Source organism: Hippopotamus amphibius, chromosome 9 (assembly GCF_030028045.1).
Source record: "Hippopotamus amphibius kiboko isolate mHipAmp2 chromosome 9, mHipAmp2.hap2, whole genome shotgun sequence".
Taxonomy (NCBI): Eukaryota; Metazoa; Chordata; class Mammalia; order Artiodactyla; family Hippopotamidae; genus Hippopotamus; species Hippopotamus amphibius.
The window spans coordinates 94,862,249-94,923,303 of NC_080194.1; the positions used below are offsets into that span (position 1 = coordinate 94,862,249).

Consider the following 61,055-nt stretch of genomic DNA (forward strand, 5'->3'; position numbering starts at 1 on the left):
GGACTCAGAAGAACTAAAGAGCAAACAAACAGTAATGGACAACAAAATAACCAAAATTAAAAATACTCTAGAGGGGATAAACAGCAGAATAAATGAGGCAGAAGAACAAATAAGTGAGTTGGAAAATAGAGAGGGGGAAATAACTGCCACAGAGCAGGAAAAAGAAAAAAGAATAAAAAGAATGTAAGACAGTCTCAGAGACCTTGGTGACAACATTAAGTGCACCAATATTTGAATCATAGGCATCCCAGAAGAAGAAGAAAAAACAAAAAGAGTCTTAGAAAATATTGGAAGGGGTTATAGTGGAAAACTACCCCAACATGGGAAAGGAAATAACTAATCAAGTCCAAGAAGCGCAGAGAGTCCCATACAGAATAAACCCAAGGAGAAATACACCAAGGCACATATTAATCAACCTAATGAGAATTAAACACAAAGAAAATATATTAAAAGCAGCAAGAGAAAAGAAACAAATAACATGTAAGGGAAAACCCATAAGGATAACAGCTGATCTCTCTGCAGAAACTCTGCACAGCAGAACGGAGTGGCAGGATATACTGAAAGTCTTGAAAGAGAAAAAACCTACAGGCAAGAATACTCTATCAAGCAAGAATCTCATTCAGATTCGACAGAGAAATGAAAAGTGTTACAGACAAACAAAAGTCAAAAAGAATTCAGCACCACCAAACCAGCCTTACAACAATGGCTAAAGGAACTTTCTATGCAAGAAACACAAGAGAAGGAAAAGACCTAAAAAAACAAACCCAAAACAATTAAGAAAATGGTAATAGGAACATATATGCCAATAATCACCTTAAATGCAAATAGATGAAATGCTCTAACCAAAAGACACTGGCTGAATGGATACAAAAACAAGAGCCTTACATATGCTGTCTACCAGAAACCCACTTCAGACCAAGGGACACACATAGACTGAAAGTAAGGAGATGGAAAAAGATATTCCATGCAAATGGAAGTCAAAAGAAAGCTGGAGTAGCAATACTCATATCAGACAAATTAGACTGTAAAGTTAAGACTATTACAAGAGACAAGGAAGGACACTACATAATGATCAAGGGATCAATCCAAAAACAAGATATAACAATTGCAAACATCTATGCACCCAACATAGGAGCACCTCAATACATAAAGCAAATGCTAACAGCTGTAAAAGGGGAAATCAGCAGTAACACAATAATAGTAGGAGACTTTAACACCCCACTTACATCAATGGGCAGATCATCCAAACAGAAAGTAAGTAAGGAAACACAAGCATTAAATGACACATTAGACCATCTCAACTTAATTGATATTTATAGGATATTCCATCCAAAAACTACAGAATACATTTTCTTCTCAAGTGCACACAGAACGTTCCCCAGGATAGATCACATCTTGTGTCACAAATTAAGCCTTGCTGTATTCAAGAAAATTGAAATCGTATCAAGTATTTTCTCTGACCACAATGCCATGAGACTAGATATCAATTACAGGAAAAACCTGTAAAATATACAAACACATAGAGACTAATCAATATGTTATTAACCCACCAAGAAATCACTGAAGAAATAAAAGAGGAAATAAAAAAAAACCCTAGAAACAAATGACAATGGAAACACAACAACCCAAAACCTATGTGATGCAGCAAAAGCAGTTCTAAGAGGGAATTTTATAGCAATACAGTTCTACATCAAGAAACAAGAAAAATCTCGAATCAACAACCTAACCTTACCCATAAAACAGAGCAAGAAGAACAAAAAAACCCTAAAGTGAGCAGAAGGAAAGAAATCATAAAGATCAGAGCAGAAATAAATGAAAAAGAAATGAAGGAAACAATAGCAAAGATAAATAAAACTAAAAGCTGAAGACAAATACAGTTGATAAACCATTAGCCAGACTTATAAGGAAAAAAAGGGAGAAGATGCAAATCAACAAAATTAGAAATGAAAAAGGAGAGGTAACAACCAACACTGCAGAAATACAAAAGATCATGCAAGACTACTACAAGCAACTATATGCCAATAAATTGGATAACCTGGAAGAAATGGATAAATTCTTAGAAAAGTTCAATCTTCCAAGACTGAACCAGGAAGAAATAGAAAATATGAACAGAGAAATCACAAGTATGAAAATTGAGACTGTCATTAAAAATCTCCCAACAAACAAAAGCCCAGAGACAGATGGATCCACAGTCAAATTCTATCAAACATTTTGAGAAAAGCTAACACATATCCTTCTCAAACTCTTCCAAAATATAGCAGAAGGAGGAACACTCCCAAACTCATTCTACAAGACCAGCATCACCATGATACCAAAATCAGGCAAAGAAGTCACAAAAAAAGAAAATACCAGGGCAATGTCATTGTTGAATATAGATGCAAAACTCCTCAGCAGAATACTAGCCAACAGAATCCAACAACACATTAAAAGTATCATACACCATGATCAAGTGGGGTTTATCCCTGGAATGCAAGGATACTTCAATATACACAAATCAATCATTATGATACACCATATTAACAAACTGAAGGATAAAACCATATGATCATCTCAATAGATGCAGAAAAAGCTTTCGAAAAAGCTCAACATCCATTTATGATAAAAACTCTCGAGAAGGTGGGCATAGATGGAACCTACGTCAGCATAGTAAAGACCATATATGACAAACCGACAGCAAACATCATTCTCAGTGGTGAAAGACTGAAAGCATCCCCTTTAAGATCAGGAACAAGACAAGGATGTCCACTCTCTCCATACTATTCGACATCGTTTTGGAAGTCCTTGCAAATGCAATCAGAGAAGAAGAAATAAAAGAAATCCTAAGTGGACAGTTTTACTGTCACTGTTGCAGATGACATGATACTACACATAGAAAACCCTAAAGATGCCACCAGAAAACTACCTGAGCTAATCAATGAATTTAGTAAAGTTGCAGGAGGCAATATTAACACACAGTAATCTCTTGCATTTCTATACGTTAACAATGAAAGGTCAAAAAACGAAATTAAGGAAACAATCCCATTCACCATTGCAACAAAAAGAATAAAATACCTAGGAAGAAACCTAACCAAGCAGGTAAAAGACCTGTACTCAGAAAACTATAAGACACTTATGAAAGAAATCAAAGATGACACAAACGGAGGGACATACTATGTTCTTGGATAGGAAGAATCAACATTGTGAAAATGACTGTACTACCCAAAGCAATTTACAGATTCAATGCAATTCATATCAAATTACCAATAGCATTTTTCACAGAGCTAGAACAAGAAATTTTACAATTTGTATGGAAACACAAAAGACCACGAATAGCCAAAGCCATCTTGAGAAGGAAAGACGGAGTTGGTGGAATCAGGCGTTCTGACTTCAGGCTATACTACAAGGATATAGTGTTCAAGACAGTATGGTACTGGCACAAAAACAGAAATATAGATCAATGGAACAGGATAGAAAGCCCAGAGATTAACTATAGTCACCTAATCTATGACAAAGGAGCCAAGGATATACAATGGAGAAAAGGCAGCCTTTTCAATAAGTGGTGCTGGGAAAACTGGACAGCTACATATAAAAGAATGAAATTAGAACATTTCCTAACACCATACACAAAAATAAACTCAAAATAAAGACACAAATATAAGGCCAAACACTACAAAACTCCCAGAGGAAAACATACGTAGAACATTCTATGACATACATCAAAGCAAGATCCTTTTTGACCCACCTCCTAGAATAAAGGGAATAAAATCAAGAATAAACAAATGGGACCTAACAAAACAAAAGGTTTTGCACAGCAAAAGAAACCATAAACAAGAAAAGAAGACAACCCTCAGAATGCGAAAAAATACTTGCCAACGAAACAACTGAAAAACGATTAATCTCCAAAATATATAAGCAGCTCATGCAGCTTAGTACCAAAAAAGGAAATAACCCAGTCGACAAATACGCAGAAGAGCTAAATAGACATTTCTCCAAAGAAGACATGCAGGTGGCCAACAAACACTTGAAAAGATGCTCAACATCACGAATCATTAGAGAAATGCACGTCAAAGCCACAAGGAGGTATCACCTCACACCAGTCAGAATGGCCATCATCGAAAAATCTAGAAACAATAAATGTTGGAGAGGGTGTGGAGAAAAGGGAACTCTCCTGCACTGTTGGTGGGAATGTAAGCTGGTACAGCCACTATGGAAAACAGTTTGCAGGTTCCTTAAAAAGCTAAAAATGGAACTACCATATAACCCAGTAATCCCACTACTGGGCATATACCCAGAGAAAACCATAATCCAAAAAGAAACATGTACCATAATGTTCATTACAGCACTATTTACAATAGCCAGGACATGGAAGCAACCCAAATGCCCATCCACAGATGAATGGATAAAGAAGATGTGGCACATATATACAATTGAATATTACTTAGCCATAAAAAGGAATGAAATTGAGCTATATGTAATGAGGTGGATAGACATAGAGACTGTCATACAGAGCGAAGTAAGCCAGAAAGAGAAAAGCAAATATCGTATGCTAACTCATATATATGGAATCTAAAAAAATGGTACTGATGACCCCAGTGACAGGGCAAGAATAAAGAGGCAGTTGTAGAGAATGGACTTGAGGACATGGGGTTGAAGGGGGTTGCAGGCTAGGAGGAAGCTGGGATGAAGTGAGAGAGTAGCATAGACATAGATACACTACCAAATGTAAAATAGATAGCTAGTGGGAAGTTGCTGTATAACAAAGTGAGATCAACTCAATGATGGGTGATGCTTTAGAGGGCCAAGACAGGGAGGGTGCGAGGGAGTCGTGGGAGGGAGAGGATATGGGGATATATGTGTAAATACAGCTGATTCACTTTGGAGTACCTCAAAAACTGGTACAAGAGTGTAAAGCAATTATATTCCAATAAGGAGCTTAAAAAATAAAATAAAATAAAATAAAATAAATATTTGTCTCCAGCTCTGATATATAGAGAGATTATACGTATATAAGTATAAATGTAAATTATAAGTAGAAATTATATTTAGAAATTATATATATATATGTATATATCTTGATATTACTATTTTTCAAATATTGACACATATCTTCTCCCCTTGGCACAAAGCCTTCTTGAAAATGTCGCTACCTCCTCTTCTCTGTTACAACACATCCCAATTGGGCTGGTGTTCTACGCTGCTCCTATTAAGGTCAGCTCCATATTGCCCATCCCAGTGGCCACTTCTCTATCGTCATCTAGCTCAGCCTCTCAGTACTTAACCAAGCTGAACACACCTTCTTTACTTTAACCCTCACTTTCCTTTGTTTGTGGGACAGGACTCTTTATGGGTTTTCCTGCTGTCTCCCAAGAGGCTCCCTCCAAATCTCCTTTGCCAATTACACCCCTTGGCCTCTAAATTTGGAATACCCTGGGGTTCACTCCTACCATCTGCTTTGTTCTATCTAAGGTCTCATTCTGGGTGATATCCACTCTCTAGTTTACATACCACTCTTATTCAACGACTTCTAAATATTTGTCTCCAGCTCTGATCTCTCCACTGAGTTTAGGGTTGGCATATCCCATTGCCTACTTAAGTCTCCACTTACCTATCTAGGAGGCATCTCAATCAAGCATGATCAAGATGGAATTCCTAATTTATATTCCAGAAAACATATGTCCCCAGTCTTCTCCAATTCAAAAAATGTTAGTAAGATCCATACACTAATTAGAAGCTACCCTCGATTCATCCATTTCTCTCACTCATTCCAAAGTCCTGCCCTATTTTCTTAAAATATATGTAGAAAATATGTGTCTTCTTCTCTACTTCCCTTGATACCATCCTAGCCCAAGCTAAACCACCTCTTTCCTCGATTTAGGCAATGACTGGTTTTTCTGCTTATAATCTTGAAACTTCTAGAAGTCATTCTCTACACAGAAGCCAGATCGATCTTTTAATTTATTTATTTATTTTATTTATTTACTGGCTGTGTTGGGTCTTCATTGCTGCACACGGGCTTTCTCTAGTCGCTGAGGCAAGGGCTACTCTTCATTGTGGTGCGCAGGCTCCTCATTGTAGTGGCTTCTGTTGCTGTGGAGCAGGGGCTCTAGGCATGTGGGCTTCAATAGTTGTGGCACACAGGCTCAATAGTGTGGCTCACAGGCTCTAGAGCACAGGCTCAATAGTTGTGGCACACGGGCTTAGTTGCTTCGTGGCATGTGGAATCTTCCCAGAGCAGGCCTCAAACCTGTGTCCCCTGCATTGGCAGGTGGATTCTTAACCATTGTACCATCTAGGAAGTCCCAGATTGATCTTTTAAAATGTAAATCAGATTATTTCACATTCTTAGGTAAAATCTTTCAATGGCTTCTAAATTCCCTTCCAATGACCCACAAGTCTGTCTTTCTTGTCAGTCCAATCTCAGGTCAACTATCTCCTAAGAGATCATTCTTCCTGACCACACAGTCTAGAAGTAGATCTCACCATCTCACCATTAGTTAATTACTTGGCCATGTTCTCTTTTCATGTGGCTATGTAGCACTATCTGAAATGCTCTCATTAAGTGAGGTTGTATATGTGATTTTTACCTGTTCTACTCAATGCTAGATTCTAAGCTTCCTAACTATAAGAGCCTCGTGTTGTTCACTAGATGCTTTGCCCACAGCATCTAGAACAATGCCCAGAATATATCAATAGCTCAGTCTGTATGTGCTGGATAAAATAAGGATTCCTTTTATGCTTGCCAGGGAGGAAACTAGATGCAATAGTAGCTAATAACCACCTGTTTAGAATTAGGAAGAGGTTTATGTATAAAACGACGTGACATATAATAAAGAAGTGTTCCCTTTTAGGATAAAACATCCATGATATGACAGAGAGCCTCCAAGATTCATCAGATATGCCAAAGTCCATGAGATGTGTATCACAAAATACTTTGATGCTCTGACACAGAAATGAAGAATTTAGGGATAGAGATTGTATTTTTCGTCTTTATCTATTGATGACTGCAGCTTTAAAAGGGAAAAGAGAAATACACTACCATGTGTAAAATAGATAGCTAGAGGGAACCTGCTATATAGCAAAGGGACCTTAACTAGGTGCTCTGTGATGACCTAGATGGGTGGGATGGGGGTGGGCGGAGGTCTAAGAGGGAGGGAATATATGTACACATATAGCTGATTCACTTCACTGTACAGCAGAAACTAACACAACATTGTAAAGCAATTATATACTCCAATTTAAAAAAAGGGAAAAGGGAATATGGACATATGAGTTGTACTCTCTGTGTTGCCAGAAAAGAAATGTTCTGTTGGAATATAAACAATGATATTGATACAAGTGGTTCCCATAACAGGCTTGACACACTTAGAAAAACATGAAAGAGTAACATTTGATCTCTGCCTTAAAAGTTCTCATAATCCAACTGAAGACACGAACTGGTATATAAATAACTTACAAATGAAACCAGGGTCTGCCAGCATAGCATAACTTTCCATATTTCACTCTAAATCAGGCTCTAAAATCAGGCCCTTTTTCATGGATTTCCCACTTCCAGAACTAAGTAAGGATCATATTGACTACATATTCCTGCCTTCAATTCACTGGGCAAACTGTTCCTTTTAGTGGAAAGAACAGTCTTCGTAGCTTTCTCACGTTAAAGACATCTCAGTCATCCTTCAAGTCCCAGATCCACAGAGATGCCCTCTACCACTCCCTCTTCTGTACACTCATAGCACTATTCTCACATGGCTATAATGTTAGATTGTGTTAGAAAGAATTCTATATGTATCTGATAACAGACAACACTGAAACTAAATCATCTATATCATGAGGGCAGGAAATAATATCTTTCTTGCCTACAAACAATCCCAGACCTTCAGAGCTGACAGACTATACATAGAATCCCAGTTATTTCCAAGCTTGCAGCTGCAGGCATGCAATTAATGATTGGGGCTAAATAAACAAATGAGTGAATAAATAAGCACCCAATTTGACTCACATGGAGAGAAAGCAAATATTCAGGCAAAAGTTCCTCCGAGATAAAGAGGCAATGGATAAATAACAGAAAATATGACTCCCTCTCTTATCACCTTCATGTGTATTGTCTCTTATATTGAACATCTGTTCTTTCTGTCTGGGACAATACTCCCCATAACAGAGCCCCACTTTTCCCGGAGAACTGCACCTTCCCCACTTCATATCCTGTTGGTGGAAATGTCAACTGTGTGATTCAGCCACTCTTTGGATCCTACCCAGCCATCAAAGGACTCTACTCCCTGGTAAGTGATTGGTCCTAGCAGAGTCCATTGGAATTGTTGTTTTTGGTCTTTCTGTGACTTAATATAGATTCTGAAGAGATATGGGTCTCTCTCATTGTGAGATCTTGAACACTAAAAACTGTGTGTGGCTTAAGCTTCTTGGAAACACAGTTTGAAAAGGATCAGCCTGATGGACATAGAGACACAGATGTAGAGAATAAACATATGGACACCAAGTGGGGAAAGTGGGGAGGGTTGGGGGGGAATGAATTGGGAGATTGGGATACCAAATTGTAAGCTATAAATATGTGCAGTTTATTGTATGTTAACTGTATCTCAATAAAAGTTCTAAAAACAGAAAAAAAAAAAGGAAAGAGAAAAGGATCAACCTGAGAACAGATCCAAGAAAAGGGAACAGTAGAGCCTAGAGGCTTAGAGAGCTTGATTACCCTTATTTGAACCCTTAGATGAGTCATTAAATGTTTTTCTTCCTTGAGTTGACATGGAAACAACTAGCATGAATTGGAAACTACAACTGGAAGAGTCATGATTAACACATTTCTGTGAAGTCAACTTGCCTGTGGAGACTAATAAATGTGAAAGATCACAAATATAGTTGTGAAAGGCAATACAACATAGGAAATTAGCAGAATTAAATAGTCCCAGGATTTATGTTTGCTACCACAAGAAAATTTTCTACAAACCCTGATGGGAAGTGATTGAAATGAGAGTATTTATATCTTTTGCTATGAATCTTACTGAGATGAGTAAAGGTGGACACACAGAATTTGTAAGGACACTCAGTGATTTTATTTCACAGATTTCTTCCAAAGCAAAGAGTGAAAGAAACAGATTAAAAGAACTACTAAGCACCTGCATGTATGTTTTTACACATAATCCTCCCAAGTCCTAAGAAGTTTGTATTGTTAGAACACCGCAGCTTACAGATGAGTAAGTTCTGCTTTAGAAAATTAAGAACTTGTCTAAGATTCTAAAGCCAGTGTATCGAAAATCTTTTGTTTATCAGCTATAGGGTAATAGTATCAAACAAGCTCCAGCGATAAAAGATACATAAGCAATTAACAATACAAAGAGATAGAAAGAGATTAACAGTAGAATGTAGAAAGCTGGATAAAAACTGGAATTTATTCAAAATTGTGATATTGTCACATGCTGCAGCCTTACATTTCAAATAAGTCCACAGAAATGTCTGGAAGGAGACTGATAAAACTTCATTACAATGCTAACAGAAAAGAACTTCCTTCAACAGAACAGAGAATACAAGAAAAGCCTAAAACACTGAAATCAGAAGACATTAAAGTATGCAACTACAGCCCAAGATGAATTCAGGACTGGACTGCCATAGCAATTTCACACACCAGCATCAGGAGGGAGCCCTGGGATGATTGACAGAGAAGCCAGGAGGTCTGACCCACTCCACACCTCATATGAAAGCACTGAAGGTATGTGCTTGAGTCAGAAAGACAAAGCAGCAGATCATGCATATCACATAAGAAGAGAAGCCTGAACTCTTGAAAGACTAGCTGTTGGCACGCAGCACCAGGCAATATCTCTAACAGCTCTCCCAGAAACAAACTGCGGTAAACAGATGGACATTTACAGGGAGGCTAGTAGGTAATCTCCAATTCAAAGATGAACACCTAACCAAAAATAATCATTTGAAATCAGCTAATACTTGAAAGAAAGGCATCAAGCACAACAAGCAGAAGAAACTTACAAATCAAGGAAACAGAGCAAGTTGTATAGGAATTTAAAATAAATATAATTAATTTCCAGAGTGACATGATAAGATGTTGCAGCCACACTTGGAATTAACTAGATGTTCACTAAACGTAACATGAGATGGATGAAATAAAGAAAAATTTGAGGGTCACACTGAAATTCAAAATGAAAACAATAAGCTAGTAAGATTAAATAATAACTCAAGAATTCCTCCTGAATATAGAAGGAAATGAAAATGAGATCAAAGTTATGAAAGGAAAGTTCGCAGATATTAGATCTCAGATTTAAAGGGTCATGAGTCCTTAAAAGTGCCAAGCAAGATGAAGATAAAAAGACCAACATACATTTCATAAGACCAAGAATGCAGAGAAAATCCTAAAAAGTTCCAGAATGATATTAACTTTGATATCTGATACTACACCAGCTACATTAGATGCAAGAAGAAACTGGATTAATGACTTGAAAACTATGAGAAAAATATTTTTCACATTAGAATTCTACACCACATAAACAACTATTTGTGGGGGCAAAGCAAAAGCATAGTCTATATTGTCCCTTTCTGAAATAATTACTAAAATATTCACAAGATGAGAAATTAATCTCGTAGGTAGGAGTGGATTTTAGAAGCAACATTGGTTGAAGAAAGAAGGAAAACAAGCAATATTGTGACAGCTGTGAGTGAAGGAATATGTAAAACTTAATCATAAATATTAGTAATATGAGCAGTGAATGTAGTAGCTGGTGATAATTGCTGAGCTTAAACTAAGCTAAAGGCACTGTTCTAAATATGATACTTATACCCATTTAATCCTTGTAACATCCCCATCAGCTATATACATGGAAACTGATGATACAAAAGCATTGAGAAGTTGAACAATTTGCATTTATCACAGAGCTAGTAGGTGGGAGAGCCAGGATATGAGTCTATAAATAGCACTGATATTCCAAATGATATTTACGTGCGGTACAGACTAAATTATGTCTCCCCTCAAATTCATATGTTGAAGTACACAACCCTCAGTACTGTAGAATATAGGATTTGGAAACAAGGTCTCTGAAGAGGTGACTAAGTTGAAATGAGGCCCTCTGGGTGGGGCCCTAACCCAATAGAACTGCTGTCCTTATAAGAAAAGGAAGAGACACCAGGAAAGTGCATACAAAGAGGAAGGGCCATGTGAGGACACAGTAAGGAAGTGGCCACCTACAAGCCAAAAAGAGAGGCCTCCAAAGAAGCCAAAGCTGCTGACATTTTGATCTTCGACTTCTAGCCTCCAGAACTGTGAGAAAATAAATTTCTGTTGTATACACCACTTAGTGCGTAACATTTTGTTATGGAAGCTCTAGCAAACTAATACAGATTTGAGTGATAACAGTGTAGCAAAAGGAAAATTGTACATGCTATTAAGTTCTAGGTGCACTTTTTACATTATAAATGTAAGCTTACTGTTTTAAAAGAATGAAGAGCAGCCCATAAAGAAATATTTAATTTTAAACCAGAAAAGAGAAAAATGTAACAAAGGAAACACAATCATTTTTTAAAATGGAAAATGGGGAAAAAAAAAAAAAAACAAGACAGACATGGTAATTGGACATACAAAATAAGCTGGTAGAAGTAAGTCTGTACATATCAGTGATCATACTATATATCAAAAAATTAAGATTCTTCCTCTAAAGAGAGATCAGGTTAAAATACAAAACTAAGCATGCACTTACCAAACAACCCAGGAATTGCCCTCCTGAACATTTATCCCAGAGGAGGAAATTTTATGTTCACACAAAACCTATGTATGATTGTTCATAGCAGGTTTCTTTGCAACACCCAAATTCTGGAAACAACCAAAATGTTCCTCAATATGCGAGTGGTTATACAAACTGTGGTACATCCATTCAGCGGGATGCTACTCAGCAGTGCAAAGGAGCGAACTACTGATATACACAACAGCATAGCTGGATCTCAAGGACAATGTGCTGAGTGAAAAAGCCAATCTCCTATTATCACATACAGTGTGATTCCATTTACATAACAAGATTGAAGTGAAAAAATTATAGAGATGGAAAACAGAGTCGTGATTACAAGAGGTGAAGCATGGTGGGAGGAACAGAAGAGGAGGATGGGTGGGATGATTAAAGGGGTAACATGAGGGAGATCTTTGTGGTGATGACACAAAGATCTTGGTTGTGGGGTGGTTACACAAATCTATACATGTGAGAAAATGCCTTAGAACTATACACACACAGTGTACCAACATCAGATTAGTGGTTTTGATGTTGTACTATAGTTGTGTAGGTTCTAACTATTAGGGAAAACTGGATGAAGGGCACAGAGGACCTCATTGTACTATTTTTGAAACTTCCTGTGAATCAGAACTTAAAGTAAGTGCAATGCACTGCTCTAAATATTGTATCTGTATTAATTCACTTAACAATGAGATATAAAGCTAGAAACTGATGACCCTAGGGCACAAGGAAGCTGTTTTTACAAATATATGAACAATGCCTCACACTTGGTAAGCCTGTAGAAAACATTTGTTTAATGAATAAATGATATTAGAAAATTATAATAATAGTGAATGATTAGGAGAATTTAAAGCAAAGTTGGGACTTCCCTGGTGGCACAGTGGTTAAGAATCTGCCTGTCAATGCAGGGGACATGGGTTCAATCTCTGGGCCAGGAAGATCCCACGTGCTGCAGAGGAACTAAGCCCATGCACCACAACTACTTAGCCTGCACTCTAGAGCCCACAAGCCACAACTACTGAGCCCACATGCAGCAACTACTGAAACCTGTGTGCCTGTGCTCCACAACAGGAGAAGCCACCCCAATAAGAAGTCCATGTACTGCAATGAAGAGTAGCCCTGCCACCCACCCAACTCGAGAAAGCCCGTACACAGCAATGAAGACCCAATGCACCCAATTAATTAATTATTAAAAAAACAAAGTTAAGTAAATACTAGATAAAACAATTTTTTATGGGAGCTAAGTGGTTTTTTCGATGGAAGAAGAGCAGCAAAAGATACAGATTGATTTTAAGTTTTGTTAAATATGTATATTACATTTCAAAAACCCATTAACTATATGTGTAAAATAAATATATATAATATTCTGTTAACTCTATATATATAATAAATAATCATATATATAAAACTTCCAAAACTCTGAAGGGGATAAAAAGAAGAATAAAAAAGGAATCATCAAGAGAATGAGAAGATAAGCCACAGACTGGGAGAAAATATGTGCAAAAGACATATCTGATAAAGGACTGTTATCCAAAATACACAATTCTTAAAATTTAATAATAAGGAAAGAAATTCCAATTTTTAAAAATGGACAAAAAACCTGAATATACACCTCACTAAAGAAGATATCATAAATGGCAAATAAACACACGAAAAGATGCTCAACATCATATGTCATTAGGAAACCGAAAATTAAAGCAATGAGATACCAGAGTACACGTATTAGAATGGCCAAAATGCAAAACATTGACAACAGCAAATGCTAGGGAAGATGTGGAATAACAGGAACCCTCATTCATTGCTGGTGGGAATGCAACGTGGTATAGCCACTTTGGAAAACAGTTTAGTAGTTTCTTAAAAAACTACACATACTCTTACCATGTGATCCAGCAATTATGCTTCTTGCTATTTATCCAAATTATTTGACAACATATGTCCACACAAAAACCTGCACATGGATGTTTTTAGCAGTTTTACTCATAACTGCTGAAATCGGAAAGCAACCAGGATGTTCAGCAGTAGATAAATGGATAAATAAACTGTGGTACATCCAGACAACAGAATATTGTTCAGAGCTAAAAAGAAATGAGCTATGACAAGACACGGAGGAAACTTAAATGCAAATTGCTAAGTAAAAGAAGTCAATCTGAAAAGACTACATACTGTGTGATTCCAAATATATGACTTTCTGAAAAAGGCTTATCTATGGAGATTAGTGGTTACCAAGAGTTAGGGAGGAGGGGATCATGAATAATTGGAGCGCAAAGGATTTTCAGGGCAGTGAAACTACTTTGTGTGATATTATAAGGATGGGTATATGTCATTATATATTTGTCAAAACCCAGAGAATGCACAACACCCGGAGTGAAACCAGTGTAAAGTGTGGACCCTGGGGGGTGATGATGTGCCAGTGCAGGCTCCTTGTGTGTGACACTGCACCATTCTGGTGCGTGATGCTGATCGCAGGGGAGGCTGTGCACATGCCGGCATGTGAGGCATGTGGGAAACCTCTGAACTCTCTGCTCAGATTTATGAATATAAAACTGCTCTAAAAAATAAAGTCTACTTTTTAAACCATTCCGGTAGGAAGCCAGAACAGAAGAGGAAAGAAGAGTATGGTAAATATAAAGAAAAAAAAAAGATGGTGGAAATAAATTCAAACATATTGATAGCCATGATAACATTTTTAAAGGTTTTTTTTATATGGACCATCTTTAAAGCCTCTATTGAATTTGTTACAGTAGTGCTTCAGTTTTATGTTTTGCTTTTTTGGCCGCGAGGCGTGTAATAGGATCTCAGCTCCCAGACCAGGGATGGAACCCACACACCCTGCATTGGCAGGCAGATTCTTAACCACTGGGCCACCAGGGAAGTCCCTAATTGTACTATTTTTTATTGCCTCTTCAAATCTACACCCCAAGAAAATTAAAAAACCAAGTGACAGTGAATACACAGATGAAAATAAATGTCTTCACAAATAAGAAAAAAATGAGTTCTTCACAGCCTCAAGAGTCCGTTAGGAACTCACAGGTACTTTTCTAACTATCCAAGTGCAGAAGCCATTACAACAGGTGTATACAGATTCTAAGACTCTCTACCTCTCATCTTGCCTTTGGTCATTGACGAAGCGGGGAAGCAAAGCAACAGGAATTACAAAGACTATGTCTCTGCTGACATCTCTCAAGTAAGAGAAAGGGAAGAAAAGGGGGAAAGTTCAGAAGAAAAGTGTTGGAAACAGAAAACAATAGTGAGAGCCTTTCTTCCTGATGAGGACTGGCTGGTTTTGACTGACAGATCATGAAGATAACTTATTTGTCTAATAACCAACCAGCCAAAATACCCAGTGTGCCACAGGGAGAAAGCATACATATAGTCACTCAGCCTAACATCTAGTTGGAGAAAGAAAGAAGTTTGTCAAAAAATACCAGCTTAGGGACTTTCCTGGTGGTGCAGTGCTTAAGAATCCACCTGCCAATGCAGGGGACATGGGTTCAATCCCTGGAACGAGAAGATCCCACATGCCACAAAACAACTAACCCTGTGTGCCACAACTACTAAGCCCATGTGCCTACAGCTGTGCTTCACAACAAGAGAAGCCACCACACTGAGAAGCCTACACACTGCAACAAAGAGTAGCCCCCACTCGCTGCAACTAGAGGAAGCCCACACACAGCAATGAAGACACAACACAGCCAAAAAATAAATAAATAAATAAAATTTTAAAAATTAATTGAAATTAAACTTTTTTAAAAAATACCAGCTTACAGGCAATAGTATTTCTCTGCCTTGTTTCATGTGTGACATTGTCTGGGTGGAAAATGTACAAATATTCCACAGGAATTGAGAATATGGGAGAGATCAATGTGGTCCACAGTTATTCTGGAAAGGTTTTGGTGGAGACGGCTCCTAAGTTGGACTTTGTGACTATAGTGTTTGGACTAGTGCAGGCAAAAGCCATCCCACGTGAGCACCTGGATGAATCATAAACAAAGCCAGAAAAGCAGGAAGATTTTATTCATTTGTGTATTTGAATATATATGTATCCTTATATTGCATTTTGTCTATATGTTTGTCATTTATATAAATAATTTTTAATAAAGATTTGTAATATTATTTTCTTCACTTGGCACTGTTTTAATATCTTCTTTAGGATTTTAGTTTTATTTATTTATTTATTCTTGGCCGCATACTGTGGCTTGCAGGATCTTAGTTCCCCAACCAGGGATAGAACCTGGGCTCCCAGCAGGGAAAGCCCGGAATACTAACCACTGGAATTCCCTCAGCATTGTTTTTAAGAGCCCTCCATGTTGTATAGAAATCCAGTAAGTTACTCCTAACTGCTCCACAGAACTCCACATTACACGCCATTTTCTTCAACATGTCATAGTAAGGCACATTAAAGTCTATGTAACTTCCTATAACTACACACACAGATATACAAGCAATGGGGAAAAAATTTTGTATGTGATTCTTTATAAACCTAAGCAGTCCTCTGTGATGTGCCCAAACTGGATTGATTGATGTTATGACACAGTTATACACAATTTCAAACAAACAAACAAACAAACTGCTGTCACATTGCTTTCAAAAATGATTCTATGTGTTTGTATTCTCATCAGCAGGACAACAGAGTTATATATAAAAATGCAATATATATTATGACCCAGGTGGGCGTATGCCAGCAAGGTAGTGTGGTTTAGCTTTAGAAAACATTGAAAGATAAAGGAGAAAAATGATATAACCACCTCAATAAATCAGAAAAAGCCTTTGACAATTATTGAACTTCCATTAATGATAAAAATACTTAGCAAACTGATTTTTAGAAGAGAGCTTCCTTAACCTACTAGGAGGCATTAAAAAAAAACCAGTAAACATCAAACATCATACATTTAATCAAACATGCTGAATTACTGAAATTAACACTGGGAACAAGTCAAAGCTGTGCAATGTGGTCACTTCTAATCATCTTTGTTCTGGATATGTGCTGATCCAAAAGCACTGTAATATAATAAAGCACAGTAGGTGGCGGGGAGGGGGACAGAACTGACTGGGAAATGACACAAGGGAACTTTTGGGGGATAGTGGTAATATTCTATATATTGATTCTACACAGGTGTGTACATTTGTTAATACTCATAAAACTATGCACTTAAAATGCACGTACTCTCATTGTAGGCAAATCATACAACAATAAACTTCAAGGAGAAACCTGTTACAAATTCTTAAGTAAGACCTCAGTAATGACTGTACCAGGCAGCAATGGTGATGATGGAAAAAAGACTATAAATTGAAGAGATACCTAAAAGTAGATGTAGGTAGGCTAAGCTGCTGAGAAAAAAAAAAAAAAAAAAAAAACTAGTAAACAAAAACCCTCCAAAATGCAATGACTCAAAACAAGATAGCAGTTATTTTCTCTCTCAAGTAACTGACCAGGTGGGTACTATGCCTTAAAATCACGCAGGAGGCCAGGCATCCATCATGGAAGCTTTGTCATCCTCTGCCAGTGTTCTTAATATGGGGTCGATGGACCCCAAATGGGCCTATGGACAGAATTTAGGAAGTTTGTGAACTTGAATGGGAAAAAATTACATCTTTATGTTCACTAGCTTCTATATGAGATTTAGTCATCTCTTCAATTATGTGACAACAAATCTCAGTAGCAATAATAGTACCTATGGCTCTATCATCAACTGCAATCAGATATTTTCATATTACAATACAGTGATTAAAAACTCTGGAAATATCACTCACACTTAACATCATCTAAAATTTTTATAAAATATTAGATCTGGCTGCTGAATCTTTTTATTTAGTGTGTTAATAAAGAATTGCTGGACTTCCTAGGTGACACAGTGGTTAAGATCCTCCTGCCAATGCAGAGAACATGGCTTTGAGCCCTGCCCCAGGAAGATACCACATGCCATGGAGCAACTAAGCCCATGCACCACAATTATTGAGCCTATGCTCTAGAGCCTGTGAGCCACAACTATTGAGCCCATGTGCCACAGCTACTGAAGCCCGCATGCCTAGAGCCCATGCTCCACAACAAGAAAAGCCGCTACAGTGAGGAGCCCACACACCACAATGAAGAGTACCCCCTGCTCACCACAACAAGACAAAGCCTGTGTGCAGCAATGAAGACCCAACACAGCCATTAAAAGACATACATACATACATACCTACATACACACATACATACATACATACATAAATTATTTTTTAAAAAAGAATTGCTAAAAAAATCCTATATAATAAATTAGGTAATTTCAAATACTGCTAACTGTAGTTTAACAATTATTTTTTGTTATAAATCTGCATATTTTATTTATGTATTTAAAATCATTTGGAAAAGAGGTCCAAGAGTTTCATTGGAATGCCAAAGGGGCCCATGTTACAAAGAAGTTTTGAGAAACCTCTATGGTTAAAGACAGGCTGCTGCCCTATCTAGTTTATATCAAGTAGAAAGAGAAAAGAGAGAATGGAGGAGATATATCATGACCTTAAGGGAAAGGCCAGTGTATGACATCACCTCTGTCTACATTGCACTGCAGAGAACTCAGTCCCATGGCCAAATCCAAACACAATGGACTCTGGGAAACACAAATATTGATTTTTGTCAGGTGTTGGGGAGGAAAAAGTTTTTCTTGACCCTCTCTGGGTCCCTCGTTGTGTCTGAAAATTAAATGGAGAAAAGCACATAAATTTTATTGCATTTTTATATGTATGTGGGAGTCCTCACAAGAGAATGAAGACTCGAAGAACTGACCAGAGAAGGAAGCTTTACTACCTTTAAAATAAAGAAACAATAATTTATAAAGAATTGAAAACACAAAGGGATTTGGGCTAGGGCTAGTCCAACTAGGGCTAGGCAGTCCTTATCTTCTTTAACTAGATAAAGGTTAGTTTAACAAAGTTTGTTTGCACATTCCTCTGGTGCCATCTCTGGGCTGGTAAAAGTCTATCTCCAATAAAAGCAGCTTTTTCTGCATTTACTGTTTCTTAATTGCCTTCAACCCAAAATAATTTTTATAGCAAAGAAGCATATTTTGGAGTGACATATTCTGGTGTCCTTCCCAGGCACTGTGCTAGTCACTGGGCATACAACCCTAAGATAAACATTATTCCATGGGCCCACATACAGTTCTATTACTAAGTGATGAAACAAACAACTAGTAGTTTCTGAACAATGATTCCACTGTGTCTGAGGATGACCTGATAGAAGCACAAGGGAGACAAATGAGTCAGAAACTCATACCATGAGTGGGTCATGCCATTCACAAAGAGAGGGAGAGGAAGAAGCAAAAGAATAGAAAACATCCCACTTGAGCAAGCTGACTTTGAGATTTCTGTGAGCAGTAGTGTGCTGAGAGAATTTCTTCTCCAGGGGAGAAAGAAAAACCTGTTTGCAGCATTTGCTGATTTTCATGATATAAATCTACCCATCATGGCCACGTTCAAGCTGCCAAGATGATGTCACTGCACAATGATTTGGGAAGACACGAAAGTAGGCTCTCATAAGCAAGTATGGGCTGGCACGCTTCTGCTGGTGAAGGCAAGGATTTCCAAGTAGAGACATCCTGAAGACATCTACATATGCAGAGCTCAAGTTTAGTAGAATCTGAGTGAGAAATGGATTTGGGAATCAATGGGATGACCTGGCCATAGGTTTGTTTAAAAAAAAAAAAAGAAAGAAAGAAAGAAAAAAAGACAAGAGGCCCAAAATGGCATTGCTTATGCTAAACCCTATGTCACCAAAACTTAATTACACTTTCAGCTTTCCCAGAAATCTCCCGATTAGAATTAGTTAGGTAATCTGCTTGGTAGACCCCTGCCATCCTTAAAGGAAAGTAACCTTGCAATAACCAACCCGCTTTTTTGCCTAGGATAACTTCCTTTGTTCCCACTCCCTTATGTCTATGAAAATCTTTCATTCTATACACCTCCTCACAATTCCTTTCTATCTGCTAGATAGGATGCTATTCCTCTCACATCAATTTTTGCTCAAAAACACTCTTAAACTTTTTAATATGCCTCTTCTTATTTTTAATAGTGCTAGTGTCAGAAGTGGGAAACAGAGGAGACCCCTGGTGGCCTCCAGAAGCAATGAGCAACCAGCCAACACTACCCATTGAGCCCCTGGAGCTCGTTGCTTTCTTGCTGCCACAGGAAGTGGTGGGTATGTCCCTTTAGCATCCTAGCTCCCACACTTTTGTGTGATGAGCCTTTAGACTTTATTTGAGCATTTCCTTTTCCAGACTGAGCAGAGTTAGACTAGGTCTAATTTAAAAACTGAACTGGGTCTGGAGTCAGACTAGGTTCAGCTTAAATTACATTGAACCCAATGTGAGGCCTCAGGTGAATAATACATTGTTTTAAGGCTGATTGAGCATGTTAACCTTACCTATGATAATCTTGAATTACAGTGGCCACAGTGGAAAACTTTTAACTGACACAGCTTATCTATTTATGAGGTGCCCTAGAGAAAAGGGGTCTCAGACAAGAACTCAACATAAAAGGTAGAGGTAAAATCATTTTTCCTCCTCTAAGGTTTCTGGTGACCAGGATGAGACCTGCTGAGACACCCCACTCACTCCAGAGCCTGCAGACAGGATCTTAGGAAAACTGGCAGAAGCCAGCAAAGAATGAGAATCTTTACAAAGTCAGCTCTCCCAGATCTCTATCTGTGGTGCCTGCTCAAGAGAAACATAAATTTTCACATTGTTCCTTTCTTTCCAAATTCAAATTGGCAGCAAAATACAACTGTAAGAATTAGATTTTGGGGCTGTGGCTCATGAATTTGCTTTAGGTTACCCATTGGTTATCTATCCTTTCTATCCCAAGACAGCTACAGCCTTCATACTTGCTTCGTTTTGTGTCCTCAGATCCTGACTTGGCAATCATCAGCTTGCAGTCCCCAAAATATGGCTGGATATGGGACCTAATCAAACCGACAAGCTTTTGCACAGCAAAGGAAACCATAAACAAAACAAAAAGACAGCCCAAAGAATGGGAGAAAATATTTGCAAATGATGCAACAAACAAGGGCTTAATTTCCAAAATCTACCAATAGCTCATACAACTCAACACCAAAAAAACAAACAACTCAATCCAAAAATGGGCAGACGATCTAAATAGACATTTCTCCAAAGAAGAAATACAAATGGCCAATAGGCATATGAAAAGATGCTCAACAATGTTAATTATTAAATAAATGCAAATCAAAACTACAATGAGGTACAACCTCACACCAGTGAAAAAGGCCATTATTAAAAAATCAACAAATAACAAATGCTAGAGGGGGTGTGGAGAAAAGGAAACCCTTCTACACTGTTAGTGTAAATGTAAGTTGTTGACACCACTGTGGAAAACAGTATGGAGGTTCCTCTGAATACTAAAAATAGAATTACCATATGATCCAGCAATCCCACTCCTGGCCATATATCCGGACAAAACTTTAATTCAAAAAGGTACATGCAGCCCTATGTTCATGGCAGCACCATTCATAATAGCCAAGACATGGAAACAACCTAAATGTCCATCAATAGATGAATGGATAAAGAAGTGGTACATATATATCAGCAGAATGGAATATAACTCAGCCATAAAAAAGAATGAAATAATGCCATTTGCAGCAACATGGATGCAACTAGAGATCATCACACTCAGTGAAATAAGTCAGAAAAAGAAAGAGCAATACCACACGATATCACTTAAATGTGGAATATAAAATATGATATGAACCTACCTAGGAAACAGAAACAGAATCACAGATATAAAGAACAGACTGGTGGTTGCCAAGGGAAAGAGGTTTGGGGGGAGGGATGGAGTAGGAAGTTGGGGTTAGCAGTTATAAGCTTTTATATATAGAATGGATAAACAACAAGGTTCTACTGTACAGCACAGAGAACTATATTCAATATCCTATGATAAACCATAATGGAAAAGAATATAAAAAAAGAATATATATATATGTATAACTGAATCACTCTGCTGTACAACAGTAATTAACACAACACTGTAATCAACTATACTTCAATAACATTTTTAAAAAGAAATGACCAGACAGAATAGTGGCTCACACCCCACTGACTAGATTTGGCTGGACAGAAATGAGGATCTGTACTCCATTTACAGCTAGGGTCCAACCAACTGCTGCCAGCTCTCAGGGAAACTGTCTAAGTCTTTCCCTCTCTTGGTTACCTTTGGATCTTGGGAAAGTAGTATCTCTTGCACCCTCTTTGAGGACACTACTTACATCCATGGACTTCTTCAGTACTGCCAGGAGTACATACTATTTGTCCTGGCTAAAACATGATAAGGCCAAAATAGAAATGCAGATGTAGAGAACAAACATATGGAAACCAAGTGGGGAAAGTTGGGAGGGTTTGGGGGGAAGGAACTGGGAGACTGGGATTGCCATATATACATTACTTATAAGAAAAAAAATTCCAAAATGTACACTCTAAATGTATGCAGTTTATTGTATGTTAAATGTATCTCAATAAAAGTTCTTTAAAAAAAAAGACAAAGAATAGAATTATATAATAATAAAGGGATCAATACAAGAAGATATAACATTCATCAACATATATGCACCTAACATAGGACCACCTAAATGTATAAAGCAAATATTAACAGACATAATGGAGAAATTGACAATAATACAATAACAGTAGGGGACTTTAACAGCTCACTTACATCAATGGATAGACCATCCACACAACAAATCAATAAGGAAACAGCAGTCTTAAATGACACATTAGACCACTGGACTCAACACACATCTACAAGACATTATGTCCAAAAACAGCAGAATACACATTCTGTTCAGGAGCACATGGAACATTCTCCTGGATAGATCACATGATAGGCCACAAAACAACTCTCAACGAACTTTGAAGGATAGAAATTACATGAAGCATTTTTCTACAACCACAGTAGTATGAAACGAGAAATACAGGAAGAAAATTGGGGAAAACACAACATGGGGTAAGTAAACAACATGCTACTAAAATAACAATGGGTTAATAAAGAAATCAAAATGGGAATCAGAAAATCTCAAGACAAATGAAAATAAAAAACACAACTTTCCAAATTCTATAGGATGCAACAAAAGTAATGCTAAGAGGGATTTTTATAGTAATACAGGTCTACATCAAGAAACAAGAAAAATCTCAAATAACCAAATGAAATATAAAGGAATTAGAAAAGGAAAAACAAACAAAGTCCAAAGCCAACAAAAGGAATTTTAAAATGAAGATAAAAGAGGAAATAAAAGAGAGACCAAAAAAATTTAAAAAGACAATCAAAGAAACCAATAGTTTCTTTTTTTTAAAAGTAAGAAAAATTGATAAACCTTTACCGAGGCTCAAGAAAAAAGAGAGAGAGAGGACTCAAATAAACAAAACAATAAATAAAACAGAAGAAATAATAACTGATATCACAGAGATACAAGCAATCATAGAGAATACTACAAACAGTCGTGTGCCAACAAATTGGAAAATCTAGAAAAATGCACACGTCTCTAGAAACATATACAACTCTCGACATAAAACAGGAAGAAATAGACAATATAAATAGACTGATCACCTCTAGGAAAATAGAATTTGTAATCTGAAAAAAAAAAAAAAAACTCCCAGAAAAAAAACTCCAGTGCAGGACCAGACTGCTTCACAGGGAAATTGTACCAAGCATATAACGAAGAGCTAATACCTATCCAAACTATTCCAAAAAATTAAAAAGAAAGAAATGTTCCTAATTCATTCAATGAGGTCACCATTACTCTGATACCAAAACTAGAGAAAGACACTGCAAAGAAAAGAAAATTACAGGCCAATATCTCTAATGAATAAAGATGCAAAAATCCTCATTAAAATATTAGCAAACCAAATTCAATAATATATTAAAAGGATCACACACAATGATCAACTGGGATTTATTCCAGGGATGCAAGGATGGTTCAGTGTTGTCAAATCATTGGAATACACTATGTTAACAAAGGAAAGAATAAAAATCACATGATCATCTCAACAGACACAGAAAAAAGATTAGATAAAATTCAACATCCATTCATGAGAAACAAAATACTGTCATCAAAGTAGGTATAGAGGGAATATATCTCACCATAATAAAGGCCATTTATGACAAACCCACAACTAACATTATATTCAATGGTGAAAAGCTTCAGCTTTTCCTCTAAAATTACGAATAAGAACAAGATGCTCATTCTTGTCACCTGTACTTAACATAATATTGGAAGTCCTAGCCACGGCAATCAGACAAGTAAAAGAAATAAAAAGCACCAAAATGGAAAGGGAAGAAGTAAAATTGTGATTTGCAAATGACATGATATTATAGTTAGAAAACACTAAAGTCTCCAGCAAAATAAAAACAAACAAACAAACAAAACTATTAGAATTGATAAATAAATTCAGTAAAGTTGTAGGATACAAGATTAATATACAGAAATCTGTTGCTTTTCTACACACTAACAATGAAGTACCAGAAAGAAAAAATTTTTTAAATCCCATTTACAATTGCATCAAAAAAACTAAAATACCTAGGAATAAACTTAACTAAGGAGGTGAAGACCTATAATCTGAAAACTATAAGATATTGATGAAGGGAACTGAAGAAATAATTTACAAATAAATGGAAAGATATCCCATGTTCAGGGATTAGAAGAATAAATACTGTTAAAATCATCAGACTACCCAAAATAATCTACAGATTTAATGCAATCCTTATCAAAATACCTATGATATTTTTCAGAGGACTACAACAAATAGTCCTAAAATGTATATGGAACCACAAAAGACCCAAAATTGCCAAAGCAATCTTGAGGAAAAAAGAACAAAGCTGGAGGTATCACGCTAACTTCAGACAATACTACACAGCTACAGTCATCAAAACAGTATGACAATGGCAGAAAGCAGATATATAGATCAATGGAACACAATACAGAGCTCATAAATAAACCCACACAGCAATGGCCAGTTAATTTAAAACAAAAGAGGAAAGAATATACAATGGAGAAAAGACAGTCTCTTCAATAAGTCGTGCTGGAAAAACCACACAGCCACATAAAATTAGAACATTTCTCACAGCATATACAAAAATAAACTCAAAATGGATTAAAGACCTAAATGCCAGACCAAAAACCAAAACACTCCTAGAAGAAAACATGGGCAGAATACTCTTTGACATATGAACAATAGTTTTTGGATCTGTCCCCTAAGGCAAAGGAAACATAAACAAATGGAAACTAATTAAACTTCACTTTTGTACAGTAAAGCAAACCATCGACAAAACAAAAAGACAAGCTACTGAATGGGAGAAAATATTTGCAAATCATATGACTTATAAGGAATTAATATCCAAAATATATAAACAGTTCATACAAGTAAATACCAGAAAAAAAAAAACAGATCAATTTAAATATGCACAAAACACTTGAATAGACATTTATCCAAAGAAGACCTACAGATGACCAACAGGTACATGAAAAGATGCTCAAAATTGATAATTGTCAGAGAAATGGAGATCACAACCATGATGAGGGACTTCCCTGGTGGCACAGTGGTTAAGAATGCCCCTGCCAATGCAGGGGACACAGGCTTGATCCCTGGAGTCCAGGAAGATCCCACATGCTGCGGAACAACTAAGCCTGTGCACCACAACTACTGAGCCTGCACTCTAGAGCCCATGAGCCACAACTACTGAGCCTACATGCCACAACTACTGAAGCCTGTGTGCCTAGAGCACATGCACCACAAGAAGAGAGGCCACCAAAAGAAGAAGCCTTCACAGCACAATGAAGAGTAGCCCCCATTCTCAGCAACTGGAAAAAGCCCACATACAGCAATAAAGACCCAACCTAGGGGGAGAAAACATGGCAGCAAAGTAGAGGGATGCAGAATGCATCCCTCTTCACAGACGCACTGGGAATGCAACAAAAGATGCAATAATTCCCACAGAGAACCAACTGAACACCAGCAGACAACCTCAGACACCAGAAAGGACCACAAGGATCCCAACATAACCAGTAGGGAGGCATCCACGATGGCTCAAAGAGGGTGAAGCAGCTGAGCTGTAGCAGACAGCAGGGAGTGAGAAACACATGGAGGGCCCACACCACAGCTCAGCATTACTCGACTGAGACATCGATTCACAGCTGAACAGAGGGTCTGGGAGTGGGAGTGTGGGAACCGGAGAGCTGGTTCAGAGTGAGAAAAATTGTTGCCAATAAGGTGACAGACCGAGAAGACAGGAGGGAAGAGGTCCATGACAAAAAGTGCTTACCCCTGAGAGCTGCCCAACCATGATGGCAGCTGGATGCTACAGGTTCACGGGCAGGAGGGAGGAGCCATGGGCATAGCCTCTCTCTCTTTCTGCACCTGCAGTGGGAAGTGGAGGAATCCCTGTGGACCACCTAAGGCACTCAGGGATAACAAGGACACTAGGCCCTTGGGTAGGGCTAGATTAAAGCCCCAGCAAGCAGCTGAGAGCAGGCTTGGAACCCCAGCAGCAGAGAGGCTGCTGAAAAAAAAAATACCTGAAGAGAGGCCCAACTCTGAGACTTTCTGTTTACACCTAAGCCACCAGTGTCCCTCTGCAACAGGTACCTCCAAGCCTGACTGAAATAACAGTGTGCCACTGCTCACTCACTCCCAGGGGAAGGAGCCACTATTGTACCCTCTCCCTCCCCACACACCAACGCTTACAGATGAACAATAAAGGAAGCTCTGCTGGTCACAGAATAATGCAAAAAACCCAAGGCAAGTAGAAGGACACTTACAGCTGAGACTCTAAGGAAACAGAAATATTAGTATCAATCCTATTGAACTGGTCCATTCTGGGATCACTTCTGGTTTTTTTTTTTTCCTTTATTAATTATGATCATAGTCCCAAGGGATCTACAAGTTTTATAACATAATTTTTAATTCTATTTTTTATTCTGTTTTTATTTTTTGCCTTTTTATAAACTTCTATTTCTAGCTAAGTTTTTGGTAGTAAAGACTATATATCTCTCCTACCTTCCTTTCACCTCTATGTTTTATACACTTCTATTCCCTTCTTTCATTTGTATATTTCCATTCAAACTACGCTTTTCTGTTCCCCTGTCTTCCATACACTTTTAGTTTATTTTATATTTACATACTTACAAGCAACACTATCAATCTGCTTAGACTCCTTGCTCTATTCTCCAGATGACACACCGTCTGGGTATTTAATATTAGGATTTTGTCTTTATCTTAGTTCTTAGTACAATTGTCTAATTTCATTCTGAGAATCTCCATTCTCTCTGGTGGTACTCTAGCTCTTTTTTATATTTGATCCTAGCTTTCATTATCTCCCTGGAATTGTGTTTGTATGTGTAAGGTGTTATTTGTTTGTTTGCTGGCTTTTGCTTTTGTTTCTGCTTTGTTCTGTTTTGGTGGTCAATTTCTGTTGGCTTTCTCTTTGAATATCTGATAGCATACTGGGGCTCTTCTATCAGGTCTTTCTAGAGCCTTAGGTCCTAATGGATTCAGTAATTGTGTGTTTTATACATGTATGTGTCTCCTAGACTTATTATTTGTTTAACCCAACATTCGGACCTCAGTTTGAGGCTTGGACAGTCTTCTGTAAACCCTTCTATCACTGGTACAAGCAACCCAAGAAGTCTGGACTACCATGAGGAAACAAAGAAACACCACGCAGGCAAAGGAGTAGGAAAAAAACCCATAAGACTAAATAAATGAAGAGGAAATAGGAAATATGCGTGAAAAAGAATTCAGAGTAATGATAGTAAAAATGATACAAAATCTCGATAACAGAATAGATACAGTAAAAGAAACAGTTCATAAGAATTCAGAAGAACTAAAAAACAAACAAACAGCAATGGATAACAAAAAAACTGAAATTAAAAATACTCTAGATGCTATAACCAGCAGAATGACTGAGGCAGAAGGACAAATAAGTGAGTTGGAAGATAGAATGGGGGAAATAACTGCCACAGAGCAGGAAAAAGAAAAAATAATAAAAATATTAGAAGACAGTCGCAGAGACCTCAGTGATAACATTAAGCATACCAACATTTGAATCATAGGCAATCTAGAAGAAGAAGAAAAAAAGAAAGGGTCTGAGAAAATATTGGAAGAGGTTATAGTGGAAAACTTCCCCAACATGGGAAAGGAAATAATTAACCAAGTCCAAGAAGCATAGAGAGTCCCATACAGAATAAACCCAAGGAGAAATACACCAATGCACGTATTAATCAAACTAATGACAATTAAACACAAAGAAAAAATATTAAAGCAGCAAGAGAAAAGCAACAAATAACATATAAGGGAAAACACAAAAGGATAACAGCTGACCTTTCTACAGGAACTCTGCAGGCCAGAAGGGAATGGCAGGATATACTGAAAGTCCTGAAAGAGAGAAACCTACAGCCAAGAATACTCTACCCAGCAAGAATCTCATTCAGATTTGAGGGAGAAATCAAAAGCTTTCCAGACAAGGAAAAGTTAAGAGAATGCAGCATCAACAAACCAGCCTTACAACAAGTGCTAAAGGAACTTCTCTAAGTAGGACACACAAGAAAAGGAAAACACCTACAAATACAAACTCAAAACAATTAAGAAAATGGTAATTGGAACACACATGTCAATAATCACTTTAAATGTAAATGGATTAAATGCTCCAACCAAAAGACACAGACTGGCTGAATCAGTACAAAAACAAGACCCTTCTATATGCTGCCTACAAGAAGCCCACTTCAGACCAAGGGATACATATAGACTGAAAGTAAAGGGATGGAAAAAGATATTCCATGCAAATGGAAGTCAAAAGAAAGCTGGAGTAGCAATACTCATATCAGACAAATTACACTTTAAAGTAAAGGCTATTACAAGAGACAAGGAAGGACACTACATAATGATCAAGGGATCCATTCAAGAAGAACATATCACAATGGTAAATATCTATGCCCCCAACATAGGAGCACCTCATACATAAGGCAAATGCTAACAGCCATAAAAGGGGACATTGACAGTAACACAATAATAGTGGGAGACTTGATCACCCCACTTACATCAATGGACAGATCATCAAAACAGAAAATAAATAAAGACACACCAGCTTTAAATGACACATTAGACCATTTTGACTTAATGATATGTATAGGATATTCCATCCAAAAATGACAGAATACACTTTCTTCTCATATGCACATGGAACACTTTCCAGGATAGATCACATCTTGGGTCATAAATCAAACCTCAGCAAATTCAAGAAAATTGAAATCATATCAAGCATCTTCTCAGACCACAATGCCATGAGACTAGATATCAATTACAGGAGAAAAACTGCAAAAAATACAAACACATGGAGGCTAAACAATTCACTATTAAACAACCAAGAAATCACTAAAGAAATCAAAGAGGAAATCAAAAAATATCTAGAAACAAACGACAATGAAGACACAGCAACCCAAAACCTATGGGACGCAGCAAAAGTAGTTCTAAGAGGGAAGTTTATAGCAATACAGTTCTACCTTAAGAAACAAGAAGCTTATCAAATAAACAACCTAACCTTACACCTAAAACAATCAGAAAAAGAAGAACAAAGAAACCCCAAAGTGAGCAGAAGCAAAGGAATCATAAAGATCAGAGCAGAAATAAATGAAAAAGAAAGGAAGGAAACAATAGCAAAAATTCATAAAACTAAAGGCTGTTTCTTTGAGAAGATTAACAAAATTGATAAACCATTAGCCAGACTCAACAAGAAAAAAAGGGAGAAGATGCAAATCAACAGAATTAGAAATGAAAAAGGAGAAGTAACAACAGACACCTCAGAAATACAAAAGATCATGAGAGACTACTACAAGCAACTATATGCCAATCAATTGGATAACCTGGAAGAAATGGATACATTCTTAGAAAAATACAATCTTCCAAGACTGAACCAGGAAGAAATAGAAACTATGAACAGACCAATCACAAGTACGGAAATTGAGGCAGTGATTAAAATTTCCCAACACACAAAAGCCCAGGATCAGATGGATTCACCGCCAAATTCTATCAAACATTTAGAGAAGAGCTAACACCTATCCTTCTCAAACTCTTCCAAAATATAGCAGAAGGAGGAACACTCCCAAACTCATTCTATGAGGCCACCATCACCCTGATACCAAAACCAGGCAAAGATGTCACAAAAAAAGAACACTACAGACCAATATCACTGATGAAATATAGATGCAAAAATCCTCAACAAAATACTAGCTAACAGACTCCAACAGCACATTAAAAAAATCATACACCATAACCAAGTGGGGTTTATCCCTGGGATGCAAGGATTCTTCAATATATGCAAATCAATCAACGTGATACATCATATCAACAAATTGAAGGATAAAAACCATATGATCATCTCAATAGATGCAGAAAAACTTTTGACAGAGCTCAACATCCATTTATGATAAAAGCTCTCCAGAAAATGGGCATAGAAGGAAATTACCTCAAAATAATAAAAGCCATATATGAGAAACCAAAAGCAAACATTGTTCTAAATGGGGAAAACTGAAAGAATTCCCTCTGAGAACAGGAACAAGACAAGGGTGCTAACTCTCACCATTATTATTCAACATAGTTTTGGAAGTTTTAGCCACAGCAATCAGAGAAGAGAAAGAAATAAAAGGAATCCAAATTGGAAAGAAGAAGTAAAATTGTCACTCTTTGCAGATGACATGATATTTTACAAAGAAAACCCTAGAGACTCTACCAGAAAACTGCTAACACTAATTGATGAGTTTAGTAAAGTAGCAGGATACAAAATTAATGCACAGAAATCCCTTGCATTCCTATACACTAAAAACGGAAGAGCTGAAAGAGAAATTAAGGAAACTCTCCCATTCACCATTGCAACAAAAAGAATAAAATACCTAGGAATAAACCTGCCTAAGGAGGCAAAAGATCTGTATGCAGAAAACTTTAAGACACTGATGAAAGAAATCAAAGAGGACACAAACAGATGGAGGGACATACCATGTTCCTGGATTGGAAGAATCAACATAGTGAAAATGACTGTACTACCCAAAGCAATTTACAGATTCAATGCAATCCCGGTCAAATTACCAATAGCATTTTTCACAGAACTAGAGCAAGAAATCTTATGATTTCTATGGAAATGCAAAAGACCCCGAATAGCCAAAGCAATCTTGAGAAGGAAAAATGGAGTTGGTGGAATCAGGCTTCCTGACTTCAAACTATACTACAAGGCCATAGTGATCAAGACAGTATGGTACTGGCACAAAAATAGAAAGGAAGATCAATGGAATAGAATAGAGAACTCAGAAGTAACCCCAAACACATATGGGCACCTTATCTTTGACAAAGGAGGCAAGAATATACAATGGCAAAAAGACAGCCTCTTCCATAAGTGGTGCTGGGAAAATTGGACAGCTACATGTAAAAGAATGAAATTAGAACACTTCCTAACACCATACACAAAAATCAACTCCAAATGGATTAAAGACCTACATGTAAGGCCAGACACTATAAAACTCCTCGAGGAAAACATAGGCAGAACACTCTTTGACATCCATCAAAGCAAGATCCTTTTGGACCCACCTCCTAGAATCATGGAAATAAAATCAAGAATAAACAAATGGCACCTCATGAAACTTAAAAGCTTTTGCACAGCAAAAGAAACCATAAACAAGACTAAAAGGCAACCCTCAGAATGGGAAAAAATCGTTGCCTATGAAACAATGGACAAAGGATTAACCTCCAAAATATACAAGCAGCTCATGCAGCTTAATACCAGAAAAGCAAATAACCCAATCCACTAATGGGTGGAAGACCTAAATAGACATTTCTCCAAAGAAGACATACAGATGGCCAACAAACACATGAAAAGATGCTCAACATCACTCATCATCAGAGAAATGCAAGTCAAAGCCACAATGAGGTATCACCTCACACCAATCAGAATGGCCATCATCACAAAATCTGGAAACAACAAATGCTGGAGAGGGTGTGGAGAAAAGGGATCTCTCCTGCACTGTTGGTGGAAATGTAAGTTGGTACAGCCACTATGGAAAACCATTTGGAAGTTCCTTAAAAAACTACAAATAGAACTACCATATGATCCAGTAATCCCACTACTGGGCATATATCCAGAGAAAACCATAATCCCAAAAAACACAAGTACCATAATGTTTATTGCAGCACTATTTACAATAGCCAGGACATGGAAGTAACCTAAACATCCATCAACAAATGAATGGATAAAGAAGATGTGGCATATATATACAATGGAATATTACTCAGCTATAAAAAGGAATGAGATGGAGCTATATGTAATGAGGTGGATAGACCTAGAGCCTGTCATACAGAGTGAAGAAGTCAGAAAGAGAAAGATAAATATTGTATGCTAACTCACATATACGGAACCTAAAATTGGTACTGATGAACTCAGTGACAAGAACTAGGACGCAGATACAGAGAATGGACTGGAGAACTCAAGGTTTTGGGGGGGCGGGGGGTGAAGGGGAAGCTGAGACGAAGCGAGAGAGTAGCACAGACATATATATACTATCAACTGTAAAATAGATAGCCAGTAGGAAGTTGTTGTATAGAAAGGGAGTTCAACTCGAGGATGGAAGATGCCTTAGAGGACTGGGACTGGGATGGTGTGGGAGACTCGAGGGAATACGGGCATATGTGTATAAAAACATATGATTGAACTTGGTGTACCCCAAAAAAAAATAAATAAAAATCAATAAATTTTTTAAAAAATGATGAAACATCACCTCACACCTATCAGAATGGCTATCACCAAAAAGTCTACAAATAATAAATGCTGAAGAGGGTGTATAGAGAAAAGGGCCCTCCTACACTGTTGATGGGAATATAAATTGGTGCAGCCCCTATGGAAAAGAGTATGGAGGTTCCTCAAAAAGCTAAAAATAGAACCACCATATGATCCAGCCATCCCACCCCTGGTTATACAGATGAAGAAAAGAAAAACATTAATTTGAAAAGATATGTGCACCTCAATGTTCATAGCAGCATTTTTTACAAGAGCCAAGATATGGAGCAACCTATGTATTCATCAACAGATGAATGGATAATGAAGGGCCATATACATATCAGCAATGTTGAGCATCTTTCACATGCCTGTGTGCCATCTCTGTGTCTTCTTTGGAGAAACATCTATTCAGGTGTTTTGCCCATTTTTAAATTGGGCTTTCTTTTTAAATATTTAATTGCATGAGGTGTTTATATATTTTGGACACTATATATATATATATATATATATATATACACATACATACATATATATATATATACATACACACACACACACACACACACACACACACATACACACATACACTTACAGATCTCATTTATATAGGTAATGAAGTATACCCAGCAGTAAAAATGAATAAAATTTTGCCATTTGCAATAATGTGGATGGACCAAGACAGCATTCTGCTTAGTGAAATAAGTCAGTTGAGAAAGACAAATACTGTATGTTATCACTTATATGTGGAATCTAAACAATAAAACAAATAAATTAATATAACAAAACAAAAACAGACACAGATATGGAGAACAAACTAGTGGTAACCAGTGAGGAGAGGAAGAAGGTAAGGTTAAGTTAGGGGTTAAGAGGTACAAACTATTATGTGTAAAATGAATAAGCTATAAGGATATATTGTACAGCACAGGGAAATATAGTCATTAATTCATAATAACTTTAAATGAAGTATAATCTATAAAAATATTGAATCACTGGCTTATATTTGAAACTAATATTGTAAATCAATTATATTTCAACTTAAAAAAAGAATTATAATCAATATATGTAACTAAAACTACTTAGAAATAATACAGATGAAAGGAAAAATCTGTGTATCAAAAGTAGGAAAGGAAAATAAATCAACTGATTTTTTCATAATGAGAAAAAAGGGAAAAAATAGGACAAATATGAATGGCCTATAATTTTCTTTTCTCTCGTGTAATTATCTGCTTTTGGGATCAGGGGAATTCTAGCCTCTCAGGATGAATTTAAATGTGTTCCTTCCTCTTCCATTTTTTCAATACTTTGAGAAGGACTGGTGTTAACACTTCTTGGAATGTTTGGTAGAATTCAGCTGTGAAGCCATCTGGTCCTAGGCTTTTGTTTATTGAGAGTTTTTGGATTACTATATAATAAGCAGAGTAATTCAGCCCTGAAAGAGTAAATTTCATACTTGGTGCTCAGGAAAAGAAAAGCTACCAGCCCCACCTGCCTCCCCAGGTAACATGACCAACTTCCTTTAAGAGCATTTTACAGATATGTTTTGTTATACTTATATGCCACCAGCTATCCCAAGTCTTCCTCCAAAAGACAGGCTGATGAATTAATTTTCCTGCTTCTCACTGTAATTGTGATTAGTGCTATAACTGAGAAAATAAAGTGCAATGAGAGAACATGTGAGGGGCATTCCTCCACTTCAGGGTCATGGAAGGAGGAAGCAGTAATCCTTAATAAAACTTGGATGAGCAGCCAAGAGGTGGGCAAAAGGGCTGGGGGTATGAGTTGTTGGTTTTGAGAGAGAAAGAAAAAAAGTGGTTCACAAGGAGGAAGAGAGTCTCAGAGGCAAATTACAGGTTAAATTAGAATAATGAGTCAGTACTGATGGATTCACTTCTTACATGATTCCGTCTTGTGTCATCTCTCCTATTAGCCCACAAATATGATGTTTCAAATAATGCTGCTGGGACTTTCCTAGTAGCACAGTGGTTAAGAATATGCCTGCCAAAGCAGAGGACACAGGTTCGATCCCAGTCCAGAAAGATCCCACATGCTGCAGAGCAACTAAGCCCGTGCACCACAACTACTGAGCCTGCGCTCTAGAGCCCACAAGCCACAATTACTGAGCCCACATGCTGCAACTACTGAAGCCCTCATGCCTAGAGCCTGTGCTCCACAAAAAGAGAAGCCACTGCATTGAGAAGCCTCTTCACTGCAACAAAGAGTAACCCCCACTTGCCACAACTAGAGAAATCCCACGCGCAGCAAGGAAGACCCAACACAGCCAAAAACAACAAAAACAAACAAACAAAAATGCTTCTGATGTTGATGTGTTTTTTAGTAGTTGCCTAGGTGATTTTTATACTTTCTTATAACTTTACAAAGGTAGGAAGAGTTTTCTCCAATTTGATTTGAAGGTCCCAGCTGCATGACACATCTGAAGCCAGTCCCAGACAGCCAGTCCTTTCCCTCTTTGCCCACTCCAACTCTTCGCTTTCTTTTCCCCTTCCCGACCTAATTTCTGAGGGATCGTGGACACTCATCATTTCCATTTCCTCACTTCCCATTTATCTTCAATGCATCCTAATCAGGACCTCACCTCTCATATGCCCCCCAAATGGCCCTTGTTAAGGCCACAAATGACTTCCTTGTCATTACATCCAGGTGCATTACTGGACTGTGTAAATCAGTTTTAAATTTTGTCTTTCATTCTTTTTTTTTTTTTTTTTGCCTCTGCTATCTTTTTCACACAAAAGTTGTTTTTAAAATAATACTCTCCCTTATTGTGTCTGGATGTTACGTCATAGTTAGAAAAGCTTTTCCCACTCTAAGGTTATATAGGAATTATACCTACATCTTCTAATTTTTTTTACTTGCATACTTCCACTTTTTATACTTAAAAACCCAACCCACTAGGTATTTATCTTCTTGAATGGTATGAGGTATCTTAATTTGTTTTCTCTTAATTTCCTTTTTCCAGTTATCCCAATCCCCTTGCTAAAAATTCCATCTTATACCCCCACTGATTTTCAGTGCTACCTCTACAACATGCTACATTTGTATATATAATGAGGTCCAGTTCTGATTTTTAATTCTGTTCCATTGTCTATTCATGCACCAATACTACCCCACCTCAATAATAGAGATTTTATGAATAAGTTTTAATATCTAGTAGGACTAAATCTAACCCACACCTATCACCCCTTTTTTTAATGGTATCTAATAAATTTTCATGTCAAGTTTTTAAACTAAACATACAAAATTTTTAAATGGCAACTAATAAATTTTCATGCCAAGTCTTTTAACAAAATCCACAAATTGATTATAAAAATTGAACAAACATAAATGTCTTGTGTATAAACTTTGAAGAGAAAGTTTAAATTTCTACATTATTCTGTTTAATCAAATACTTGAGGAATTTTAGTTAGTGCTGAGGAGCAGTTGATACACTTCTAAAATAATTCAGTTACGCAAATAGTATCACAATTAAGGGTCCAACAATCTTCAGTCATCCACAAACGTTAACCATCCAGGCCCTTCATTCTTCATCCATCTCCTGTATCTCTTCCATCTAGGGTCATTTGCCAATCTTTTCTTTAGTTCTTCTTCTTCTTCTTGTTTGTAGACCTCATAATTCTCCTTTATCCAAAGCTCCCGTTTAAGAAAAGTTTCTTTCTGATGATCTTCTGGACTATCAGTCTGACACTTCGACATCTTCATAGGCTTACATATGATATATAGTCTTTATTCTTCCCCATATTCTTTGCCTTTGATGTTATAATGATAGATCCACCAGCAAAACCAGACTATATATGAGCACAAGTGAAAAGCAGCTAAGAGAATTTGAAACAGGAGAAGGTCGCGGATCTGGGGTTTCTGAGAGCCTCCCTTTATATCTATTTTACTTTTTATAATGTTCTTTATGATGTTCTCCTCCTCGTCACGAATCTCCTCTTTGGACTTTTTGTTTCTGCCCTTCTCTTTGGCTTTTCTCAGCAATCCCTGCTGCATGGCAATCACCATGGCTTGGATACAGTACTTGGGCACTGTGGCCAGGTAGCTGATTGCCTTGTCATAGCTGTTCCACCAGCTGAAAAACTGAAACACTGAAATGGTGCACACGCTGACCAAAATCACAACTCTCACATCCACTTTAGGGGCGAAGCGCCTGCTGTAGCAGTGGGAGTAATGGCTGTAGTACTCTTCTGGGTGATCCAGCATGTAATCAATCTTTTCGAGTTTCTTCATCCTTTCAATAAGGTAGTACTTTTTCTTTCAGCAATTTTGTGGATCTTAAGGTCCCAGGGTCAGGAGATTCCAACTTCTTTCCAAAACCAAAACCTTTACACTTGTTTCCTCCTGCTCTCGGGTCCTGAGCCTTGACAAGCAGGGCAATAAGCGCCTCCTTTCTAATCTCTACAGGAAAAAATGGTGCTTCTGCTGGTGTCCACTCTATTCTCAATCCTCTTCAGCATATGCAGGAAGACTACAAGTCTCGTAGGCGGTGCCACCATCAGGAAGGCCTCTTCGGCGCTCTGCAGCATCCGTCTGGGGCCCTCGTCGCCAGGCTCGAGGCGACAGCGGTCGGGGAGGTAGCGCGAAGCCAGCTGGCGGTAGGCCCGCGCGTCCCCGCCTCGCCCGCCGTGCGGCTCATGCCCAGCACCTCGCCGCAGTCCTGTCTGCCGCAGTAGAGCCGTTCCACCAGGGCTGCCGCAGGCCGCGCCGGCAGCAGGGGCGGCAGCAGCACCAACTATTGCCAGCCGGCAGCCCCGGCTCCCCGGCGCGGAGCGATCCGCCCTGCCATCCCGGATGGGCCAATGCTCCGCTAGCCCAGGGACACCCCAACACTCTCGGCGAAGCTCCCTGCTTGGCGGCAGGGCCCAGGTTCACGTCAGCACGCGGCGCCTCCGCGCAGGCGCAGGGGCAGGCGCACCCGGCATGGCTGCCTCAACCACTTCCTTCATGACCATTGCTAAGGAAGCAGGACGCTTCAGCCTCCGGGCTGCTTCCGGTTTGTCTGTGAACCTAGTCCTAGCGGCTGGAGGATTTGTCCTCAGTCGGACAGACCTAAAGGATATCTCTGTCTGAGGTTCACTTAACCAGTGTATGCAAAGCGCTTTACTGTCCACAGTACCCTTCTCACGCAATTTTTTACGTATCATGACTTCATCTGCTGCCATTGGTAGTGTGGCTCTCTTGGTTATCAACTTCAAGATGCCTGCCCAGGGTTTTAAAGCTGGGTTTCAGCCCCGGGCTCCATCTCACCAACCCCATTCTGCCTTTCCAACAGGAAGCTCAACTTAGAGACTCTAGGCGCTCTCGGCCTTACAGTTCATGGCCATCTAGTTTCGGGTTTCTTACCCTCTGCGCTATTGACATTTGGACTGGATGATTCTTTGCCTTGTAGGCACTGTCTTATGCATTGTACGATGTTTAGCAGTATCTCTGGCCTCCATACACTAGATGCCACTAGTACTACCACTTCAAGCCTGACAATCAAAAATGTATCCACAGATTCTCGAAAGTGTTCTGAGGGTAGGCTGCTAGAAAAGATGTAGGTCGCTCAGTTAAATTTGAATTTCAGATAAACATTTTTTTGGTATATTAGGTCCCAGATATTTCATGGGACTCTATAGCAACATGAAGAACTTCACCTCAGAAAAAGTTGTTTCTGTCATTCGCTTAGTAAATATTTCTTGAGTCTTTACTATGAACTAGATACTGTTGTAGGCTCTGGGGACATAGTGGTGAGCAAGGTAGACGTGGTTCTTTGTTTTTTGGTTTTTGTTTTTGAGATGTATCTTTTTATTTATTTTAACTTTTTATTGGAGTATAGTTGATTTACAATGTTGTGTTAGTTTCTGCTGTACAGCAAAGTGAATCAGTTATGCATATACATATATCCACTCTTTTGTAGATTCTATTCCCTTACAGGTCATTACAAAGCATTGAGTAGAGTTCCCTGTGCTATACAGTAGGTTCTTATTAGCTATCTATTTTACATATAGTAGTGTGTATTTCTCAATCCTAATCTCCCAATTTGTCGCTCCCCCTTTTCCCCTTGGTAACCATAATTTTGTTTTTTGCATCTGTCACTCTATTTCTATTTTGTAAATAGATTCATTTGTACTATTTTTTCAGATTCCACATATAAGTGATATCATATGATATTTGAGTTTGTCTGACTTACTACACTCAGCATGACAGTCTCTAGGTCCATCCATGTTGCTGCTAATGGCATTATTTCACTGTTGTTTAAGGCTGAGTAATATTCCATTGTATATATATATATGCCACATTTTCTTTATCCATTCCTCTGTTGATGGACATTTAGGTTGCTTCCATGTCTTGACTATTGTAAATAGTGCCTCAGTGAACACTGGGGTGCATGTATCTTTTTGAAGTATGGTTTTCTTCTGATACATGCCCAGGAGTGAGATTGCTAAATCATATGGTAGTTCTATTTTTTGTTTTTAAAGGCACCTCCATGCTGTTTTCCATAGTGGATGTACCAATTTACATTCCCACCAACAGTGTAGGAGTGTTCACTTTTCTCTACACCCTCTCCAGCATTTATTGTTTGTAGATTTTTTGGTGATGTCCATTCTGACTTGTGTGAGGTGATATCTCATTATAGTCTTGATTTGCATTACTGTAATAATTAGTGCCGTTTAGCATCTTTTCATGTGCTTTTTGGCCATCTGTATGTCTTCTGGGAGAAATGTCTATTTAGACCTTTCACCCATTTTTTGATTGGGTTGTTTTTTTGATAGCGAGCTATATGAGCTGTTTGTATATGTGTGTGTGTATATATATATATTTTAAAACTCTTTATTGGAATATACTTGCTTTACACTCTTGTACCAGCTTATGAGGTACACCGAAGTGAATCAGCTGTATTTATACATATATCCCCATAACCCCTCCCTCCTGTGACTCCTTCCCACACTCCCTATCCTGGCCCTCTAAATCATCACCCATCGTCAAGTTTTTCTTCCTATGTTATGCAGGAACTTCCCATGAGCTATCTATTTTACATTTGGTAGTGTATATATGTCAATGATACTCTCTCACTTCATCCCAGCTTACCCTTTGCACCCACCCCCCATGCATTGTCTTCAAGTCTGTTCTCTAAATCTGCATCTTTATTCTTGCCTTGCCACTGGGTTCATCAGTACCATTTTTTTTTTAGATTCCATATTTATAAGTTAGCATATGGTACATGTTTTTCACTTTATGGCTTACTACACTCTGTATGACAGACTCTAGTTCTATACACCTCATTACAAATAACTCAATATCATTCTTTTCTATGGCTGAGTAATATTCCATTCTATATATGTGCCACATCTTCTTTATCCATTCATTTGTTGATGGATGTTTAGGTTACTTCCATGTCCTGGCTATTGTAAATAGTGCTGCAATAAACATTATGATACTTGTTTTTTGGGGGATTATGGTTTTCTCTGGATATACGCCCAGTAGTGGGATTACTGGATCATATGGTAGTTCTATTTGTAGTTTTTTAAGGAACCTCCAAATTGTTTTCCATAGTGGCTGTACTAACTTACATTCCCACCAACAGTGCAGGAGAGTTGCCTTTTCTCCACACCCTCTCCAGCATTTTTTGTTTCCAGATTTTGTGATGATGGCCATTCTGACTGGTGTGAGGTGATACCTCATTGTGGCTTTGACTTGCATTTCTCTGATGATGAGTGATGTTGAGCATCTTTTCATGTGTTTGTTGGCCATCTGTATGTCTTCTTTGGAGAAATGTCTATTTAGGTCTTCCACCCATTAGTGGATTGGGTTATTTGCTTTTTTGGTATTAAGCTGCATGAGCTGTTTGTATATTTTGGAGGTTAATCCTTTGTCCATTGCTTCATTGGCAAATATTTTCTCCCATTCTGAGGGTTGTCTTCTTGTCTTGTTTGTGGTTTCTTTCGCTGTGAAAAAGCTTTTGTTTCATTAGGTCCCATTTGTTTATTCTGGATTTTATTTCCATTATTCTAGGTGAAGGGTCAAAAAGGATTTTGCTTTGGTGTATGTTACAGACTGTTCTGCCTATGTTTTCCTCTAAGAGTTTTATACTCTCTGTCCTTACATGTAGGTCTTTAATCCATTTTGAGTTTATTTTTGTGTATGGTGTTAGTAAGTGTTCTAATTTCATTCTTTTACATGTCGCTGTCCAATTTTCCCAGCACCACTTATCAAAGAGGCTGTCTTTTTGCCATTGTATATTCTTGCCTTCTTTGTCAAAGATAAGGTGCCCATATGTGCGTGGATTTATCTCTGGGCTCTCTATGGTGTTCCATTGATCTATACTTCTGTTTTTGTGCCAGTACCATACTGTCTTGATCACGGCAGCCTTGTAGTATAGTGTGAAGTCAGGGAGCCTGATTCCTCCAGCTCCGTCTTTCCTTCTCAAGATTGCTTTGGCTATTTGGGGTCTTTTGCATTTCCATACAAATCATAAATTTCTTGTTCTAGTTCTGTGAAAAGTGCCATTGGTAATTTGATAGGGATTGCACTGAATCTGTAAATTGCTTTGGGTAGGATAGTCATTTTCACAATGTTGATTCTTCCAATCCAAGAACATGGTATGTCCCTCCATCTGTTTGTATTATCTTTGATTTCTTTCATCAGTGTCTTATAGTTTTCTGCATACTGGTCTTTTGCCTCCTCAGGCAAGTTTATTCCAAGGTACTTTATTCTTTTCCTTGCAATGGTGATTGGGAGTGTTTCCTTAATTTCTCTTTCTGCTCTTTCATTGTTAGTGTGTAGGAATGCAAGAGATTTCTGTGCACTAATTTTCTATCCTGCTACTTTATTAAATTCATCGATTAGTGCTAGCAGTTTTCTGGTAGGATCTTTAGGGTTTTCTATGTATACTATCATGTGATCTGCAAAGTGACAATTTTACTTCCTCTTTTCCAACTTGGATTCCTTTTATTTCATTTTCTTCTCTGATTGCTGTGGCTAAAACTTCCAAAACTATGTTGAATAATAGTGGTGAGAGTGGACACCCTTGTCTTGTTCCTGTCCTTAGGGGGAATGGTTTCAGTTTTTCACCATTTAGAATGATGTTGGCTGATGGCTTGTCACGTACGGCTTTTATCATGTTGAGATAACTTCATTCTATGGAAACTTTCTGGAGAGTTTTTATCATAAATGGATGTTGAACTTTTTCAAATGCTTTTTCTGCTTCTATTGAGATAATCACATGGTTTTATCCTTCAATTTGTTAATATGATGTATGACATTGATTGATTTGTGTATATTGAAGAATTCTTACATTCCAGGGATAAACCCCACTTGATCATGGTGTATGATCTTTTCAGTGTGCTGTTGGATTCTGTTAGCTAGTATTTTGTTGAGGATTTTTGCACCTATATTCATCAATGATATTGGCCTGTAATTTTTTTTTTTTGTGGCATCTTTGCCTGGTTTTGGTATCAGGGTGATAGTGGCCACGTAGAATGAGTTTGGGAGTGTTCCTCATTCTGCTGTATTTTGGAATAGTTTGAGAAGGACAATTGTTAGCTCCTCTCTAAATGTTTGATAGAATACACCTGTGAGGCCATCTGGCCCTGGGCTTTTGTCTGTTGGAAGATTTTTAATCACAGTCTCAATTTCCATACTTGTGATTGGTCTGTTCATATTTTCTATTTCTTCCTGGTTCAGTCTTGGAAGATTGTACTTTTCTAAGAATTTATCCATTTCTTCCAGGTTATCCAATTTATTGGCATAGAGTTGCTTGTAGTAGTGTCTCATGATCTTTTGTATTTCTGCAGTGTCATTTGTTACATCTCCTTTTTCATTTCTAATTCTGTTGATTTGCAACCTCTCCCTTGTTTTCCTGATGAGTGTGGCTAATGGTTTATCAATTTTATTTATCTTCTCAAAGAACCAGGTTTAGTTTTATTTATCTTTACTCTTGTTTCCTGCATTTCTTTTCATTTATTTCTGATCTGATCTTTATGATTTCTTTCCTTCTGCTCACTTTGGGTTTTTTTGTTTGTTTGTTTTTTGTTCTTTCTCTAATTGTTTTAGGTGTAAATTTAGGCTGTTTATTCCAAATTTTTCTTGTTTCTTGAGATAGGATTGTATTGCTATTAACGTCCCTCTTAGTACTGCTTTTGCTCTGTCCCATAGATTTTTGTGTTGTTGTGTTTTCAATGTCATTTTTTTCTAGGTATTTCTTGATTTCCTCTTTGATTTCTGCAGTGAATTCTTCATTGTTTGATAGCATACTGTTTAGCCTCTATATGTTTGTATTTTTTACCTTCTTTTCCCTGTAATTGATATCTAGTCTCATGGCATTGTGGTCAGAGATGATGTTTGATATGATTTCAATTTTCTTGAATTCACGAAGGCTTGATTCGTGACCCAACATGTCATCTATCCTGGAGAATGTTCTGTGTGCACTTAAGAAGAAAGTCTATTCTGTAGTTTTTGGATGGAATGTCCTATAAATATCAATTAAGTCAAGATGATCTAATGTGTCATTTAAAGCTTGTGTTTCCTATTTATTTTCTGTTTGGATGATCTGTCCATTGATGTAATTGGGGTGTTAAAATCTCCTACTATTATTGTGTTACTGTTGATGTCCCCTTTTATGGCTGTTAGCATTTGCTTATGTATTGAGGTGCTCCTATGTTGAGTGCATCAATATTTAACAATTGTTATATGTTCTTCTTGGATGGATCCCTTGATCATTATGTAGTGTCCTTTCTTGTCTCTTGTAATAGTCTTTACTTTACAGTCTAATTTGTCTGATATGAGTATTGCTACTCCAACTTTCTTTTGACTTCCATTTGCATGGAATATATTTTTCCATTTCCTTACTTTCAGTCTTTATGTGTCCCTTGGTGTGAAGTGAGTTTCTGGTAGGCAGCATATGTAAGGCTCTTGTTTTTGTATCCTTTCAGCCAGTCTGTGTCTTTTGGTTGAAGCATTTAATCCATTTACATTTAAGGTGATTATTGACATGTATGTTCCTATTACCATTTTCTTAATTGTTTTGGGTTTGTTTTTGTAGGTCTTTTCCTTCTCTTGTGTTTCTTGCCTGGAAAATTTCCTTTATCCATCGTTGCAAGGCTGTTTTGGTCGTGCTGAATTCTCTTAACTTTTGCTTGTCTGTAAAGCTTTTCATTTCTCTGATGAGTCTCAATGTGATTCTTGATGGGTAGAGTATTTTGGCTGTAGATTCTTCTCTTTTAAAACTTTCAGTATATCCTGCCACTCCCTTCTGGCCTGCAGAGTTTCTGCAAAAAGATCAGCTGTTATCCTTATGGGTTTTCCCTTATATGTTATTTGTTGTTTTTCTCTTGCTGCTTTTAATCGTTTTTCTTTGTGTTTAATTTTCGTTAGTTTGATTAATATGTGCCTCGGTGTGTTTCTCCTTGGGTTTATTCTGTATGGTACTTTCTATGCTTCTTGAACTTGATTAATTATTTCCTTTCCCATGTTGGAGAAATTTTGCACTATAGCCTCTTCAAATATTTTCTCAGACCCTTTCTTGTTTTCTTCTTCTTCTGGGATGCCTATGATTTGAATGTTGGTGTACTTAATGTTATCACAAAGGTTCCTAAGACTGTCTTCCATTCTTTTTTTTCCTGCTCTGTGGCAGTTGTTTCCCCCATTCTATCTTCCTACTCACTCATTTGTTCTTTTGCCTCAGTTATTCTGCTGTTTATAATATCTAGAGTATTTTTAATTTCAGTTATTGTGTTGTTCATTACTTTTTGTTTGCTCTGTAGTTCTTCTAGGTCCTTATTAAATGTTTCTTGTATTTTCTGTATTTTGTTTTTAAGATTTTGTATCATCTTTACTATCATTACTCTGAATTCTTTTTTAGGCAATTTTCCTATTTCCTCTTCCTTTAATTGGTCTTGTGTGTTTTTATTTTGCTCCTTTGCCTGTAAGGTGTTTCTTTGTTTTCTCATTTTGTCTAAATTATTGTATTTGCTGTCTCCTTTCCCTATTCTGCCTAGTAGTAATTCCTCTTGTTTCTGCTCTCTGTCACCTGTGGTGGGATTGTTCCACTGTCTTGAGTAGGCTTCCTGGTGGGAGGGCCTTGTGCTTGCTCTCTGGTGTGTGGATCTGAGTCTTTTCTCTCTGATGAGCAGGTCCATGTCAGGTGGTGTGTTTTAGGGTATCTGTGAGCTTAATATGGCTTTAGGTAGTCTGTGTGCTGATGGGTGGGTTTGTGTTCCTGTCTTGTTTGTAGTTGGTGTGAGGTATCCAGCACCTGCAGTTGCAGACAGTCAGGCAAAGCCAGGTCTTAGATTCTGATAGAGGTCTCCATGAGAATTTTCTGCAGTTAATCTTCACTGTGGCTGAGGACTCTCTAGTGGCCTAGCATCCTGGATTCGCTGCTCCCTCTTCAGAGCCTCCAACTTGACTTCTGCTAGAGTAATTCAGACTTCAGAGGTCACTTGTCCTAGCAATAAATGGAGATTAAGAAAGACTATCCAAGCCCCAGACTAATGGCAAAGTGTTAAGTCTAACAAATACTAAATCAAGGAAACAGGTACACACACAAGAAACACAAATACTGAACCCAATAGAACATAAAGCACTAGAATAACCTGACAAAAGAACCCAAAACACAGGCAGACAATCAAAGAGAAAACCAACAAAAATTCAAAACCAAAAAACAAAAACAAAAAAAACAAAAAAGCCACACAAACAGAAAACCAGGGAAATTGTGGAAACAATGATCAAATATAATAATGAGCAAGAGAACACCCAGACAGACTGAAGTTCCCCAAAATGAAATCAAACAATTATAAATAGAACTAAGATGAAGACAAAAGCTAATGACAAAAACCAAAGCAGTGTTTCATCTGGAGAATAAAGCAAGGAAACAGAGCAGACAAATAATATTGATTAAAAGTGTAAGATAAAATAAACTAAAAAAGAAGAGAACACAGAACAAGAGAACTGCATAGTATGACTGGAAATATGAAAAGAAAAAGAAAAAAAAGAAATGTAGGAAAGATAAAGCAGAAAAGAAAATAGAAGAGATAAAGTTGGCACTGCAAAAAACATAGCTAGAAATAGAAATATATAAAAAGGCTAAATAAAAATAGAAGGAAAAATAGAAGAAAAATGAATTATAAAACATGTAGATTTCTTAGGACTAAGATCGTTATTAAAAAAAAAAAGTGACAACTGACCACAGAATGGAACAGATCAATAGAATTATTAATAATAATTCTGTTTCCTTGGGGTCTCAGCTATAAGTGTCTTTGTACCCACTTTGGGGCTCAGGCCACCTTTACCTCCCCAAAAGGCCTTCTTCTTCCTCTGGGTTGGACTCTGGACCTGTTGGGTGTCCTATGGGGTCCATTAAGGCTCTGATCTGGCCCAATTCCTATGTGTATTTGCTCCCACAGTCCACAGCTGCCAGAGTGAGACTATTTTTATTTAATGGAATATTCATTGTTTACTCAGATATTCCAAAGACATAGGGTCTACCTAGCAGATCACAGGGATTTAGTTTGCAATGTGTATGTCTGATGGAAAGATTTTAAAACTCTTCCTTAGTCCCCCTGTCCCTGGTGTTCAGCTTTGGTTTTGTCCCTGCTTCTGCATGTGGTCTAACTGCCAGAGTCTGGTCCTGAGGCTGCCTTGGAGCTCTTTGGGTCTGCCTCAGTAAGGATTTCCTTTACTGTTGATCTACCCACACAGGTGTGTGGGGAGAGAGAGGCTTTGATAGTGGCTCCTCTCCCTGTGTGTGACTCAACAGTAGCACCCTGCTTGGATCACAGGAGTCCCAGGGTTGATGCCAAATGTGCAGGGATGCTGGTGGCACAGGTATAGGAAACCTGGCCTTAGTGTGGTTCTTTATTAGTGCCTGGTGCAAGGCACCTGATGGGCAGCCCTTGGGGGCTTTTTGTATTACTCTGTGACCAGAAGAGCTTCCTTTATTGTTCACCTGTAGGTGCTGGTGTGTGGGCAGAGAGAGGGTACAATAGTGGATCCTTCCCCTGGGAGTAAATGAGCTGTAGTGCCCTGCCTGGGTCACGGGAGCCCTGTTAGTGGTGGCTGTGCCTATTGCAGAGGGAAGCTGGCAGGCTCAGGTGTAAGCAGAATGTCTCCAGAGTTGGGCCACTCTGTGGACTCCATCTGGCTCTCGGCCGCAGGCACACCAGACCAGCCCCATCAGGGAATTTTTCTATCCTTTGTCAACCACAGCAGCCAGGCCCAGAGGGGGCCTCCCTTTGTTCCTTGCAGGTGCCAAAAGAGAGGCTACAGCCATGGCTCCTGCCTGCCACGTATGACTCCACAGTAGTACTCTGCCTGGGTCTCAGGAGCCCTGGCAGCAGTGGTGGTGCCTATTGCAGAGGGAAGCCAGCAGACTCAGGTGTAAGCAGAATGTCTCCAGGGCTGGGCCACTCTGCAGACTTCTGGCTCTTAGCTGCAGGTGCACCAGGCCAGCCCTGTCAAGTTGCTTTTTCTATCCCTTGTCAACTGTGACAGCCAGGCCCATAGGGGGCCTCCCTTTGTTCATCACAGGCACCAAGAGAGAGGCTACACCTGTGGCTCCTATACCCTGCTTGTGACTCAGCAGTAGTGGGCCGCCACCACGGCCACCCAGTTTCAGTGGTAGGCATTCTCCACTGCGGATTTCCTCCCTCCTGTGCCCTCAGCCCATCTCCCCACAGCCAACAATATTTCTCACCCTGAACAAGTTCTCTGGTTCCCACATTCCAGCTCCCAGACCCCCTGTACAGCTGTTGAACCCATGTCTCAGTCCAGACATGCAAAGCCATGGTGTGGACCCTCTATGTGTTTCTCACTCTTTCCCATCTGCCACAGATCAGCCACTTCACCCTCTTTGAACAGTCCCAAATGCCTCCATTCTGTCCCAATCAAATTCCCCATTGGAGAGGGGTTTCCCTGTGAGATAAGGGAAGTTTTCCTGAATTCGGAAATCTCTCCTCTGTTTCAGCTCCCCCTGCCCTGGGGTTTAAGACCCATCCCTTTCCTTTCTTCTCCTCCTCTTTCTCCTCCCCCCCCCCACCCTGTCCTACCCAGTTATGTCAGGATCTTTGCAGTCCTTTCTGATGTCCTAGGTTTTCTGCTGATGTTCAGCTGATTTTATGTGGGAAATATTGCATCTTTTGATATATTCCTGATGCATCTGTGGAGAGGGATGCATTCACATCCTTCTACTCTCTGCCATTTTCCCCCTGCAGCCAATATCTCCTATGAAAATAGATGCAAATATCCTCAACAAAATATTAGCAAATTGAATCCAACAATGTGTTTAAAAACTATATACACCACAACCAACTGGGATTTATTCACAATACGCCAGGCTGGTTCAACATTCAAAAATCAATGTATTCCAGACTTCCTAGGTGGTGCAGTGGTAAAGAATCTGCCTGCCAATGCAGGGGAAATGTGTTTGAGCCCTGCTCTGGGAAGATTCCACATGCCATGGAGCAACTAAGCCCATGCACCACAACCATTGAGCCTGTCCTCTAGAGCCCGTGAGCTACAACTATTGAGCCCATGTGCTGCAACTATTGAAGCCCACGCACCTAAGGCCCATGCTCCACAACAAGATAAGCCACTACAATGAGGAGCCAGTGCACCACAATGAAGAGTAGCCCCCGCTTGCAGCAACTAGAGAAAGCCTGTGTGCAGCAATGAAGACCCAATGCAGCCAACAAATAAATTAAATAAATGAATTTATAATAAATAAATAAATAAATAAATAAATAAATATAAAACACTAAGGAAGGCAAACTAACTTCTTTAAAAAAAATCAATGTATTCCATCACATCAACAGGCATTTAAGGGATTGTTACTTGATTCTAGTTAGATAAGAGTTTCGTTCTTCAAGCAGTTGTGTTCTACTCTCACACAGCTCTGTGATATAAGTCATGGTAAAATGAACATTTATGAGCCTCAGTTTCACCTCTTTTTTTGTTCTGGAATGTCTAATGGCCAAATTTCCTGGGCTCAGCACACACTGTTGTAAGTCAGGCCAGACCTACGAGTGAGTGAAAGAGAGTGCCAAGATCCCACTTGCTAGGGAAGGAAGTTGGGACCTTCCTAAACTGAGTCAGGCCCCTGCCAGCTTGCCCCAATGTCTGGGGCCAGACATGGAGGGTGAGATCCACATTGGTGTCCCAGACTCGAGGAGGTCACCCCAAGGTCTGATGGCGGGCTCAAGGGACAAGTCCATAATACCTTTCTTTAATGTATTTAAGCAGAATTTCCTTTACTTCTTTAAATATACAGCATACCCCATTTATTGCATTTCACTTTATTGAATTTTGCAGATATTGTGTTTTTTAAAAATATATGTAATACTTTTTAAAATATTTATTTTATTTTTATTTATTTATTTGGTTGTACCAGATGTTAGTTGTGGCAGAGGGGCTCCTTAGTTGCAGCCCATCAGCTCCCTAGTTGTGGCATGCAAACTCTTAGTTGTGGCATGAATGTGGGATCAGATTCCCTGACCAGGGATTTAACCTGGGCCTCCTGCATTGGGAGTGTGGGGTCTTAACCACTGTGCCACCAAGGAAGTCCCCAGATATTGTGTGTTTTACAAATTGAAGATTTGTGGCAACCCTGCATCAAGCAAGTTTATCAGCACCATTTTTCCAATAGAATTTGTTCACTTCATGTCTCTGTGTCACATTTTGGTAATTCTTTCAATATTTGAAACTTTTTCAATATTGTTATATTTGTTATGGTGATTTGTGATCAGTGATCTTTGACGTTACTATTGTAATTACTTTGGGGTACCACAAACCATACTCATTTAACACAGTGAAGTCCATTAATAAATGTGTGTGTTCACCAACTTGCTCTCTCTCTTTTTCTCCTCAAGCCTCCCCATTCCCTGAAACACAACAATATTGAAATTAGGCCAGTTAATAACCTACAATGGCTTCTAAGTGAAAGGAAAAGTTGCATGTCTCTCACTTCAAGTCAAAAGCTGGAAATGATTAAGCTTAGTGAGGAAGGCATGTCAAGAGGCAAGACAGGCCAAAAGCTACGCCTCTTGTGCCAAACAGTACGCAAGCTGTGAATACAAAGGAAAAGTTCTTTAGGGAAATTCAAAGTGCTCCTCCAGTGAACACACAAATGATAAGAAAGCAAAACAGCCTTATTGCTGACACAGCATAAGTTTTAGTGATCTGGTTAGAAGATAAAACCAGCCACAACATTCCCTTAAGCCAAAGCCTAATTAAGAGCAAGGCCCTAACTCTCTTCAATTCTCTGAAGGTGAAGAGAGGTGAGGCAGCTACAGAAAAAAAACTTTGAAGCTAGCAGAGGTTGGTTCATGATGTTTAAAGAAAGAAGCCATCTCCATAACATAAAAGTGCAACATGAAGCAGAAAGTGCTGATGTAGAGGCTGCAACAAGTTATCCAGAAATCTAACTTAATTAATGAAGGTTTCTATACTAAACAAAAGATTTTCAATGCAGACAAAACACCCTTATATTGGGAGAAGATGCCATCTAGGACTTCCATAGCTGGAGAGGAGAAGACAATGTCTAGCGTCAAAGAACAGGCTGACTTTCTTATTAGGGGCTAATGCAGCTGATGACATTAAGCTGAAGCCAGTGCTCATTTACCATTGCAAAACCCCTAAGGCCCTTAAGAAGTATATTAAGTCTACTCTGCCTGTGCTCTATAAGTAGAAAAACAAAGCCTGGATGACAGCTCATCTACTTACAACATGGTTTAGCGAATATTTTAAGCGAATGGTTGAGAACTACTGTTCAGGAAAAAAAGATTCCTTTCAAAACATTACTGCTCATTGACAATGCACCTGATCACTCAAGAGCTCCGATGCAGCTGAACAAAATGATTAATGTTTTCATGCCTGCTAACACAACATCCATTCTGCAGCCCATAGGTCAAGGAGTAATTTTGACTTTCATGTCTCATTATTTAAGAAATACATTTTGTAAGGCAATAGCTGCCATAGATAATGATTCCTCTGACAGATCTGGGCAAAGTAAATTAAAAATCTGTAGAAAAGTGGGAGGAGATATGGGGATATATGTGTGAATACAGCTGATTCAATTTGTTATACAGCAGAAATGGCACAGCATTGCAAAGCAATTATACTCCAATAAAAGAAAATAAATAAAGGATGTAAAACTGGACATATATCTGCCCATTTATGTAAAAGCTATACAATAAATATACTAGGAACTGAATAGGTTGGTTACTACACATGGCAGATGGGAAATAAGTGGCAAGAAGGGAGGGACTGGAATTGTGTAGCAGAGATTAGGAGGAATGGCACTTTTTAGAAAGTCTGAATATTGGAACATAAAGTTGGATCAGGTTGAATGTACCAATATAAGTTCACTAAGAACCCTTATTAATATATCATAGAAAACTTCTCAACAAAAAAAGGGGGCAGGAATTATGGATGCATATAACAACTTAGATGAATATCCATGAAATTATAGTGAGATAAATGTCAAACTTAAAAGTTCCCATACTGTTTGATTCTATTTATTTAACATCCTTGAGATGATAGAATTATAGAAGTGGAGAATAGAGTAGTGGTAGATAGGGGTTACAGAAAGAGGATGTTTGGATGGGGAGGAGAGGTCTTAAAAGGGCAACAGTATGGAAACTTATGATTATGTAACTGTCCTGTATTCTGACTCAATACGAAAAACTACACATGTGAGAAAATGTCATAGAATGACACAAACACATAAACACATGATCATTGAATAAGTAAATCTAAATAAATACAAATATATCTGAATTTTAAAAACCTCTGGAAAAGATTCACCATGCTAGATGCCATTAAGAACATTGGTGATTCTTGGGAAAATGTCAAAATATCAACATTAACAGGAGTTTGGAAGAAGTTGATTCCATCCCAAATGAATGACTTTGAGGGGTTCAAGACTTCTGTGGAGGAAGTAACTGCAGATGTGGTGGAAATAGCAAGAGGACTAGGATTAGAAGTGGAGCCTGAAGGTGTGACAAAATTGCTATAATCTCATGATAAAACTCACACATGAGGAGTTGCTGCCTATGGATGAGCAAAGAAAGTGGTTTCTTGAGATGGAATCTACTCCTGATGAAGAAGCTTGAAGATTGTTGAAATAACAACAAAAGGTTTAGAATATGACATAAACTTAGTTGATAAAGCAACAGCAAAGTTTGAGAGGATTAGCTCCAATTCTGAAAGAAGTTCCCCTTTTGGTAAAATGCTGTCAAGCAGCATTGCATAGTACAGAGAAATCATACATGAAAGGAAGAGTCAATTAATGTGACAACCTTAATTGTTGTCTTATTTTAAGTTGCTACAGCTATTTCAACCTTCAGCAACCCTGATCAGTCAATATCTATTGAGGCAAGACCCTTCACCAGCAAAAAGATTATGACTCCCTGAAGACTTAGATGATGGTTAGCATTTTTTTAGCATTAAAGTGTTTTTAAACTAAAGCATGTACATTTTTTGAGACAAAATGCTATTGCACACTGAATAGATCACAGTATGGTGTAAACATAATCTTTATAAGTCCTGGGAAGCCTAAAAAATCTTTTAACTCATTTTTCTCTGCTATTCACTTTATTGCAGTGATCTGAAACTAAACCCACAATATCTCCAACGTATGCTTGTATTTATAATTGTTTTGAAGCTTTTGCCTACTAGATCTGACACCTTGGTCCTCTCTAGGGCAGTTTTTGTTCTTTGGATTTTTTTAATTTGTCCTGTTTTGGGGTCATACTTTCCTGTTTCTTTGCATGTCTCTTTTGTGGTTGTTGTTGTTGTTGTTGAAAAGTGAACATTTAAGATAATATATTGTAAAAATTCTATACACTGATCTCCTCATTTGAAGCTGGAGGTTGTTGTTTGTTTTTAGTCATTTAGTTGTTTGACGACTTTAGTAAAGTCTGTTTCTCCTGAAGTATGCAGCCTTTAATGTTAATCCTCAGAAGGTGTAACCCCAGGCATGCACACAATCACCCTGAGTTGACAGTGGTTGTATCAATGCTCTCTCTGACTATCTCTTATCCTGACCTCTTTATTAAGCTGTCAGTATCTATTGGTATAACATCTAGCTGTTAGGCTCCAGTCATTGCTCACTGATTGTTCCATTATTTTTGACCAATCCAATTAAATGTGGGCCCCTTTGCTTCAGCAATCTTTGAGACAAGTCTTGAGGTTTGTTCTGACTCCAGAGGGCTCTTAGCTTCCTCTTTCTATGGATTCTCTTTGGGAAACTGGTCAGTCTGTGGTTTAGCTTGTTGCTCACAAGTAACCACCAGCCTCCACTTAATTGCCTAACACCAATATCTCCACAGGTTTTGAGAGTATCCTTAGGCTTGAACTTCCCAAATAAGGTCAGTTCTCAAGGAGAGATCTTTGGAGCATTCTGTCCTATGTCCTGCCTTTTCAAAACCTCTGTGATTGATCCAGAATCAAGGACAGGGACAGTGGCCCACTTTTCTCACAGTGATATGCCAGCTTTGCACACAGATCCTCTCAGATTGTCTCTCCCAGCAAGTAAGCTGGATGGGGATGATTTGGGCCAAGGATTATTAGTCGACCACACCTGGAATAGAACTTGTGCCCTACAAGTTGAGGCGAGGAGGAGGGAGAGGGTCCTCAATTTCTCACTCATTCTTGCCTGATATAGAAACATCTGCGACATGGAACTGGAGGGGTTGAGAAATGCTGGTGGCTTGACCCTTCTGGGGAAGATACCCTTTTCTGGAAGCTGGGGAAGGGGGAAGCCCTGTGTTCTTGGTGGCACCCACTAGAAATGAGTTTCTCTCATTCTGAACTCTGGAGGGAGGGGGGTGGATGGGTGGAGGAAGGAAGAATTTCATGTCTCAAATGCCATAAACTCTTGCTGTTCTAACCAAGATTTAGAAGATTCTCTATTTAAAATGTTTTTTCATTTACTGTATTCCCTTAGGATAACTTTCAGAGTTTAAATCATTGTTTGTTTGTTTTATAATTTTCACAATTTACAGTTGTTTCACTGGGAAGAGGTCAGTCTTTTTTTTTTCTTTTAATTTTATTTATATATATTTATTTAGGTATGTATTTATTTATCTATTTACCTGTGTATTTCTGTATTTATTTACTTATTTTTATTGGCTGCATTGGGTCTTTGTTGCTGTGCGCGGGCTTTCTCTAGTTGAGGCGAGTGGGGGCTACTCTTGTTTGCGGTGCACTGGCTTCTCATTGTGGTGGCTTCTCTTGTTGCAGAGCACAGGCTCTAGGTGCATGGGTGTCAGTAGTTGTGGCATGAGGGCTCAGTAGTTGTTGTGGCTCGCAGGTCTAGAGCGCAGGCTCAGTAGTTGTGGCACATGGGCTTGCTTGCTCTGCGGCATGTGGGAACTTCTCAGACCAGGGCTCGAACCCATGTCCCCTGCACTGGCAGGTGGATTCTTAACAAATGTACCATCAGCGAAGCCCCCTTCTTTCAGTCTTGAAGTCTCTTGCTAATGTCCATTAGTGGCAGACCCTAGTAGGAACCCAGCTGAGGTTTGCAAACTCCCAGCCCCAGCATCACAAAGCAGAATATACAAAGGTGGTTTGAAGTTGAGGAGCAATAGTTTAATAATAGGCACACTATCCATCTGCATACATTTAACTCAAATGTCATTTCTAAGAACATTTCCTGGGCATCCTTCTCCCTAGTCACAGTGAGAGCCTATTCTTTGTGTACACATAGAACACCAAACTCACTGCTAACATAGCACTTATCACAATGCTTGTGTTTGCCTCTTTTTGTGTATGACCTCAAGTCAAGAACTGTCTCTTTCATTCCCATGTTCTCTGTATAGTATTTATCCATTGCTGTGTCACTGGGTGGCTTCAAACAATAAATGTTTATTGTCCTGGTTTGTGTGGTCAGCAATTTCAGGAGTGACTTACTGGAGGGGTCTGGGCTCGGGGTCTCTCATGAGATTGCTGCCACGATGGCAGCTGGAGATGCAGTCATCATCTGAAGCCACTTATGGGGTCAGAAGGTCTACTTCTAAGATAGCTTATTCCCATGGCTGTGGTCAGGAGGCCTCAGCTCTTCACTGTCTGTTAGCAAGAGGCCTGGTTCCTCACCATGTGAACGTCCCCAGAGACTGGGTGAGTGTCCTCATGACGTGGCAGCTGTCTCCCCACAAAGCAAGCAATCCAAGCAAGAAAACAACACAGAAATCATAATGTCTTTTAGGATCTAATCACACCATCACTTCCACCAAATTGTATTTGTTACAGAGCAAGTCAAGTCCAACCCTGTTCAAGAGGTGGAGAATAAGGAAGGCTCCCCTGCTTTTTTTTTAATTTTTTTATTTTTTTAATTAGACTATAGTCACTATACACTGCTTTGTCAGCTTCCTCTGCACAGCAAAGTGAATCAACCATATGTGTATATATATTCCCTTTTTTTGGGTTTCCTTCCCATTTAGGTCACCACAGAGCACCTCGTAGAGTTCCCTGTGCTACATAATAGGTTCTCATTAGTTATCTATTTTATATACTACTGTGTATAAAAAAGGCTCCCCTTCGTGAAGGGAGGAGTATCAAAGAACTTGTAGGCATACTGTAAATCAAACTTCCACCTAGTCCAGTGACTGATATATATTAATAACTTACTTTAATTTGCAAATGAATGACCTCCCACTGAGTAAACACTTAGAAGTCTATTACTTTCAGAGTGATGCTTCAAATCAATGTTTTAAGAGAAACTTGTCTAGGGACATCTCTGGTGGTCCAGTGGTTGGGACTCCATGCTTCCACTGCAGGGGGCATGTATTCGATCTCAGGTCAGAAAACTAAGATCCTGCATGCCACATGGCGCAGAAAAGAAAAAAAGGCAGAGAGAGAGAGACAGAGAAACTTGTTTAGTTGTTAATTATAATTAGATTAATAAACACTTTCTCATTTTACCTTCACTCTGCTACTCAGTTTCTCGGTCTCTTGACTTGTAAAGTGAAAGGAATGAATTAGTAAAATCCAGTAAGATTCCTTCAAATCCCAGAAGAGCAAAACCAGCTCCATTACTCTCTGTCAACCAGCATCTGGATCTTCATGAAAAGACCAGTGGATATTTAGATAACTCACTGACCCATATGGCTCTCAAAACACAAGTAGAACAGCACCCAGCATACAGTAGTTGCTCAATAAAATCTTGTTGAATGAATGAAAGAATGAATAGTGTTATGGACTGAATGTGGTGTCCCCTCCCCCCAAATTCACATGTTGACATCCTAACCTTCAATGTGAAGGTATTAGGAGATGGGGCCTTTGAGAGGTGATCAGGTCGTGAAAGTGGAATCCTCATGATGGGATGAGCGTCCTCATGAAATGGACCCCAGACAGCTCCCTTGCCTTCTTTCTGCTGTGTGAGGACTCAGCAGGAAGCAAGCAGTCTGCAGCCCAGCACAGGGCTCTCACTAGAACCCAACCATGCTTGCACCCTGATAGCGAACATCCAGCCTCCAGAACTGTAAAAGTAAATTTATGTTTTGTAAAAGCTGCCCTTTCTGTGGTAATTTGTTATAGTGGCTCAAATGAACTAAGGAAATAGGCACATAATTTGGAGGTGGGGATCTTAGGTGTTCTTCAATGTTTGTCAATTGAAACAAGTGCATAACATGAGAGTTGTGAATTAAATTTTATTTGGGGAAAAATGAGAACTATACCCTGTGAGACAGACTTTCAGATAGCTCTGAGGAACTGCTCCAAAGAGGGGGAAGGGGTAGGCCAGTCTATATATGATTTTGGTGAAGGGGTGCGTGCAGTCAAGCACACATCTCAGCAGAAGGTTGCTGCTAGTCACGAGAAGCAGATGTCTCTGTTAATAACTTTAGTGCTTTTCTGGTTATGAGAAGATGCAAAAATTTGGGCTCATAAAGTCTTCTCCTGAAAAATATCTAACTATCTGAAAGTCTGTTCTGCCAGTTTTTCCCAGAGCACAGAGTACCTCATTCCTGATCTCCGCCCTGAACTTCTTGTAGGATGTGTTGAAGGTCAGCAACTGCAGTGACTAGCGACTTTATCCTTGTACAGGCAGATAGTGACAATTTTCAGTTGCCATGTTCAATAGTGCGTTTGTGTATCTAAGGTTTAAACGTATGGGTGTGTTCTGTGCCCATTTCAGCACATCAATAACCAGTGTTGTAGACCAGCTGTTCCTGTTCTTATCATGAATGTCAGATGCCCTTTAGCAATAACCATCAGGAAACTTTGAAAAAATAAAGGTTTATTGCTTACAGGACCTGGAAATTACATAGCACACCTGGGCCATAAGGTTATGGGCAAAGGGAGTGGTCCTGCAGTTCTGCTTTTATTGATCTTAAGGGTGGGGGCCTAGTCTTGTGCAGGCTCACCCTTCATTGGTAAATTTCAAACATAAAAGTGGGAATTTAAAGCATGGGAAGACAAAACAAAAACAAAAATACAAATGGCCCAAATACTCAGTTATCAAAATCAACCAAGATTTCTAAAACAAAAGTGCCTCAGCTGGGAGAAGTGGCCTGCTTCTTTATCTAGCCTTGTGCTGACAATGTAGTTGTTCAAGGTGCCACCTTTGAAGAGGATACCTCGGTGATGAAAACTAAAGTCAGACACTTGCATTACCAGAAAAAAAACAAAACAAAAAATAACTGTTAGGATGTGTATAATATGTGTGTGGGTGTGCGTAGGCATGTGTTTTATGTATGTTTTATATAGAGGTGTGTATATTATAAATGAAGGATGGTGCTTGTTTTTCCTTTGGTCATTTTGTCCATCATGACTGAACAAGAATTCAGTTCAAACAAAGGCTGTAAATACAAAGAAAACACCAATACATTGAGAGAGCATTCCAAGATGAGCTGGCATTTTAGCTAGTAAAAGTTTATCACATGCATACTTTCACAATCTAGACTGAGAGCTGGGTCTCGAAGACCTATTCAGAACATATTTGGCAAAACTCGGCCTGATTTTTCAGATGAAGAATCCAAAGTTCAAACTGGTATATGATTTACTCAAGGGTATATGGCTGTTTCAATGATGGAGTTTGGATAGAAAAGATCTCTTCATTACCAGTCCATAGGATTTCAGTTATACCACATTAACATTTCTGAAAGAAAAAAAAAAAAGACAAAACACCCTATCTTTTGTTTGAGAGTCCATAGAAAACATTTTAAAACAAATCAGAACTGATCTGGGGATACACCTTTTAAACCGTGATAATAATAATCTAATTGAATTATTTTTAGGAGAAAAAAATTTCCCCATTCCTCGATCAAGGATAATTATGGTACTATGGGGCTTTCACTGTAAGGAAGACCCTGACATTGGCTCCAGGCCAGCAAGAAATGTTATAAAATTGAAAATGCTGATACATATCAGAAAGCTGCTCCTGTAAAAAGGAATGAACCTGCTACAGGGGAGAGAGAAAGTGTGTACCTTTCAAAAAAGCAAAGTGTAGGAACCTGTCAGACAGGGCCTTGGCGGGCGGGGGCGGAGGGGTAGAGCAGTCCTCTCTGATGTCTAGAACGTGCCACAAATCATAAAGAGAGGAGATAGGGTCAGTGGAAAGAGTGGTATGACTGTTCAAAAATGTGGAAAGAGTCTTCAGAAATCTGGAAAATGTGTAGTAGGGCCAAGAAGACTGAATGCTGGGCAGTTCCTTATAAGATGCACAATGGTGTGGAACAGAGTAGGGACGTTGGCATCAGAAAGGTGTAAGTTCAGTTCCTGACTTTGCCGCTAGCTCAGTCTCTTTTCCTATAAAACGAGAATAATAATTGCACACAGGTTTGTCATGAAGATTAATCTTTCAGTGCAAGTAAAGGTCCTAGTGCGTTCAAAAACAGTGGCTTTAGTTAGAGTGAGGTGGTTTAGGAGGGGACATTTCCAAGGAGGAGCTTCTAACTTTGATGGTCAGCTTTCCTCTGAATCCCTAGATCCTGACCTTGACTTTACCACCTACACACTCAGCCTTTGTGACTTCAAATTATAAAATCTTTCTAACATGCCAAACTATTTCCCACCTACATTGACTCATAGCAACGGGTTCTGGCTGTCCGTGTCCTGTCCTACTAACCCTCAAAGTTAACTATGTGGGCTTCAGAGAAGTGCTTGAAATATTTTCAAAGGTACATATCTCTTTTCATGCTTTGAGATCTTCAGACTTTACAAGCCATATTACATTTAGAATTGATATATTAAGTACTAATATAACCCCCAGTAAAGTACGACTACCAAAGGGACAAAAATCACGTACTATTCCCATAAAATTTTTAAGCTTTGAGAAGTCCAGGTCATACATTTTTTGCTAATAGATCACCAAGATGTGATGAGCTTACAACATTATAATTGGACAGATTGTTGGAGGAAAAAAATCAGCATTTCAAATTAGTTATCATATAACTCATGAGAAAACATTTTTGAACCAATCTTAAACAGATATTCTATGGTTTACCAAGATAATAGTAGTATCAGAAAGAGAGTGGGAATGGTATGGCAAAGATATTTTATATATCTATAATGAAATTCTATGTTTTCATTGCAAAATGAAAGATAATAAATAAGATAAAATAAAATAATACATGATGTCGTGTATTTAAGTGCATACAAAAATTATATGCATGTCCCTTTAAGGAATCTGTACCTTCAAGGAGCTCCTTTCTTCATGGTGTGCACGACACTCTGGCAGGAGCAAATGTGGAAAATGATACTCCATCCAGACTTTTTAAATTCAATTTATTGAGGTACAACATATATACTGTAAAATTCACCATTTTTAGTATGCAGTTCTGTGAGTTGTGGTAGTAATGTTGTGTTGGCCACACAAGACCACATGTTTCTTTGACAACCAGGCAAAAACTCTAACAGCTTGGCTGGGAAGTTCTGATTCATCAGCCTTATTCACCAGACATCGCACCTTCGGATTTCCATTTATTTCAGTCTTCACAAAATTCTCCTTATGGAAGAATTTCCCATTCCCTGGAAGACTGTAAAAGGCACCTGGAACAGTTCTTTGCTCAAAATGATAGAAAAGTTTTGGGAAGATGGAATTATGAAGTTGCCTGGAAAATGGCAGAAGGTAGTGGAACAAAAGGGTATATATGTTGTTCAATAATGTTCTTCGGGAAAATGAAAGTTTCTTTTATTTTTACTTAAAAAAACCAAAGGCATTTTTTGGCCAACCCAATATGACAGTTACCACCATCAAGATATAGAAGAATTCCATCACCCAAAAACATTATCTCATGTCCCTTTGTGGCCAATCCTTGCCCCAACCCCCAACCCCTAGCAACCTCTTATCTGTTTTCTGTTCCTATGGTTTTGCCTTTTCCAGAATGTCCTATAAATCTTTTCAGTCTAGGTTCGTTTTCTTAGCATAATACATTTTAGATTCATACACTGTGTATCTCTCAGAAGTTTATTCCTTTGTACTGCTGAGCAGTGTTCTGTTATATGGATGTATCCCAGTTTGTTTATACAACTGAAGGACATGTGGGTTATTTCCAGTTTTGGGGGCAGTTGTAAATAAACCTTCTATATACTTTCACATACAGGTTTTCGTGTGAATGTCAGTTTCATTTCTCTTGGGTGGTGGTCATGTTGGGCAATATAAGCCTACTTTAACAATATAAGAAATTTCCAAACTGTTTTTCACAGTGTCTTTGCCATTTTTACATAATCCATCAGCAATGTATGAGAATTTCAGCTGCTCCACATTCTTGTCAGCACTTGGTACTGTCAGGGGTTTCTTTTAGACATTCTAATAGATGTATAGTAGTATCTCATTATAATTTTAGCTTTCATTTCCTAATGTCTCATGATGTTGAGCATCTTTTTATATGTTCACTTGTCATCTGTGCATCTACTTTGATGAAATGTTTAACATTGGCCCATTTTTAAGTGGGTCGTTTTCTTATTATTGAGTTTTGGGAGATATATATATGTAAGTCCTGGTCCAAATCCAAGGCCAGAGAACCAGAAGCATTGATGTCTAGGAGTAGGAAAATATAGGTGTTCTAGCTTAAGCAGAAAGACCAAATCCACCCTCCGTCCATTTTTTTGTTCTCTTCCAGTCGTCAGTGTATTAGATGATGCTCACCCACATTGGTTACGATGGGGGCAATCTTCTTGATTTGGTCTACCTTGAATCAGTAATCTCTTCTGGAAAGATCCTCACAGATACACCCGAAATAATGTTCTACCAACCATCTGGGTATCCCTTAGTCCAGTCAAATTAACACATAAAATTAATCATCATAGCCATATTCTGTAACTGCCCCTGTCTGAATTCCAATATCTGGCTTATCTCTCAGTCTGATTCTATCGATTGCTTTTCTCTTTACCAGGGATTACTTTTTCTCGCTTTTTCTGTGTTCATCTCATATTTCATACATTGTCATAAAGTTTAGAAGAGTATAGACTGAAACAAATAGTATTTATGCATAGAAACAATACACCTGTTCTAGGCTTTTAGTGTGTGTTGGATGCCAGGGTTGGGGGTGAGGGTGGTTCACTCAATCTAGTAAATAGTTGAGCTGGGTTTGGGTTTTTGTTACTGTGGTAACC

At 38.4% G+C, this 61,055-nt stretch overlaps 1 pseudogene; it reads right to left on the bottom strand.

Annotated features, from left to right (window-relative positions):
• Positions 1 to 36,005: 36,005 nt before the first annotated feature.
• On the bottom strand, positions 36,006 to 37,305 carry LOC130829356 (dnaJ homolog subfamily C member 25-like; annotated as a pseudogene).
• Between the last annotated feature and the right edge of the window lie 23,750 nt (positions 37,306 to 61,055).